Source organism: Podarcis tiliguerta, assembly GCF_965153285.1.
Source record: "Podarcis tiliguerta genome assembly, chromosome: 10".
Taxonomy (NCBI): Eukaryota; Metazoa; Chordata; class Lepidosauria; order Squamata; family Lacertidae; genus Podarcis; species Podarcis tiliguerta.
In genome coordinates this window covers 28228624-28300712 of record NC_139543.1, presented here as the reverse complement: position 1 = coordinate 28300712, position 72089 = coordinate 28228624, and positions in this window count along the sequence as shown.

Genomic DNA, 72089 nt, shown 5'->3' with positions numbered 1-72089 from the left:
ATTCCTAGCCCTACCTAGAGATGCCAGGATTGAACCTGAGACCTGCATGCAGAGCAATTGCGGTACTGCTAAACAACCAAAACCAAAGCATTTCAAAACCAAGGTGCGCTTTCCCATAGAAAGTAATGCAAAACAGATTAATCCGTTCCAGACTTTTAAAAACAACCCCTAAAACAGCAATTTAACATGAATTTTACTATCTAACGAGACCATTGATCCATAAAATGAAAGCAATACAGAGTGTACTGCAGCCACACAATCAATCAACCAGTAGCTGAACTGGGTTCCACACAGTCACAAAAACAAAAGAGCTGCAAAAACGAAACGCAAAATAAATAGCAATAACAGACAGCCCTCAGCGTAACACTCAAAACGGAAGTGTGGCACTCAAATCGGAAGTGCAACACTCAAAATGGAGCACATTCGGCTTCCGAAAAAAGTTCACAAACAGGAACACTGACTTCCGGGTTTACAGTGTTTGGGTTCCAAGTTCCAAGGTGTTTGAGAACCAAGGTACCACTGTATATCATCTCAGTGGGATTTGATTCAAGCTTGATGGTCATGAACAGTGGCAAGAGCCAGTGTGGTGTAGTGGTTAAGAGCGGTAGTCTCGTAATCTGGGGAACCGGGTTCGCTTCCCCGCTCCTCCACATGCAGCTGCTGGGTGACCTTGGGCCAGTCGCACTTCTCTGAAGTCTCTCAGCCCCACTCACCTCACAGAGTGTTTGTTGTGGGGGAGGAAGGGAAAGGAGAATGTTAGCCGCTTTGAGACTCCTTAAAGGGAGTGAAAGGCAGGATATCAAATCCAAACTCCTCCTCCTCTTCTTCTTCTTCTTCTTCTTCTTCTTCTTCTTCTTCTTCTTCTTCTGTGCTATTTTTCTGGAAGAAAAGGTGCCGGAACTCACCATGAACACCTCCCTTGTTCTCTTATAATGGCAATGGCACTCACCTGAGAGGTTCTGGAACTGAGTTCTGATGAGTTCAGGTTGAAAAAAAGCCCTGAAACTCACTTAGGGTGCAACCAAAAATTATATCTGTTATGCATTTTGGCCTTGTATAGCTGATGGTTTCATAAACAGCACAGATTTTTTTTGGGGGGGGTGTGTGTGTAGATCATGATTGTGGGATGGGGGGGGGGATAGAGATTGAAATCCTTTGTTCCTGGCGTGGTTTCATCCTAACACTCCTCCTGAACTTAGTGCAAGTAGCAGCTGTTCCATCTCAGACCAGTGGACGGAACCAGAATACAGTGGAACCTCTACTCATTACCACAATCCGTTCAGGAGGCCCGTCCTTATGGCGAAATGGGTCAGTCGCTGGTGGAAGTGCCATTGTGTGCAGGTGCATTCGACAGCAGCTCGCTTCTGTGCATGTGCAGACGGCGGCAGTCGCTTCTGTGCATGTGCGAATCACGGCAAATCTGGTGTTTACTTCCGGGTTTGGCACGGTCGTGACTTGGAAAGGGCCTAAGTAGAGCAGGACGTAAGTAGAGGTTCTACTGTAATAATAATAATAATAATAATAATAATAATAATAATAATAATTTATTTATACCCCGCTCATCTGGCTGGGTTTCCCCAGCCACTCTGGGCGGCTCCCAACCGAATATTAAAAACACGATAAAACATCAAACCTTAAAAACTTCCCTAAACAGGGCTGCCTTCAGATGTCTTCTAAAAGTCAGATAGTTGTTTATTTCCTTGATAGGAGGGCGTTCAACATGGAGGGCGCCACTACCGAGAAGGCCCTCTGCCTGGTTCCCTCCTTGCTATGAATGTTCTTTCTGATATTCCTGACACTAAAACGTGCATCTTTCCCATCTTCCTGGACAGAGCACATGCCCAGTGAGGGCTAGTGATGTGGGTCATGTTCCAGATATGGATGAAACTAAGCAGCTATGTAAATGCAGTATGCATGTTAGAAAAGCATCTATAGCTAAGGAGCAGTGGGTAAGCTAGAATTGTCTGCTCTGCAAAAGAGCAAAAAACGAGTGGTTTTTGATAGGAGTGTAGAATGTAGCACCCATAAAGTTTCAGCAGGATACTGAAAATCAAACACTACCGGACTGATGAGTATATAGGACAGGAGGAGAAATAAAGCAAGAGATGTCTGGGAAATAAAAGGGAAACATAAAAACTTCTGGAGCTTTTGTCCCGAAGGAAAATATAGGCTTGGCTGAGTTTACAGCTGATCTGGGTGTAAAAGCTTTATTAACTTAACAACAACAAAAAGGTTCTAAAATGTGTATAGTGTTTTTCTTTTTCTTTTTTTAAAGGAGAAAAAAGTTTTATTGGAAGAATTACTTTAATAGTCCCCCAAGGCAAGCTCTAGTCGTTGCTCAACATAAACAAGTGATGAGTCTTAGATGCTGAAAGAGTAACAAGCGAAGTATGTAATTCATCTTCTCCTGCAATTAAAATTGTTCATGTGTAAGTTGGGATTTGTGTGCAAGGATACATGTGGGTACTTTTCGTTTTTAACTTCCAATACATTTTCTGGTACGAAGCTTCAGCAGGATAGATAAAATCTCCAAACACGTAACTTCCAAGATAGTGTTTTGCATCAATGTAGAATCCACATGATGAAACATATGCTCCACATTGTCCACCAAGAAACAGTGTTACATGAAGTAGCATCACTCCACAGGGATTCCAGGAAACAGAGTGGGCCTATAGCAGGCACAGACAAACTCGGCCCTCCAGATGTTTTGGGACTACAACTCTCACCACCCGTAGCTAACAGGATCAGTGGCCAGGGATGATGGGACTTGTAGTCCCAAACCATTTGGAGGGCTGAGTTTGCCTATGCCTGGCCTATGGTGAGACTATGGAAAGGAGGTAGGTTGGATGGTTGAAGACAGACGGGAGCTAGTGGGATGTTGCTCCATTTGCCCTAATAGCAATTATTCCAGATGTTTTGCATGCTTACTGCAGGTGATGGGAAATGTAGTTCAAAACATCTGGAATATACCAGTTTGGGGAAGTCTAATATAAATACTCGGTGACCCTATGCTATGGAATCTTTGGTTCTGCGAGGGTATTCAAATTTAACTATTTAACTATTTAACTATTTAACTGCGTTCTTCATGTCTCTCCACAATGTAACTATTTGACCCTATTATGTATAGGGATGGATATTATCAGCTGTTTTCTATTGCTTGGAGCTTGGGATAAGAATGGTGGGAAAATTTGGTTCCATTGGCTTCTTAATGAAAACTTATCTTATTCATGCTTCCCTGAACAATGGATGAACCCAAACTCAGCCATCCTTCAAAAATTCGCACTTCTCTGAACTTTGCGATGCTGTTCTCTAACAAACCAACATGTGCAAAATGCATATATTATGGGAAATCATGCAGATAGAACAACAAACATGTGTATATCAGGCAAAACAGCATGCAAAATTGTCTAAGGAAATTTATAATTCATGCCAAAATGCCGACAAATTTTGATGAGAATTTCTTTTAAAGATGTAAACTGATGCAGAAATGTGGCAAATTGACAGTTTGGTTGGTTGTTGTGGTTTTTTTGCTGGTGTATAGAAAACCAAACAGGTATTGCGCATTGGGTGGAGACATCTACATCCCCTCTTTGGTGTTTACAGCAATGTGAAAATACAACTTGAAGCACAAGAAGGGGGGAAATGACCTCTCTGTGCATGAAGCAGTTAATGCGTACATGCCCCAACAAATTTATCCATCCCTAGACTGGTGGCCTATTTTGGTCACATGGGGAAAAGCTTAGCTTAAATCCAACTAGGGGGATTATCTAAGCAGAAGTAAGCTTCTCTGCGTGTTTGACCATCTAGCTGCAGATTCTGTTCACCGTACCCCTTTCTGATCCAAAATCTGGGTCTGCCTTCAAAAATATTAAATTTAATCTTATTTTGGAGGTGAAGGTAAGGGCTTTGATTAAGTCCCACCGAGTTCCTTTTCCCCGCCAAACAGCAGATCGGTGGGACTTCAGCTCTTTCTGAAAGGGCTCTGAACAAGTAACTTCAGTTGCACTATGCAGATTCCTTTACACTTGTGTAATAGGGTGGTAGTCAAGGCTTCTGCTCAACATAGACCTATTGAAGTTAATGAACAATTGAGATCAATTAATTTTAATGGGTCTACTCTGAGTAAGATTTAGTTGACCAATAATTTTGAAACACCATGGTTTTGCCTAAGTATTAAATGTCGAAACTGCAACAGATTTACATTGTACTTCAAATGCAGCCCGTTTTCTTCTGTGTTGCTTAACGTTCCTGAGCTAATGATTTGTAAGTAGGAAGTTTTGCAGCCTTTCTCATTTTATTTGCGTAACTGCTTTTTAAAATTTGGAATGCGGTAAGAATCAGCTGTGCTGCAACAAAGGTATGCTTAACTTATAAGAGTAACAAAATCATTAATTCTCTTCACACTATCTTGGCAGGGTGCACAAAAATTGCAGACATTTGCTGTCCAATAATTTAAGAAATTAAGTGGTATTGAGAGAGCTGAAGGAAATGCACAAATGTTGCTTTATTTTCACCCGGTGACACCACAGTTTGATTTTTGAAATCTTGCCCTGGGTAATTAGCAGAGTTTAGTCCACCCTGCTATAATCTGTAGTCAATTAATACTCCCTATAATTTACTCGCCCTTGTTCCAATCTTTCATTTTATATTTTAACAATCGGCAATCCTCCTGTAACCTCAGATATGGGTTTTCAGTTATGAAATAAATATGTGTGAATTTTATACTCTCCCCCTCAGCTCTTAAATCTGAAGTAGAGTTGAATCTAGCTAGCTGCATCAACACCCACCCCCAAAACAAGGTGCTATTCAACATCAGTCAAGTAGACTTCTGCTCAATGAGACTTTCCCTTCATTTCCTGCTCCTTGCAGCCGCCACCCTCCCCAAACTATTCCCATAAACCTCCAGGATAAAGTTGGGAGGCGCCAGTCTATTCAGCTGGCAGGTGAACATCATTGGATGTCACCCAAGACTAGGGAGGAAAAGACCTGTCAATCTGGGTTCTCTTCAATCTTAAATTCAGTTCTCCACATTTTGGAGCAATTTGTGAAATTCTTTCTTTCTTTAAAAAATAATAATCTTAACCTTGCACTATATCTGCCAAGGAATCTGAAAGACCCTTGTATCCTGACTAACTAACAGCTAATCTGGCCAGCATGATGTAGAGGGTGGTTGGGGAAACCCAAATAGCCCAAGGCCAATCAGAATCTTATGGAAAGAAATTCCTACTTGCCTCTAAATTTGTTTGGGGATTGGAAAAACTCACACTGAACCAGGTGGGTGGGGAGCATGTTGGCTTGAAAACACAACGGAGGGGCAGGAGGCAGAGCTGTGAAATATATAGCCAGTTCTGAGAAATGTTCCCTATGGGCAAAGGAAGCTTTGTAGATAGGCATCAAACTGATGCCATCTCCTGGAGGGCTGGGTGAAAATGTAATTTCCCTGGCCTCCCGTTGTGTTTTAGGAGTGGAATGAGCAGTAGTGTGGTGATTTCACAGAGAATATTAAATTAGAGAATACCCAGCGCACCTCTATACCAAATATACAGTTCTTTTAAATTTTGGAAGATATTAACTGTACAAAGTCAGGGTACCAAAGGTTAGAGTTTCATACTGACTTTTCATTTGTAAGAAGGAGTTATAATTTCTGGTCATCTTTTAGAAGTGCTGAATTTCACAGCTTGTAGTCAACTGCTCCCCTACCATGTGAAAACTATTATAGAATTACCTCTCTCTATATTTTATTTTAAATTTATCAGGCTTGTTGTTTTCTTAAACATATCTTTGTTTTAGAAATGTCAGCCTCTCCCAAGTCACAACGCTTTCAAGGTTATACACTATTAAAAGCAGAGAGGGGTAAATTTTCAAAGTGGTGTGTGGGAGGTATTAAAACAAATCCTGTTATACATGAACAGATTCCCTTTTAATGCTTTGAAAATATATCCTTTCATATAAAAATACCTCTATACACACACACACACACACACACACACACGTTTCTTACGTTCTTTGTTTCTTTTTGAAAAATGCCTAAAATATATTTAATTAACCTTTGAGCAAGAAACATCAGAAACTTTGCGATTGCTTTTGAGCTTTGCATTCAGTTTGTGATCAAGCTTAAGATATTATGCGTATTGCAAACATTCTATTGTATACATCCCAACTCAAGAATAAGACCCACTTTTCGTGATACAGAGGGGAGATGTGTGGAAACCACACAGAAGTTTCACTACTCATTTCTGTTTTCCTTGAAATACCTGAAACTCAGTAGTAACTTAGAGATGTGTGGACCTCTTTGGCAATTTTGTCTGCCTTATTTAAACACTTTTTCTTGTTTTCGTCCTTGAATTCCATTGGATGTTTTGTCAAGCAGGAACCTCTAGCTTCACCTTGCAATTTCACTTTAGGTGCAATGTAGTGGCAAATATAACAGTAAATGAATACAGATGACCATTTACCAAGTGATAGCTTATCACTGTGGACATACAACCACAGGGGGAATTGGTTCTCAGTAAAGCCTGCCCATGTGGTAATCAGAATTTAACACACCTCCATACCTGATGACAAATCCAAGGGAGCAGGGGAGTGATAAAATATTCCTCATTACATTGGTGAATGCTAGAACTGACCAGATCCCTGTGGTATTGTAAGTCCTCCACAGAAACTTACCACTTGGTTCATGGCTGCTGGTATTCACCCTTTAGAACAGGTCTCAAATGTGGCTGAAGAGAATGCAGATTAAATTTTGATACCCAGTAAAGTAGATGTGAAATCATTTTGCTGCTGTTTGCTCAAGTCCTGAGTTTTCCATGACAACAGACAGCTGAGAGATGGTCTGGTGAGGTGGCAAAATGTCAGCCTGCACTGAGAACATGGTGTGTGATGGAGCCAATTACACAACAGCTTCATATTATGATTCTACTTAGCCCCAGTTCCCTTAGCCCAATTCTCACTTGATCTCAGAGCCCTGTGAACTGTTTATCATTGAGTTCGAATTATAAATAGGTTGGGATTTGACCAGAAAATCCTGCGGGTTATAGGATGAGAACTTCAGCCCCATACGTGAGGAAGACTAACCGAGTAAGTCTGTTCTTTATAAATGCATGTCTTCTTATGGGCTAAATGGAACACAGAGCTAAGCTAGTTTAAAACCACTGAGAAAGGGCTCAAGTGCTATCAAAAGAGGATAAAAGATTTTTTATGTATACAACGACGGAAGCGAGAATGCTTCTAGCTCAGAGATGGAAGGAAGGAGAAGTACCAACAAGAGAAGAATGGCAGACAAAACTGATGGCGTATGCAGAGATGGCGAAACTGACGGGGAAGATCAGAAATCAGGAAGATCAAGTATTTTTTAAAAGATGAGTAAGTTCTTAATTTATTTGAAAGCCCACTGTAAAAAGTTAAAATGATTGGCAGGGATATAATGACACTTGTAATGTGGAATTAACTACGGTAACTATGGATGTATAACGGATGGATAATGATAAAAGAGGCAGAAAACTTCATCTTAAATATGGAACCCATGGAGGGAGGGAAGGAGGTCCGAAGGTTCAAAAGAACCTTTTATTTTAATGTTTGAAACAGTTAAAGTTAAAATGTGTAAAATTATGTAAAACCAATTAAAAATGTTATATATATATATATAAAGAAAGGGCTCAAATGCAACCCCCCAGCATCTCCAGATAGGACTGGGAAAAGACTCCTGTCTGAAAACCTGGAGAACCATTGCCAGTAATTGCAGACAATACTGGGCTAGAAAGACCAGTGGTCTGACTTAGTATGTTTTATGTTCTTAAATTTGTGTGGGATTTAGGTCTGTGCCTCTAATAGTGCACTCCTGTACAGGTGTACTCAGAAGTAAGCTCCACTGAGTTCTGTGAGACTTAGCCCCAAGCAAGAGTGTATAGGATTGCAGCCTTGATCACTGCAATTGTATGGGTGATTGTTCTATTTAAGATTGCTGGACTTCTGGTTCCAAACATTTTGTTATTATTTATATAACTAAAGCACTGTTAGGCATAGTACAAACGCAAGGCTTGTTTCCTTTGCTCAGCAACCAGGATCTGACCAGTTTCAGCCCATTCTGACTAACAACGTTGCTCTCCAGTCCTTAAAGAGACAGTGAAGTTTTCTTTCCTTCTGGTTCCATTATTTTTATTTCTGCTGTTCTATTTTGCATTTAAGAGAGCACAGCAGGCCAGCAATTGCATATGGTTTCTAATTATTAATTTAATTGTGGCATTTGTTTTAATTAAGCACTGATCAATTCTTCCCGTACCCAAACGTTATTTGTCATTGGCTTCTACTGAATATTGAGCACTGGTTAATCGTGAAGGTGTTCAGCAGGCATATTTGGAACAGTGATGGAACTTTTACCCCTAATAGTTTCCAGTCAGGTTGAAGCCTCATAACGCCAAGCAACTCAGAACAAAGCCTCCTTTGTAAATAGCTTTGCTGAAATACATTTCTTAATCTGTGGTGTTTTTTTCCCTTCTGGAAGCATGGACTGTTGGGGTGAACTTACATCCTTCTCCTGGACTTCCTTACATCTAGGCTATCTAGAGATAGGCATAATGTAGTTCCCTCCAAACACAGGAGAGCTGTCCCCTTAGGACTAATGGGGCACAAACTTCCCCAGCAACCTCAGCCTGCCTAGCAGCAAATCCATGGACTGCCACTGGCTGTCAGTTTCCTTCTCCTTATGTCTCAGTGTTGCCCTTGCAGAATTTGGCAGGGAAGAGGAGGTGGACAAAATTAGAAATAGATATCTGCCATTGTCTTTGGCAGCCTGCTGCTGCTCCGCCTGTTTCAGCTCTCTTCTGCTTCTGAGAGACAAGGGTGGAGGGAACCTTGTTGCAGCAGGAGGGGGAGACACCTGCTGGACCCATCTCTCCCTCTTGGCCTCCCTCACCCCACTCTCCTGCTTCAGCTTCTGCCTCCGATTCTGGACTTCTCTCTGACACAGACTCTCCCAGCTCACAAAGCCCTGCTACCTCTTCCCAGTCTTCTCCCTCTTCTCTCACTCATCATTGTCCCACCACCACTCCCTGGGCTCTGAGCCTTCTTCCCTTGGTGGTTTGCCAGCTGGTTTCTCCCACCAGTCTTCTGCATCCAACCAGTCCACAGCAAAGGAAGAGCAGGAACAAAGGAACAAGAGCACCTCTCCTGCTCTTGTTTCTCTCCTTTGTTGTTCTTATGGTTCCAACCTCCCTGTCTTCCACTCTTTGAAGGTTCTGCTTTGAAGAGGGAGGTTTCTAAAATTAATTTCAGAATTAGGATAGGCACAGTTTATAGGATCACAGAATTGTAGAGTTGGACATGACAATGAGGGTCATCTGGTCCAGGGGTCAGCAAACTTTTTCAGCAGAGGGCCAGACTACTGTCCCCTCAGACCGTGTGGAGGGCTGGACTATAATTGGGAGGGGGGGGGGATGAACAAATTCCTATGCCCCACAAATAACCCAGAGATGCATTTTTAAATAAAAGCACACATTCTACTCATGTAAAAACACACTGATTCCCGGACCGTTCGCGAGCTGGATTTAGAAGGCGATTGGGCCAGATCCAGCCCCCAGGCCTTAGTTTGCCTACCTCTAGTCCAACCCCCCTGAAATGCAGGAATCGCAGTCAACACATGCTAACACCCACCCACAGAGTACTAATTTCTGTATTTAGCAGCATTCAATGTCACACAAATGGACTTCCACTCATGTAATGAGATTTCTCCCCCTCCAACCCCCCAATTATTTTTTTTTTTTGGGGGGGGGGTTTACTATCTTACTAGTTTATAACTGGTAATGAACAGCTTGTGTGACCCTCCCATCCCTTGTGCTGTTATCATCTTCAGTCAGGACTGATATGTTTTTGGAATAACAGCAAGGGCTTCAGATTTTCTCACAGACTTCTATGAACTGATTTAAAGTGGCATCAAAGCTCACTGCTATAAAGAGAGAGATTTAAATTACACCCAGACAGTAAAGTTTGATTTGAACTTTAATTAAAACTACAGCCATTTGGATTATTTTCAACATCCCACTAAAGAAGCCCTTTAATAAAGCATCTAAAGTCAGATGGAAACGAGATGTATACTGTGTACGATTCTTTGTGCCGTAGTTTTATAAATAAAACCTAACGTGCTCTATTCCACTGGAACCAAAAGAAGCCGTGGCATTAATGGAGTCTCTCTTATCTCATTACCATCCACTTAACCTTAATTTTTCCCATTTCTCTTCAGTAATTTCACAGCCAAAATATATCGTTAAGCGATGTCTTTTGTCTTTTGGGTTTGATGGAAAAGAGCTGCAGGCTGCTGCATTCGCGACAGAAACCGCAATGGATTGGTTGGGTTTTAGATAAAGGATAGGAATGAAAAGAAAGAAGAAGCATTCGTTCCTCCTTATTTGCAATCAAAAGACCTAAACTGGGAGTACTTTCTAGTTCCAGATGTGGTGCTATTAGACAGGGGTTCCTCCAGAGAGCTATTAACTGTTCCTCTGGATTAGAACCTGCATTAGATACATGCATGTGGACTTTAAGGGGCAACAGGGCTCTTACTCCAGACACATTGGCTCCAGTTCTGAAGTGAGTTACATTCTCCCTACTTTCTTAATTGTCTCATCCCTTATATTCCCAATAGATTGCTGCACTCTGCAGGAGAGGGTCAGATACCATCTTACCAGGAGGCCTGTTCCATACAATATATGGGCCTTTCATTTGGTGGCACCTAACCTTTGGAATTCCCTACAATTTCTTATCCTATGTGCACTATCGGTGTTGTCCTTTTGGTATCTAGTAAAGACCTTACCCTTTCAAGAAGCCTTTTAAGTGGAGATCTTTATCCCAGCCTGCACCTGGATAGAAACTATTTTTAACACGGAACTGTTTTCCATTGTTATTGTAGTTTTCTTGTTTTAGGGTTGCAAATGTTTCATTTGCTTTAATAATTGTATATATTGTCTCATAACCCATCCTGGGACCTTGTTTATGATAAAGGGTGTATAAGAAACCTAACTGCATAATTAATAAAACCATTCAAAAACATATACAAATACATATACAAACATATAAAACCATTCAAAAACATATACAGTGGTACCTCAGTTTACAAACTTAATCCGTTCTGGAAGTCCGTTCTTAAACCAAAGCCGTTCTTAAACCAAGGCGTGCTGGTGCCCTTCCACCATTCGGCTTCCGTTTGTAGACCGAAGTAAAGTTCGCAAACCGAGACACCACTTCCGGTTTTGCAGAGTTCGTATACCAAATAGTTCATAAACAGGGCTGGTCTTAAACTGAGGTACCACTGTATCTGAAGCCAAAATGACTTGAACAATACTGTCAAATCTCACTCTGCCCTTAACGGAATTTTATGCTGTATTGAGGTACTTTCCCAATCAAACTTTAAATATACCTTGGGTTACGTTACCCTCGGGTAATGTAAACTTCAGGTTGCGAAAACAGCCAACACGGAAGTGTTTCGTCGCGCGCACATGCGCAGAAGCGGTCTACTGCTTCTCCTTGGGTTGTGAAAACCTCGGGATCCAGCTGGACCTCTGGAACAGATCCCGTTCACAACCAGAGGTACCACTGTAATAAGAAAGTTCCCAGGAAGTGCTGAGCTGGGTCTATGAATTTTTCACTTTTACCTGTGATGTGTAGCATGGTTTTCACTGAGTGTCAGTTTATGGTGCTACTCCTTGTGGAAGAGAATTATGGGAAATCTTGTAAAATGTGGATTTGATCTGCCCTCCTTGCCCTGTTCTAAGTCATTCCTTTGAGAACCTCTTACTATGGAATGGTTTCCCCATCTGCTTCCTTAGGTAAGGTCACATCATGTGTGTGCATGTGTGGGTATTTCAATAGAACATATATTCACACACAAAGCAAAAAAGAAAAGAAAAGCATAGAAACATGACTGTCATGTGCATTGAACTCTTCTTTCTTGGAGAAAACATGTTGCTTAATCTTCACAGTCGGTTTGCCATCTACTGACCTACGGCTACATAAATGCACCAAAGTGGTTTTAACAGCTTGCCTATAAATCAAAAGGGCAAATGAAAGACTGTGAACTGCCCTAGACCCTAATTAAACAGCAGCCAGGCTCTGATGGAAGTTTTGCCTTCATGTTGGAAAAAGTAACTTTTTTACATTTTGTTAAAATCTAAGGTCAGATTCCCCTTCATATAGTCATCTTGAGCCTTTGGCCATTTGCATTATTTAAACGGCACCTCACATTAACTGCCTGGGGTTCAGAACAGATACATCCGCAGCAGGCATCATAAAATGCTCAATCTTTTAATAATCTTGTCAAACATTATCTAACGAGCATTATTTCATTCTGTCTTATGTGCAGCCATATAGAATGAGGCATGTGCCTTATTTGAAGAAAATTAATGGAATAAATGCATGCATAAAATCACCAGTCACTCATTATGATTTGACTTGTAAATTTTGTATGAAGGTAAGAGATGAGTTTCAAATTACTGCTGCAAAACCATAAGCTACAAGTGCAGTTTTTCTATCTTCTTCTGTCCCCATGTCTTGTCTTACAATAAAGCTACACTGTTCTTAGTTCAGTTCATGCCCCTTCTCCGTAATGTTTTATCATTCAGCTGCCAGATGAAGTGGCCACTTTTCCTTTTCACTTATTAAAGCACCTAAACACATACTTGACTTTACATCTGTGCCTGAAGTCCTATGGATTTTCATTCTGCTTTAAACTTTGTGTAACGGCTTTTAACATTTAGATTTCTTGTTCCTCACTGCTATACTTTTACAACTGCGAATTCTCAGAGTTCTGAAAAATCTGAAACTATAACTGAAAGGAGGAGTTGGGAGGAATGGAGAAGAAGGAAGGATTCACTTTCTGTCACAGGTGGATGATGCCCATGGCTGCTGCAGAGAGGACTGAAAGAATGTACACAGGAGACTGATATCAGGTTGAATTAGGCCACAACTTTATTGATTACTGGAAAAAGTAGGTTTGGCTAAGGCATTGGGCATGTATCCAGCCATCAGGCACTCAGCCTGCTACCTGATAGGAACTCAGTGGGCTCAATCCTACACAAGGGAGTTGCCCCTGAAATGGATTGGTTGCCATGACCACACACAGGCCACCATTGGGGGAGGTATGTAGGCCCATCAGTCCACTTGTGGATCCCCCTCTTAGACCCCTCTAATGGGGTACCCCCGTGACTAAGGATCCACCCCAATGCCTTAGCCACTCAAGTTGTGACAGTTGCTATGATATAGGCAATACCTGCAAGCCAGCCAGTTTGCTTGCAGAAGAAAATTCCAGCACAACCGGAGGTAAGCAGCACCAGTTGCCTGTCCTCTCCACAGTCACGCAGGCTGATACCCTCTTTCAGCCATCTGCAGCAGTACTGTGTGGCAAACACTGCCCACCCCCACTGAGAGCTGCAGGTTAGGTGGTATTTTCCAGGGACAGTTCTGAGTCACAATCTCTAGAATTCTCTTCCTCCCTTCTCCATTCTTCCATTTGTTCTCACATATCTCTTAGCTCCTTTCCCACACCTACCCAATTCCCTATAATCCCACTCTATCACAGGGTGATAATAAATTCTTGGTTCTACACAGCATTCACCCTAATGTGGCTTCTTGTGAAATGTGGCCCTGAAATGTGGTCTACTTGAATACAAGACTCTTCATTGTTTCTCATAGGGGATTTACATATGTGGCTATTCCATTGGTGTCAACTGAGAAGTAGGAAACATCACAACCCATAGCAGCTATTGCTCTGGCATCATCGGGTTCTGCCAGGGGTGGACCTACATTTTTGGGACTGTTATGGGAGGCCCATCGCAACCAGCAGTGAGGTCTGGGTAATCACTGTTATCTTCTTCAAAGGGGCTGTTCCACAACAGATCTAAGCCCCAGATTTATGTTCACTGGAACAGACTTGTGGAGTCTATGCAACGGAACCTACCATTCCATAGTGCAAGTATCCAACAAGCAACCTATACAATCCACAGAGAATGACCTTGCAAGGGACCTTGAAAGTCATTTAGTCCAACCCCCTGCTTAGTAAAGGATAGCCACAAGTGATGCTTTCTCTTATTCACCTTCCACACAAAACCATGAAACCAAAATTCTGCACAATAGATTGATAGTTCCCCATGTGATTCCCCATTGAGCTATATACAAGAGATGCTGCTCAGTTGACCCTGGGGGCTCACTGAGATTTGGCAAGATCACACCAATTCAGCAAATTCAAGGGTCAGCAAACTTTTTCAGCAGGGGGCCGCTCCACTGTCCCTCAGACCTTGTGGGGGACCGTACTACATATATATATATATTTGGTGGTGGGAATGAACAAATAACCCAGAGATGCATTTTAAATAAAAGGACACATTCTACTCACATAAAAACAAGCTGATTCCTGGACCGTCAACGGGCCAGATTTAGAAGGCAATTGGGCTGGATCTGGCCCCCGGCCCTTAGTTTGCCTACCCATGAACTAATTAGTGTCAGTGACTTCACAGTATGAATTTGGGGGTTATGATCTTTGAATAGAAACTGCTTCCTCCTCTTCCCTTCCTCCTAGTTCCCCAAGTTCCACAGGAACACACCACTGTTTGGCTAGTTCCCTGCCCAGTGATACAATAAAAAGCATTGGTGTTGCTAATCAGAGAGCACAGCCCTTCTCCCCGCCCCGCCCCGCCAGCCTGCACTCTGAAACCAATGCACATTGCACTATAGTCCTTTCTCTATAGGGAAATGCTCCCTGCCAGCCACATAACAGTACAGCACATGCCAAACCCACACCCTCCTATCGGTATATGGCTTTGGAGGATGGTACAGGAGGCAACATGTGAATACTCACCATATTGCACAATGGTCAAACAGCCTTCACAGACTTGCAGGATAATTGGACCCTTCTGCACAGCAAGTAATCTAATAGCACAGTCAGGATGACGGCTGCCCACATCAAAGCCCGACAGGAGCACATTGTTTTCCTCTGCTATTTCAACCGAGGCCTATAAGTCGTTTCTGCGCACTGCTGCAATTAGCCATTGTCATTCACAGGCGTTGGCTGCAGAATTTGATTAACAAGCACAGATACTTTCTCAGCCTGGTAACAAAAAATATGTGTGGAGTGTACACGGTTGCAGTTATGCAGTACTGTACGGCACTAATTCACAAGGTCACATCACTTGCCACCTCTGCATCCCAAGTGATAATGCAAAAAGGAGCTTTTCATAGAAAGGGGGAGGGAGGTGTGTTTCCCCTCCCCACACTGTTACACATGGTCTCCCCCTTTCCCTCTACCACCAAAAATTGGGCAAATCACAAGGTATTACAAAGCACCAGCGCTAGCTGCAGTGTAAAATACTGCTGGAGCACAGAACCATTTTCAAAGCATTACAGCTGTGTATATTTTTAAATTTAATAATCTCATCATCTTTTCACATTAGAATGGTCTGTGTGCTTTAGGCTTTCCTTGTTTTCTTACTTATTTTAAAAAGGTAAAGGACCCCTGACAGTTAAGTCCACTCACAAACAACTCTGGGTTGTAGCGCTCATCTCGCTTTACTGGCTGAGGGAGCTTGCAGACAGTTTTTCTGGGTCATGTGGCCAGCATGACTAAGCCGCTTCTGGTGAAACCACAGGAGCGCACGGAAACACCGTTTACCTTCCCACCAGAGCAGTACCTATTTATCTACTTGCACTTTGAAGTGCTTTTGACCTGCTAGGTTGGCAGGAGCTGGGATCGAGCAACTGGAGTTCACCCAATCACAGGGATTCGAACTGCTGACCTTCCGATCAGCAATCCCTAGGCTCTGTAGTTTAGACCACAGCACCACCCGCGTCCTTATTTCACTTATCTTACTTATTTAAGATATTTTAAAGCTGTTTTTTCAGGGCAAAGGCCCACCCAAAGTGGCTTAAAATCAAAACAAGATAAAAATAACAGTACAAAATTGCATGGCTTAAAAACAAGAGGGGAGAGAATACATTAAAAATTATAAAAAGTGTAATTCAGAATAATTGACACAAACAGGATTTTTTTAAAAAATTATATGCTTGAATAAACAAATTCTGCTCTCAGAATACACACACCCATTCACCTTCCAAATCAGAATTAACAAAAATATGCTGTTTACCTCCCTGATATTTTATGATAGGGGAGTATATGAATGCTTGAATCAAAAATATTTATGCCCATGATTTCACCTCCAAACCACCCACCCCCTGAATATATGGGTAGGGAAACATGTGTCCTTATGCATTCTTCCCTTCCTAATTTAAATAACACCAGTGAGCCCCTCCTCCAACTATTCTAGCCAGGTTCCACCCTTTCAATAAAACAACAACATTCTGAATTGTTTCAAGCAACTGAGTGTTTCTGTGCCCTCACCATGTTATCCTTGTTTACTCAGCAGGATGCCCATTGATTTCAGTTTTACTCTGCAAGCTCTTGGTGATATGCACAGTTAACAAAAGCCGAGTAAATTGTTTTAAGGCAGAAAAGAAGGCGGTGAGCAGATCGGAGGAGATGAGCGGCTGTGCAGCAGGAAATTAGAAATGTGCGGAAGGCAAGATATGTCAGTCATATGAATCAGGGGTGGGAAACAGGATCGGGCTGGCAGGTCACCGTTGCGGATGGGCAAGACCACTCACCTGTCAACCATCTGATGTCACTGTTACAAACTCACGGGTAAGCACATTTTCTAGACATCGCCCTTGACCTAACACAATGAAGAAGTTCCCAAAAGATTTGGTACAGATCTTCCCACAGAAACCAACCCAGCAAAGCCTATGGTAGAAAAACACAGAAATTCTGTTGTGAGGTCTCACAACATTTAACTCATTCAAAGCAAGGCATTTCTTATCCTTTCTACCCGTAATTTGGCAAGGGCCACCCTCCGGCTTGCCTCTCCTATGTTGCCAAGTTTCAAGTAAGTCCACTGAAATGTTTTCTAACTGTAAGTCACAGAAACGACTCTCTGTCCAATTTCTCATTATAATTTGGAATGTGATCCAGCCAACTCATCCTTGCCTTTTGTTCCAAACTGTTACTGTCACACTTTGTTAAGTTATTGTGAAGCATTATATTCTAGTATTTAGTAATATTTTGTTTTCCTTCTCTGAAATTTATTCAGTCCACAATTTTGGGATTCTGGGCGTTTATGTAATTTGCTCATTCTCTGTCATTTGATCCCAGCTATATTTTTCCTAGGATACTATAAAGTGTATGCATATATATGTACCTATGAACCATCAATCTTTACATCATTCTCCCTTGTTTTTTTATTATCGTGGGTTTATGAGCAATTTGCTGTGCTATTTAACAAATAGCCTATGAACCAGACTGAATACTAAGTTGTTATACTCAAACATCTAAAGAGTAGCAGAGCTTCAATGATTCCACTGTAATTTTTTTCAGGGGTGTGTGTGTGAGAGAGAGTATTTAATCCCTTCAATGTTGAGCATTTTAAATAAAAACATTTTTAATCTAAAATTCTTTTAATGTCCAGCCTTCAAGTGAGATCTCAGAGTTTTGGCAAACTGAGACTCATCATCCGTGCAGCATAATTTGCTGACAATGGTAGCACCAGAGAGCTAAAGTGTTGTGAGGTTGTGTTGAGGTTATGATAATGTAGTTGGCAATGAGTGGATGGAAGTAGTTCTTATATCCTCCAGGATGAGAGTCTGTTCTCGTAATGATCTGGGCCACTCTCGGGTGAGAGATAGGAGAGGAATATTACATGTGGGTGTGGGGCATGAGCCCATTAGTGCTTCAGAGATTAGGAGAGTATCTTATGTGCATATGCTTAGCAGCAGGGGTGCCAACTTGAATAAAATATGGGGCCCCCACATAACTGATCACAGGACACCGTGTGTGCACACCATTTGAATAGCAATGCCCATCAACTTTGCCCCCTCACCCCCTCAAATATTTTATGGGGGGGGGTGTCCAAAGGAACCTCAACCCCTAGGAGTTCGCTCCTATGCTTAGCGCTAGTCTTTTGTATGTAGGGTGTGATATGGTTGAGTGTGAGTGGTTTATGTATGAGTGCTTTTGACAGGTGGTGAATGATTGCAATGATTGTGTGAAATGGATGGTGATTGTGACTGTGTGTATTGTTGTGTTGTATGCACTGAATGTTACATTACGCTGTTCTGTAGTGCTCTCTGGTTTTATTTATTTTTATATTTATGGATTTAGGTATTGTTAATCTATTTTGTTGTGTGAATCATTTGGCATAGTTTTATGTACGTATTTGTGTGCGTGTACACATAGACATACATATTTATGCATTTATCTAGTGTAAACTGCTTCAAGACCTTTCAGATAGTAAGTGGTCTATAAATGGAAACAACAACAACATGACATATGCAGATGTGAGAGGGCTTATAGAAACAACATATTATTTTGCTTTGTTCCCTCATATTGCAAGTCCTTGGTGTCATGAGTAACAGAAACTGTATCCTACTTCAATTGAAAGGTCTCTCCGTAATGCAGGCTGTTATCTTTACTTGTAAATCCAGTAGGATTTGCCTAAATTGTTTGTTTGTTTTGTTTAGGCAGTCATTCTAACCCATTCTATCCTGAGGGATTAGAGTGGATAGCAATAACAAATGTGTTCAGTGTTTGCAAAGAAAAGTATCTCTATACAATTGATTTTGCCTTGTGTGCGGGTTGCCTGAGTCTCCCAGCCAGATTTTGCCACTGACCATTATAAGAACAGATAGATGACGAATTCATAACTAATCACATCATCATACAGTTTTGTAATAAACATTTACAGTCTGCTATTTTGTGTAATACATGTATTAGCAAAAAGCAGAGAGATGAAGTATAGATCACAGCATGGTTTTCTCTTCACTAGGGATGGAGAAATTGGATTTAGGGTGCAAGTTTGCACTTTCTAAAACAATACAAGAACTGTAGCACAGCTGTCCGTTGAAATTCACACTTACCCGAATTTTGCGTTGCAATTCTCCAGCCGTGTAGTGTGTTAAAAAAACACATATCTTAGATTTTGCATTAGTTGAAGTTACCAAGTAGCCTGACCTAGGTGCTATCATGAAACAGATAATGATGGTTAGGCTATCTCTGTCCAAGGGGGACCAAGACTGCTGGACCAGCCTCAGCAAATGGAAGACATTTCTTGATTCATGTTACTGATAACATTAAGGCCAGATCTCATAATAATACCCCCTCCCATTAGGAGGCATGCAGTTCCACTTCCTTAATGCAACTGAACTGTAAATACATTTTAAATTCAGCCCAATAGAAGCAGAGACATTGTGCTCCAAAATTGTCATCAATGCATGGGTGCACTAAGAAAGCTATGGATGGGAAAGGGGCATTGATTGTGTTTTTCAGGTCATCGTGCTGATTCTGCTTCACCTGTTTACAGTTCTCTGATAGTGCTTTCTGGACATTTCTAGGGGTCATTAGACCGAGAAAGCTTGTGGAGGAAGAAGCAGGGATCAGATGTTAACTGAAGCAGAACCTTGGCTTTGTTATCCAAACTGTCCAAGCGTCCTGTCTTAACATCCAGTTATTATTTCATTCTGTAGCCTCATCAGTACTGGAGGGAAAATATCTATCACTACTCTGACTGCTTTCTCACAGAGTAACCGTGGAGATAGTTGTTGGCAATGAAAAAAGAAGAAAAGCACAGGCCCTGAATATTCAACCATACATGGTGAGTTTGCCGTCATCTGCCCTGAATTATCAAGACCATTTTATCCTTATGCCAATTTGCTCTGTTTGTTGTCATAAAACTGAGTGGGAAGGAACATATTATGCTGGGAATACAAGAATGTGTAAAGTTGTTCATTTCATGGATGCTAGGTATAAAACAGCACCCTGCAAAATATATTTTCATGCAGTAAAATATATATTAGTTTATAGAACTAGAACATGGAGAATAAGCAGCTTATTGCTATAACCATAACAAAAACCCACATTCAGGAACAGACTGCATTGTGTTGTCTAGCATTTTGAGAGGTTATTTTCATTATTCTCCAGTAGGCAAGCCATTATAAAAGAATAACAAAAAGAGATCAGAGTTAGTTTGTTTTCTTCCCGGTAAAAGTGATTGAAATAAAACCCTGGCTCCAAAAATAAGAACAATTAACATGTATAAAAGCATTTTAAATTGTTTGTTTATGTCAATGATTTCTGTCCCACCTTTCAGGGTCATGCGCCTCACAAGCCAGTTTACGAGAAAGAAATGTAGAACATTAGGAAATACAATAAATAAAACAGATTACATACCCAAACTATTAATTTAAACCAGCAGCAGTTTAAAATATTTCAGACACATGCCTTAATGATGAAATGAGGTCTGAGTTAGAAAGATATCTTCAAAGTTGTCTATAAAATTAGCAAGGATGAGTCTGTATGTTCCTCATTCAAGAGGGAGTTGCGAGATGTGGGGCCACCACTGACAAGGCCCTGCCCCTGTCATATACCAATCTAAAAACTCAAGGCCTTGATGTTGATCCTAGGGCCCCTTCAGATTGGTGTATTATTGCAGGTGTGTTCTACAACATGTTTTTGATGCAGTAATAGCACATTAGCAGGGGATTTCTCTTGCTTTGGCTTGTTCTTTGATGCATCTTCGATGCTACCACATTATTGGCATTCAGAGGGGCTGTAGTGTAACAGAAGCAGGACAAAAATAAACCAGGAACATATTTGGTATACAGGATTTCAGCAGGAAGTTATGGGATATGCACTGATTTGAAATGAAGCCAAACTTTTGCCACCACAACTGTATACGACAGGCCTGTAACTCAAGGGGCTTACGATACAAGAAACACAGGAAAACCACAAAGGAAAGGGGATAAATGGAGACATGGGGAGGCAGGGCAAGATTATGTGGTTACTTCAATTACATGAACTTTGGCTTAGTTGCAAGGAGTTATAGGTACTGGTGGGTGGGTTGGTCAGGGAATGACAATTCTATAGGGAAATGCACTGGCAGAGGAATGGGGGTGCGGAGGGAGCAGACTGCCCCCAGCACCACTATTCTGGTAGGGTGCCATTGTGCCACAGACATGTGCCACACCGCCCTGCACACTGGGCACCACGCCCCCACAGGCGACACGCCATACCCCCAGAATGTGCGCCACGTCCCTGCAGGCAGCACAACACACCCTCATGGGTGGCGTACCACACCCATGGGATATGTGCCATGCCCCCATGGACAGCATGGCATGCCCCCGGGATCCATGCCTCCACCTGCTCTCCACCCCCAGTAGCGGAGCATGCAGCTTCGCCACTGGGGAAATGGAGCAGGGGAGCAAGAATGGTATCCATTTGTAACCAGCATGTACTGTAGTCCTGATCTTATTTAGTCATCATTAATTTTGATGCTAAGATTAGGCCAGGAGGAGAAAAAGATTCTGCAACTGAAAGTCAATCTGTCACTACTGACCTTTTCTCTGAACAAGAGAATGGAAGGCCACCTAATGACATACCTGGTACTCCTAGCAAAATAATTGTATCCCTATAATTGCTGCCAGGATTTCCCGAAAGCATAATTTGGATAATTGGATGGAGTTTCTGTCTAGAAATTGGGTTTATTTATGTTCCTAACATGTTTCTCTGTTGTGTATCCCTTTGAGACTTTAAAACCCACGCTGAGTGTTTCCCACCTCATATGGAACCAATGATTGGCATTATTATTATTTTTAACCATACCTTCATCATTCTGAAGGGACTTGAACATCGTAGCTCAGGCAACATAAAAGTTTGTATTGTGCGGAAGTGAGCTTGTCATAGTGATTTCAAAGTGTTTGAACTGAATAACAATAGGGGCGGCTGTTTTATTTCTCACCAATTTCATGATGGTGCCTGCCTGAAGAGAGTTGGAAATGAAAATGAAAACGAAAAAAAAGTTCCAAATGTTGCAGTGGAAGCATTTCCAAATGCAATTTAAAGATTTTTTTTTATTAACATGCAATTGTGCAGAACAATACAACATTCTGTAACTAGCAAAGGGAGCAATTACAGGTATTAACTAAAAGCATACAAAGCAAAACACAGCATCTCACAATCTTAGAATGTAACTTTTTGCAGTATGACTTTTTCAAAATGGGAAATTAAATACTGTTGAGAATGCAATAAGAGAAGAAAGTAGCTTAAAACATAATAAGAGAAACATGAAGTGAAATGTATTCTTCAGTTGTATTCAGCTGTTTTTAAAATCTCTGGCATATCTGGAAAAAGAGGATGGAGATGAACGAGTTAAAAATTCTCGGATATTTTTGGAGGCAGAATAAACAGGCAAAAGGAGAACAACAGTGGCTTGAAACTGAAATAATTGGAAGGAAAACAAGAGACAAAGCTGTTAAGTATTTCGTGCACTGAAAAAATAATTTCTAAAGCATTCAGCTATGTTGATTATGTAAAATGAAAGAAAATAGAAATGTGCTTCTTCCTTTCCCATTTAAAAAATCTAATTCACTCTTAATGCTTTTTAACAGGAGTGGCTAAATTTAGCTGAATTGTGCTCGGAGAATCACTTCCTACTGCAATCCTGGCTCTGTTATGTTGCTGGGCAGGCTGGTGATTGTCTGGTAGAGCAAACCCAGAAACTGGCACATTTCCTAAACCCACAGGAGCACAATGTGAGTAACTTCAGATTGTTCAGTTAAGTTAGTAGAGTGCCCTCATAAGCTACTGGGGTGAGGGTGGGCAGCAACAGAGATGAATTCAGTGCTTTGGCAGAAATGAGATTTTACTGAGAAAATATTAGCGAAAAGGGCAATGTAATAGGTAACTATTGAAGGCTGTCCTAGAGACCAAAGGGAGGAGTGAGAAGTGATGTTATTATGGAGGCTGCACAGTGAATTACTTCTGTTGGCGTTGCAGTGGGTACCTTAAACCGAGAGAGAGAGAGAGAGAGAGAGAAACAGAGGCTGAGATTTACCTTTCCTTCCTTATGCTCTATCTGGTTTTGTCTGGCAAAGCCCACAGCAAGTGAAGGAAAAGAATGCTTAGTGTCGAGGTTCACAGAAGACTATGGTGGTCCTGAAATTTCCAGGTCAACAAAAGGAAGGCAATTGCTTTGTCCAGCTGAGCAAACTATGTGGTTCTAGGCTTCAGGTGGAATTTAAATTGCTTCTTGTAAAGGACACTCAACATCAAATGGCTACCCATTGAAAATCCATAGTTGATAAAATGTTAACTTGGGTTAGATTAGGAACTGGAGGAAGTCTGAACATTTATAGATTTCTGGAAGCCCTATGTGACAGGAGGGATAAGCAAGAGTGGATAACTGGTGGTCCTCCTTATGTTTTTAGACTTTAACTTGCATCATTCCAAGACACTATGGCTCAGGGGAATGATGGTGGGAGCAAAGTCTGGAGGACCATATTGTCCTCCTATTCACATCAGTATAGGTGGTGTGGGCACTCCTTGATCATTTTAATACTGGGTTTTGACAAGAACCTCAAGTGCACTTTGGTGTAGTTTGCTAGATCCCTAGTAGATCACCTTTCTGGACAAAATGTGACCATTTGAGCACAGATGTTTGTGAGAGGGCACCCAACAGGTAGTTGTTCTCCAACAACAAGGTTGTCCTTCCTACTCAAAGCCCCGATTCCCTCTCTTCTGCTTTTGTTGAACGCAAGAGTGGACAAAACAAGTGGTCAGTTTTCATTACAGTGAAGTTAATTTCAGTTCTATTTCCATCATTTTCATTTTCAAGCTCATTTTAAAACGACGTTGGAATCTGTCATTTCATCTCGCCTCGAGCTGAATCATTGCAAGTTGTTTCGGGCTGTAATTCTCATAAAGGTTCAATGCAATTAAGCTGGAATAAAATATTCATTGATGGAAAATACATAGCTTTTCCATGTGCCGCAGTTGCCAGCTAGTGACGGATGTCGACGATGTTCATGAAATTCATGATACCTGTTCTGAACAGGGGCCGGATTTCAGATTGATTGGATTCCAGCAAGTCCGATGACTAGATGCCAACTTGTTGAAATACTGCATTTAATTTCTAGAATAAAGCCCTCTTAAGGGTATCGAATCTGCTCTTTGACATTGCTTAGGTGGATTAAATGGTGAACCTAACTAGCAGAGAAGAATTCCCTCCATTGGCTCACAAGAAGCTGCTTTCTGCTCTGCTTTGATTGGCCTTTATCAATTTAATAGTATCAGTGGCTCACTTCTGCCATCAGAACAAACATGGAGTAAAATAATGGCTGGCCCTACTGTTAGGTAGAGTGAGACAGCCACCTGAGGCAGCAGATGCCCAGGGGTGGTTGAGAAGGTATTGGAGGACAGTGACACATGTGACCAGTACACATTATGCTTCAAGTTACAGGAGGACAGCAGTGTTGAAGTAAGATTCAGCAGCTGTCAGTCTGGTCACAGTGTCTGTACATGGAATTTGGGTGTGTGTGTTGTGTGGATGCCAACTTGTCCTTTGCCTCAGGCAGCAAAGTGTCTTGGAGTTGCCATGAGTAAAATGATATCTTCCAGTTCAATACCAGCAAGAGGATTTTTTTTTACTCATATAGCTACCTCACATTCACATCCTTTCTGTCACTGCATTTATTATTTTTCCAAAGGAACAATTGGATGTGCAACTTTTTATCTGAATCCCCTTTTCAAATTCTGTGAAGCATCAACCAAACGAGAAGATAATTGCCAGGTAAAAATGTTCCTCATCAACATTCTATATGTCCTTTAAAATGTATTTGTGGAATGAGAGCTATTGGTTTAGTCTTGTTTTTATTATGTATTTTGTGTTCTCATTTCGTATTTTTATGTTGTGAAGCGCCCTGTGATTTCTGGATGAAGGGCGGTATGGTATACAAATTATTATTATTATTATTATTATTATTATTATTATTATTATCATTACCTGAGTGTTTTAACTTTATGCATCTCCTATCGTTTGAAATGAGAGGTGGAGGAAAATGAAGAAGCATCACAGGCAAATGAGTCATAATGCTTGTGAATCTCCCCCTCCCTCCGTACACAGTATTTTAGGCTCCCCATTGCACTTGCTGTCTTCCAGCAGTGCTATAACTCCTGGTTATCTAACAACTCAGCATTCCCACAGCTGTGTCAAAGGCATTGCATGCAGCCATCATTACTCAAAAACGCCTTGGCATAAGGAGCTATATAATTTGAAGTTGTCGTTAAACACAAACTTGTGCTTTAATTCCAATCTCTGGCTAAACACGAGGGGAATGAGCTTTCATTTGCCAAATGAAAAGCAAATTGGTAGTTTCTTTTTCCACAGAATGTATGCATTTTCCTTGGAGAGTAGGGATAAACACAAGATGAGGCAACAGCTATAAATCTAGCCCTCGTTCTTTCTTTCTTTCTTTTACTTCTAGTAAAATTACCTTGACAAGGGAGAGTAAACAAACACAAGGACGTTGAATTATGAAGAAATGCTTAGTTGCTGACACCATTCCTCCCTCTCCCTTCTTGGAAGGGCTGTGGTGCTTTTAGCAGCTTTCTGTCCTGTGAGTACAGATGGACAGCCATAGTTGCAGTGCTATTCCGGCAGAATTTCTCTTTCTTGCTTGTAAAAAGCAGTGTGGGCAGGCAGAAATCCAAAAGGTCACTTTCCTCCAGCAGGTAGACCAGTGATGGTCAGACCTCAGGCTTGTGGGATCTACATTTTATTTTTTATTCTTATTAGAATGTTGAGGTCCACCACTAAGGACCATGTGCAAAAGAGTGGCTGGGACAGTGAAAACAGATGCAAATAACTGGCTCGTGGGGCCAATTAGCTACTGAGCCCCATGATCTATGTGCTGGCAAAACCTGTATAGACAAAGCTTGAACTTACTACAGACCTAGGAATTCTAACATATAGCTCTTTAAAACTGGCCAGCAGAACTGCACTGGTTGAAGGCATATATTATATGTGAGGAACTCTCTGGTTGAGAGGTAAGTGATTAATACTCCTTTTGGAGCCAGAAATCCCGGCCAATCTACTGCAAATCACCCAGAGATATGTCAGGAGATCAGTCTCACTTTCACCCGCCTTTTATGTAGATGCCGTGCTGATAAGGTTGCCACTTACTCGATTTCTGGGTATAACACACTAATACAAGTATGAGAGGCTAACCAGAATAAATACCTGTGATGGTGGTGATCATCCCATAGCAACCTGCATTTCGGCAAAGACTGGAAGAACGGAATGGCAGTGGCAATTCCAGGAGGCCTGGGTAGACCAGGGATAAAGAGCCGTAGTTGGCAAGAATCGGAAAAGCTGTGAGTTGTGGCCATGGTAGAAAAGCAAGATGATCTGTATGTCAGTGGAACTGCCTGGATTATATATTTCAGTAGTTGCTGTCAACAAGGGTCAGCTTGAGAAGACCAGAAGAGGCACCTCCCCCCCCCCCATGAACACTATGTGTCACTCACAACACAGCATGAGAGGCAACAAAAGAGTTGCCTTACTGTGGTCTGGTGACTTTTCCTCCATCCCTGTCATGTGCTGCAGGCGTTTGTGGCTGTGAAGTTTTTAAACAGACACAGAGGCAGCACATTCAAAGGAACTGAATCCGGGAGGGAATTTCCCGCCCCGTATGTGCCTCTCTTTGCTCTGTAGGGTCGCAGCAATGATTATTTGTCTAGTCACAAAGGCCACACAAGAGCCCAAGAAGGGTCATCATATAGGAACAAGTAAGAAAAAGGGAAACGTCTCGAGAAAACTGGACTAGGTTTTTAGAGCAATCAGAACACTTTTTGTTTTTTTGTGCATTTTCCAGCGCACGAACTGCATCAGAGAATCATGTTTGTGGCAAGCAAAACAATGTCATGAGATGTAACATTGTGCTGTTTGGGGAAGCAGGCCCAGTAAACTGTTTGTAGCGATGCTGTGAAAGCTACCCTGACATTTTTATAGCCCAGTATCAGGCAAGTGCCCAGTGAAGACAGGGGCCTGGGGGGGGGCAGTTTCAGTGCACTAGAGACCCTTAAAAGGGCTCTTCCCACCTTAAAGAGAGCTCTGTGAAACTTGTTGGGATAATTTCTTCTCATTCTGGAGAAAGTAATTGAAATGCACCAGTCAGCTTCTTTCCCCACCAACAGAGTGAAGAATTTTGAGAGGCCTGTGGAGCAGAGCTGTCACGCGGACAAGACAGAGATGCTGATGGTATGCAGGCCCATCGACCTACATCTGGGAGAATATATCAGTTCTCATTACAATCAGACCTCCCATTAAGGAACAGTTTTGCAACTCTGAGATGCTCACTGACCTAGCATTCAGTAGTGTGGTCTTTTAGCTTCGGCTGGGGCCCTTTGTCGGTACCAACAATTTGGATACTATTTTGTACTGATAGTATTGTTGCAAGTGAAGAAGAAGAGTTTGGATTTGATATCCCGCCTTTCACTCCCCTTCAGGAGTCTCAAAGCGGCTAACATTCTCCTTTCCCTTCCTCCCCCACAACAAACACCCTGTGAGGTGAGTGGGGCTGAGAGACTTCAAAGAAGTGTGACTGGCCCAAGGTCACCCAGCAGCTGCATGTGGAGGAGCGGAGACGCGAACCTGGTTCCCCAGATTACGAGACTACCGCTCTTAACCACTACACCATAGTGGCTCTCTGTTGGGTGCCTCCCCCTCTCTCTGCCAAGTGGTGGCAAAAACCCTTGGGGTTCCAGGTGTGTGTTCCTTTGGAGAATTGAGATCCTGCACAGACTGTAGTAGCATAAGAAATGTGGTTTGTTCACCTGTTTCCACCTTCAGTCTGCATTGAGGGAGTCCAGATCTTACTGCATGGTCATTTCAAGAGGGGCTTGTACCCCACAGCAGTGCAGCACTGGAGTCCGAGGCATCTCTCCCAGCCAGCCTGCAGCCATCCTGCCCAAGATGGATCCCAGTCTGTTTGCTTCCCTCTTCCTCTTCCAGAACACCTTGCTCAAAAACTCTCTTTTCCTGTCATCTCAATCACACAACCCATCACCTTGGCAATATCTGTCTCCCCAGGCCAAAGAATTCTTCTCAGATGGCCATCAACCCCTTTTGGCATGCTAACAGATTTGCTGTTCGCTAGGCCAGCCTGACTGGTTTGCATAAGCCAGCCCAGGGATTCCTTGCCTGGCACAGTTTGCATATTGTACTTCCATCCATATCTCAATTAATCAAAATCCTACCATTTATTGATTTTTAAGGCTTAGGGGGTCCCCCCCGAAATCTATAATAATCTATTCACTTGACTATTGTCCTTGAAAATAGTCTGAAAGACTTAAAATGAAATATTTCAACTTTTATCAAGCACTAGGTGCATAACACCAAGTCTTGAAGATCTTCCCTAAATACCAGTTTATTTTCAAGCCAAGTAACTGATTTTGACAGGATGTGAGGCATCACAGAAGAACCAAGTTCATAGGGACTCATTCTTCAACACATCAGCATAAGATTGCAAGCTTAGCAAAGTTGGAAATATTGGCATAGAAAAGCTTCTGGGTTGTTCAGCTTGTATCTACATTGGGCAGCGGTCTGGAACATAACTTTTGATATATGGAAAACAAGATCTACCTAGGATGCCAGTGGCAACCATTGTTCTCTAAAAAGAGAGATGACACACTGATAACTCCATAAATTGAACAGGATACTATTCATCTGAAGCTGTATAGTAAATGTCAGGTGTCACTATTAAACAAAGGCTGCCCTTTATGGGTCTTATGATGGGGGTGGGAAGCAGTGCAATGCCTTCCAGCAGTCTTTGGAGATGATTAGCAAAATGCTATTTTCTCGCTGTGGCCTCATCGGTTTGATTATGAAGATATTTTTCACCTTTATTCTAATTTCTATCTCTTCTTCATTTATAGGCCAAACCGTTTTACGATATCATTGACAGTATTTTCCCATAAATTAGATAAATTTCAACAGAATGTTGTCTGAAAGGTTTTGATAACTATTTTGCTTTATTGTTCCTAGTGACAGTGGGATTAGATGGATGGCCAAAGTAATAGAGGGGTAATGCTCCTGACATTCTCTGCTGGAATTCATGGTTCCTTGCTAGGTGTGCCAACAATGCATTACTAATACACTAGATCTTGGCAGTAATACCTGGCTCATAGAGTTCACTGTGTGGAAGAAGGCACTAAGAACTACCTTGGTCAAGCACTGCTCTATGACAAGTCTGAACTCATTACCTACATAGTGTAAAGGTAAAGGGACCCCTGATCATTAAGTCCAGTCGCTGACGATTCTGGGGTTGCGGCACTCTTCTTGCTTTATTGGCCGAGGGAGCCAGCATACAGCTTCCGGGTCACGTGACCAGTATGACTCCTGTCTTCCACTGCCTCCCGCAGTTTGGTCAAACTCATGCTGGTAGCTTCAAGAACACTGTCCAACCATCTTGTCCTCTGTCGTCCCCTTCTCCTTGTGCCCTCAATCTTTCCCAACATCAAGGTCTTTTCCAGGGAGTCTTCTCTTCTCATGAGGTGGCCAAAGTACTGGAGTCTCAGCTTCACGATCTGTCCTTCCAGTGAGCACTCAGGGCTGATTTCCTTAAGAATGGATAGGTTTGATCTTCTTGCAGTCCATGGGACTCTCAAGAGTCTCCTCCAGCACCATAATTCCAAAGCATCAATTCTTCGATGATCAGTTTTCTTTACCGAAGAATGTAAGGTAAGAAAGTTAAACGCAACCAAAGCTTTCAATTCAACCATGAATTCACAGAATTTTTCCTTCCCCTTTGAAAATTGTTAGATGCCATTTATTTCTTTTATTAATTAATTGATGGAGAATAATTGAAAAAAAAATCCCAGACAAATGTTTGGATCCATGCTAATTTACAGGGTCATTTTCACTGAAGTTGTGTACAACTGTACATGATAGTACTTGCCAGGAGAGGAATTGGGATGAGAATCCTGTTTTTCCAGAGGGACCATTGTTATTTTAAAGGAGGCAATATACAGTGTCATGCACAGCATGGTCCTCCCTTGCTCTCTAGGCAAACCACTGTGCCTTGTTCAGGAAAAAGAAAAGCAATTTGTTTTTGAAGATATACAACAGACGGTGTGCATTTCAGTGGGAGCTTCATCTCCTTTGAAATTTCAACTTTTGTACTGAAAGTTGAACTCTATGAAAACAACAACAACACTATTCTAAACCCTTTAATTGGATACTGATTTTTCCCCTTACTCCATGAGGATACAAAGTTTAGTTTGCAACTAGGTAAAGCATTTGCTTTTGAAAAAATGTGTGCATTTAAATGTGATGGTCAAATTTGTTGTGAAGTAGAGATTTGGAGAATGAGCTATGCTTAGTTTTCTGTATGGTTCATGTGCATTGTTGGGACTTCAAAGCACAGTGCGTGGCTGTTTGGAAAACATTTGCAGACAGCCCCATGCTTTTCCTTAAACCTCTGAAACTGGAGTTTTAAGGAGCAGCATGGAGTTGTTTACAAGGGCTCTTTGAAATTCCTTTCCCAAACAGCCCTGTGCTGCTCCTTAAATTTCTAAAAATCAGAGGTTTTAAAACACTGCAATGCTCTTTGGGAAAGGGCTTTCAAACAGCCCTGCACTGATCTTTGACCCTCCAGTTTTTGGAGTTTTCAAGAGCAGCATTAGGAGAGAGAAGCAGTTTCCATAGAATGGAAGGTGCACCTTTAGTAAGGTGCGCTCTCACCAGCCATTCCTTGATGGCTGGGAGTGTGTCCTGCTCTAGCAAAAGAATAACCAAGAGCTTGCTTTAAACCCAACACTTCTGTAAAGTGGTTGGGGCTTTCCCAAAATGGCCTTGCAGCTCAAATGGGAGGCTTTCTGGGTCAGGTTTGAGCTGGAGGTTCCTCACTCCTGCCCTAGAAAATTGAGAAAACCTCTTGTGGCATAATTCATTTGTTTTTAAGTGTTGAGCAAATAGTAGTAGCAGAGCTCTCTAGCCATTGGCACTGCTCCTTCATGCTCAGATGGGACTAGGACAGAATAGTGACAGGGTTGCTGCACTGGATTGGCCCCACCTCACCTGTCCAGGAAGTGAGAGCTGGACCATAAAGAAGGCTGATCGCCGAAGAATTTATGCTTTTGAATTATGGCGCTGGAGGAGACTCTTGAGAGAATTATGGTGCTGGAGGAGTCCCATTGAGAGTCCCATGGGCTGCAAGAAGATCAAACCTATCCATTCTGAAGGAAATCAGCCCTGAGTGCTCACTGGAAGGACAGATCCTGAAGCTGAGGCTCCAATACTTTGGCCACCTCATGAGAAGAGAAGACTCCCTGGAAAAGACCCTGAGGTGTGGGAAAGATTGAGGGCACAATTACCTGTTGAAAGGAGAAGGGGACGACAGAGGACAAGATGGTTGGATGGTGTTCTCCATGGTGCTACAAACATGAGTCTGACCAAACTGTGGGAGGCAGTGGAAGACAGGAGGGCCTGGCGTGCTCTGGTCCATGGGGTCACAAAAAGTCAGACACGACTAAACAACAACAGCAAGGTAAGCATTAATGATGCTGGCGTCAGGAGGGTGGTTGCACAACTTTGTCCCACCACATGCACCACAACAGCGAGCAAGTATTGCTGTTAAGCAAGTGTGTTGGATGCACAAAGTAAGGAAGTATTCCTACAAAAAATCTCTCTGAGAGCATTGGCATTTTTGCAAATGAAACTGTCTGCATTGTGAGTGGAGTCAGTATTTAGGGGAACACAATGTATTCAGGACACATTCCATGTTGCTGGCTATCTGGAAAAGACTGATGTGCTCCTGCATCAGCCAATTAGCAATTAAACAGCTTTGATTTGCTACCCAGTGCAGCCATGCTGTATGGAAAATTCTCCACTTGGTGAAATGACTACAGTAATATTATATTTAATTACTTCATTGTTAGTAACAGTGTTTCGTGAACACCATTGAATGTGTGATAATGAGACGCAGCATTAGCCAAACTTTGATGCAGACAAAAAGCATGATTGTTCATCTTGTCCAGATTGGGATTTCATTTCTATTTGCGAATGGCATATGCTAGTATCTTCTTCTGCAGTTAATGACCTCATTGTTGATGGCTGGGTGGCAACTATTTTCTTTTCTACAAGAACGTTATGTTTCAAATAGGGATTTAGGATAATCTCTAGAGATTGTGTGTTCTTGCTAGATTTCCAATATAAGGCAGCTACAAATCCTGCTTTTTGTCTTCTAGGATCTAAATATCAGGGTAAAAAACAAAATGATGAATTCCTATCATTTTTAACATTCTGCTGCAGCTTTTCCTCGCCCAGTCACCTTGTTTTTCGTTAGATTATTAACTCTCACTAGGATGGATTGGATAATACCAATGTGCTTTTGGAGTGATGGATTGCATCAGCCTGTGACACTTAGGCTGCCTTCATACTGCAGTTTATGCCATTTTCCTGACATCTCCCTGTTATTTTGCACATTATATTTGAGCGTTCACATGATGTAAAAACCACTTATGGAAAACTAATGAAATGTAATGGACTATATGGTGCAAGTTTAATGCTCATTTCCACGTCGTTTGATTCCATGGAAATATCTGTCTTCGGCCCCTTGTACTGGATAATTGTGGGAGTCCTGCGGGGCAATTCTCCAGCCTTTTTCATGGGTTCACCATGTGCTGGCATGCCAGCATGCGCTGCATGCCCTGCCCATTTCAAGGTCCATACTTTTTTTGTTGTGTGGCTGACCTGAAAGCACGCCAGTATCTCATCATAGAAAGTCATGCCGAAAAAGGTAGAGCCTAAAAGAATGGCAGACTGTAGAAGAGCAATGAAATGTGTGAATGACATTTAATGCAACATGGCAGTATAGCAGTGGAGATGTGATAGAACAAGTGTATGTATTGCGTGACCAGGCGGCGACAGCCCTAGCCCCCAGGGATGATAAGGAAGGAATAAATACTCTGACAACATTATATGAAATTAAAATTAGGCCACAGCTTTATTAAACTTCCGAAGGTAGGAAGACCTTGGCTTAGGCCTTGGGCTTAGGCAGGAGGGAACTGGGGCTCATCAGAGTAAATGGGATATGGGGGTGATCTGCTAGACGTAAGTGTGGCAGGCAGCCAAGCCCATATCCCCACACACAGGGTAGTTCACTGACTACCTTTCAGTGTATGGCCAGTGACACCCATATATATGACCCCTTTAAGAGGGGGACCCTGGAATCGTGCCCGCCCCCCCCCCCCATATAGAGAAGAAAAGACTAAAGGATGCCACCCAAGGCCAAAACCGCCAAAGCTGTGACGAATTGCTACGGGGAAGACAAATCCTGCCAATGCAGGAAAATTTCTTCCCAGTCCTTCAACAGCAACCAATCAAAGACCATAGCAGCGCCTGTTAAACAGGAAGAAAAAGTTAATCTGCAAACAAGAAACATTAAACAAAGGGAGGGTAGGGAGGGTGAATCTCCAGAACCGACTTCCTGGCTATTGTCGGCTCCAGCCCCTATTTATAAATGGGACTGGTCCCAGCTCCCAGCAAGAAACTTGGTTACTAAAGCTGGGTGTGAACCTCCAAAAATTAACACTGAGAGGCAAGCCAGCCCCTGTTTGCCAGTAAGTAGCCCCACGTGCGATCCCACAAAGGGCACTCACCATGTAAAGTGTGAGTGCTCATTGTGGAAAGAACGTTAGAAAACAGAAGTGCTAATCTTCTATCATTGAACAGATACAATAAACCCCACATGTGAATGCAGCCTTAGTATAATGAGTCAACTGAATTAAACAATGGAGATGAGGAAGGGCCTCTATTTTAATGTGGCCTCATATGAGATATTTAGGTTCATCTGAGCTGGGTCTAGCCTTATAATGGCTTCAGCTGACATAAAGACAATTAGAAGAGGGCAGAAAAAAGAGCTGAACAGAACTACTTCCTTTGCTAGGGATAGTATGCTGTAGTTTAGTAGGAATCTTCTCTATTTAGATAGCAACATTCTCTGGGGCTTCCCTAATGACTTGTATTATTCATATTCAACAAATTCACAGTCTAGCCATTCCTTGTATGTCCATTTTGGTTGCCCTTCCCAACTCTAAAATAGACTTCATGACAGTGATAGCGAACCTGTGGCCCTTCAGATGCTGTCAGACTCCAGCTCCCATCAGCCTCACCTATCACGGCCAATGGTGAGGGATGATGTGAGTTGGAGGGCCAGAGTTCCCTCATTCCTTATCTATGCTATAGGATGGACAGAGTACAGTGGTACCTCGAGTTACAAATGCCTCAGGTTACAAACGCTTCAGGTTACAAACTCCGCTAACCTGGAAGAGTTACCTCAAGTTGAGAACTTTGCCCCAGGATGAGAATGGAAATCGTGTGCCGGTGGTGCAGCGGCAGCAAGAGGCCCCATTAGCGAAAGCACGCCTCTAGTTAAGAACAGTTTCAGCTTAAGAACGGACCTCCGGAACGAATTAAGTTCGTAACTTATAATGGGTATCTCCTGTCGTTTCCGGGATAGCTGCAAGTAACCTTTCATTTTGTTGAAATTTGTCTGTCTTGAGAGACAAGGGTGCCCCCCCTCCAGGGAGGTTGAGGCCAGAGAATCACAGCACCTGCTGTGGCCTCAGAGACTGGTAACCCATTCACTGCCTCCCACATTATTTCGGCTGTGTTAGCAGCACCGAAGTGACTTCTGTGGGGTGCAAGCCTTTGACAGTGTGTATGGAGGTCAGTGGCGTAGCGTGGGGGGTGCAGGGGGGGCCGGCCGCACCAGGCGCAACATCTGGGGGTTAGGGTTAGGGGGCGCAAATCCACGGGTTAGGAGGCACAAATCCACGGGTTAGGGGTGCAAATTACTTGTCTTGCCCCGGGTGCTGACAACCCACGCTATGCCACTGATGGAGGTCATGGGCTGCCCAGATAACTAGAGCCTACTCTTGGCCTCACTGATGTGGTCCAAAGGAAAGCAGAGCAATACTTTTGGCATCAGCTTGGTTGCAGGAGTTGCTGGAAAGATGCGTACAAGATGCCATCCAATTGTCTTAGGGACTCCACTCCAGATTTGTGTAGGATTCAGTCCTTAACCTTTTTTTTTCTCCCGAAGATGTCTTGCAATGCAGTGGGCATGGGTTTTTTCTGGAGATTTGCTCCCAAAGCCTTTCTCACAAATGAGTACAAGACAGTGGAGGTTTAGGACACCATTGGAAAAAACAACAACATTGGATGTACCCACTGGCCATTGAAGGTAGCCATCGTTTTCCCCCAGCCATGTCCCCTGGGAGTGGTGCTACATGATGACATAGGTAGCTTTGTTCCATTTGGCCAGTGTAACTAAGGTAGGAATGTTGCCAACTCTGCTGCTAATTGATGGCAGAAAAAACAACAACCATTTTTGTTAAAGAAGGAAGGTTATTATCCTAAACCTTTCAGATTAATCCTACCCTTGAGAAAATCACTGAAAATGACACCCCTTTCATGGCCTGCAAATGGGCCCAGGGAAGGGAGAAGTTTTTTAAAAAATAAGATTAGATTCCAGATCAGTAGGCCTGAGACTTTACTTGTGTCATAAAGAATAAGTTTTAAAATCTATAGTTCTTCTAATTGGGCCATATTAGATAATTTCTTTCTTGTCAGGCTTTATTACTTAAAATTGGATTATAAAGAGACAGACATCTATATTCCTTTAAGTTTTATTTAATTTGTCTTGAATGGTGTCAAAAGGCATTTAATAATTCAATCCTTTCCCAAGGGGGAAAAGTCGTTACCATCTCCATAGGCAAAAAAAGTGAAGATATTTCTATCAAGAAATATGCATTTTATGGTATAAGAGAATGTATAAAGCATGGTTTGATTTATATTACCGAAGTACAGAATAATGGGTATCTCCTGTCGTTTCCGGGATAGCTGCAAGTAACCTTTGATTTTTTTTTGATTTTTTTTTTACTTATAAGGAATAAAATTACAGTTCTTGAGAGTATATTAGCCATTTTCTGCCTATAGCACAAAGAGAGATCACATTTTGGCAATTTTTAAAATTAGAAACAGCACTAGAGCCATGAACACATAAAGCAGCCTGCTTAACCCTACTGATGCCATCAGAAATAACCAAGTTTTGTGGTCTATTTATGCATAACTTATTTTTAAGCAATTGTTCCATGATGATCTCACCCATGACATTAATTCCTTTTATTATTCCAATTATTCTTCCTTTAGCCTGCTTGTTGAAACAAAAGTGTCTTCACATTACATGAGCAAAACTCTATGGCCACTGAACTGCTGCAGTGACAAACTATAAAGACGTTTTTGTTTTTGTAGTAGAGCGTGAATCATTATTTTAAACAGCTTCATCTGCTTCCTATGTCTTTCCAATAAGGGGGAGGAAATGCCGATCTTTGGACCATACTTCAGTAATGAATTTAATCGCTCTCTTCTTTATCTATTGATCACATCAATCTCTTGTCTTTAGTCCAAAAAAGAATGTGCATCAAGAGTGCAGGCAGGAATCGCAATTTCCACAGACCTGAACACATATGCTGCATATGTAAGCAGCTGCAATGAGTTGACTATACTGGTTCTATCACAGAATAATGGATATACATGAATATGCCTTATACCATGTCAGATCATTAGTTCTTCTAGCTCAGAATTGTCTACATTGACTGGTAGCCGCTCTCCAAGGTTTCAGAGACTGGACCCTCCCAGTCCTACCTGGAGATGCCAAGGACTGAACCTGATACCTTCAGCAGGCAAAGCATATGGTCAACCGTTGGGTTTCACCAAAAGTGATGTTCAAGGAAGGCGTGACTGATGGCTGGTATCATTCTTCAGTGTGGCGCACTACTCAAATATCATGGAAACAAATGCACGGAAGTATGAGGCCACCCAACAGCCCGTGCCCTTTCCATTGAGCAGTGTAACATAATTTTTAATTATTTATTTATTTATATTTTATTTATTAGATTTACCATCCCTCATGGTAAGGTCTCAGTGAGGTTATGAGATCAAACAAGTGATAATATTGAGTAGTCTAATGACTCAAGGGGAAGACTGCTGTTCATTATAGAACTGGCAGTTCTGAGAGCTGAATCATGCTGATGTGAGAAGTGGTCTCACTGTCCATCTCAGGTAGATGATCTCTTTCCTTCCAGAGTACAAAGGTTTCCCACTGTTTCATCACATTTTAGTTGGTGTCAGGGACTGGACTGAAGAGGGGGCTTGGGAACCGGCCCCTGCTTCCCTCAGAGGAGGGGGGATGGGGGGGAATTGGCTTCCAGAGAAGAGGGAAACAGGATTGCATTGCAGCAGAACACTGAGCTGCCAAGTTATGAGATCTTAGGGGAAGGAGGGGGAGTTGGAGAACTGCCAACAGAGAATTCCTTGGAGAGCATAGAAGCCCCTCCTTCTCTCTGCACTCGTTGCTCATTCAGAATTCAAGAGCAACGAGCCCAATGATAATTAACTCCTGAAGCCTCTCGTAGGGACACAGGCTGTTACTGGGGAAGGAAGGGGGGTGGGCTCAGAGTGAGCAACATCACTATGGCGTTAAGACAGGGTTGTTTGCCTTGCTCCACAATTGCTGAATAAAAACCACAAATATGAACTTTCTTGTTTCTTCTTTGATCCTTGATGCTGCCGGAGGGAGGGGAGAATCCCTCAGCTGGCCCTAATAAAGGTATTTCCTAATTATGGAATAAAGGTAAAGGTAAAGGTACCCCTGCCCATACGGGCCAGTCTTGACAGACTCTAGGGTTGTGTGCCCATCTCACTCAAGAGGCCAGGGGCCAGCGCTGTCCGGAGACACTTCCGGGTCACGTGGCCAGCGTGACATCGCTGCTCTGGGGAGCCAGAGCCGCACACGGAAACGCCGTTTACCTTCCCGCTAGTAAGCGGTCCCTATTTATCTACTTGCACCCGGGAGTGCTTTCGAACTGCTAGGTTGGCAGGCGCTGGGACCGAACAACAGGAGCGCACCCCGCTGCGGGGATTCGAACCGCCGACCTTTCGATCGGCAAGCCCTAGGCACTGAGGCTTTTACCCACAGTGCCACCCGCGTCCCAGCGCCACCCGCGTCCCAGCGCCACCCGCGTCCCAGATGGAATACCTGGAATTATGGAATAATTCCGTGATGGAATTATGGAATACCTGCCCCCAATACCTGGACATTTGGTGGACATTTGGCTCAGGCAGCACAGCTGAGCAAAGGGACCCCACCTCATTTCAGCATATGGGTATTATTATTATTGTTACACTATGACATGACGAAGCCTGGATCCCATCTAGTGTTGCAACCAATAGACCAAATTTCCTAGGACTTGGGCCTTTCCAGCAGCAGGAAGTGCTTAGTGCTGAGATAGAAGAAGGTTTCTGTAATCTTCTTTTAAGCACTACTTGCGCCTGCAAATCAACGGCAACAATTGTAAAAGAGAGCATGCGCCATCGAAGGCATTATGCCTTTTATACCAGTTTAATGCTTCCTGTTATTACAAATTGGGCCTTACAGCAACTCATTATACTTCCCATAAGCAGCACTCCAATGAGTCGTTATTTATTCGATAAAACAAATTTATTATCAATTACTGCTATTAATAAGCCATTTTATACAACGCTGTAAATGTATGTGGTTCTTCCTCAATAAAAATATTTGTTTTCTTGCCTTGAAGACCTTATGTTCTAAGACAACAGTTAATTGGCCATTAATAGCAATGCAGTTCTAATGAAGTCCATAGTCTGCATGTAGACAGTAGATCTCCCTGTGAAATTGTTACAAGTGTATTCATCTGAATGGTAAATATGGAAATAAGGGAAATGTTTAAAACTTAGATGAGCCGTTAGTAAGTGAAGTCAGCTGTTTCTGAACAGGGGAAACTAGTATAATTAATAATGGTGAGAAGTTGGTAACAAAGAAACAAAAATCCTGTCAACTAATAGTGAACTCATTCTATGAGAGCAGATCCTTACATAGCAAAAGCGGCAGTGTCCATACACAACATGGAGGTGTCAGTAGGCTTCAGTAATGATTGCATGGGGGGAATCTTGGGGGAGGGGGACCCAGATATAGCCCAACAAGGACTGAGCATGCTCAGTAGTTATGGAATGCTGGCTAACTAACTAGCAATGGAAAACTAGGGGGTCAGTGAGCATGTAATAGAGTATCCCAGAATATGACATGGCTGGATTTCAGACAAGGACCTGAACAGTATCCTGCTCATTTCATTGCAGTTCCCACTTGCCTTGTGTATTAGTTAGCACAGCTTCCATAGACTAACATCTTTTAAGCTTTTCTATTGAAAATAATGATGATAAGAAAATATATATATTTTTGGGATCCTGAGAATCCCATGGTTCACATCTTTAAATTCATTCCTAATCCTGTGTCTGGAGAGGTAAATTTGAAATATAAAATGACACACTTTTAATCTGATCTTTAGTGTAAAACATTGCCACCTTTGGCACCGCTCTCTTAAGGAACGGCCATTAAAAGAAATTTTCTTATGAGGAATATAAGAAAAAGAATGATCCAAGATAGCAGACATTACACATTACCAGGAATGTTAGCTTAGTTCAGTGCAACAGAATAGAAGCCATTTAGACAATGTTCCCTGCTAGTAGTGAGAAACTATGCTTTAATAATTAAAAAGAAACCAGTGTCCTATATAGAGTTTATTTCTTAAACATCGTTAAGAGGTCTTTCTCGGGTGCTTTGCTGAATTTCGATTCGGCTACTTCATGTGGAAAATTGGTAAGTTTTAACATACAATTAAGTTTCCCTTAAGTTTCAAGGTTACTTCTTTGGCTGAGCTGCAGAATGGATGATTGAATGGAATCAACTAGAAGGCCTACGCCAGGCATAGGCAAACTTGGCCCTCCAGACGTTTTGGGACTACAACTCCCATCATCCCTAGCTAACAGAACCAGTGGTCAGGGATAATGGGAACTGTAGTCTCAAAACATCTGGAGGGCCGAGTTTGCCTATGCCTGGCCTAAGCAAACACTTATTGCTGCACACATACACAAATCTGAAGGGCTGACATATGGAAGATGGTGTCAGATAGTTTACTCCTGCCCTGGAGTGGAGGACCCAAGTTACGATGAATGAGATTTTGACTAAACATCAGAAAGAATTTTCTGACAGCAAGAGCTGTTTGACAATGGAACAAGACTCCCTTGGAAGGTGGTGGACTTTCCTTCCTTGGAGGTTTTTAAGCAGAGGTTGGGTGGCTACCTGTCATGGATGCTTTAGCTGAGATTCCTGCTTTGCAAGGGGTTGGACCAGATGAGCCTTGGGACCCCTTTCAACTCTAAATTTCTATTATTGCAATGCATCCAGTTGCACTCATGGAGCTTGGCTGGGACTGTGTGGACGCACCACTAGTACATTTCCCACTAGTGGACAGTATAGTAGAAGTGCACAGCTTACCTGACTTCCCTCTGGCTCAGTTGCTGTTGCATATTGGGATGGACAGGGAGAGGGCCAAGGAGGCAGTGAGGTCAGCGTGGTGCAAACATGCTGGTGGAGCCAATTCAGCAGCAGCAACTCAGCTGGGGGAAGCTCAGGTAATGGGCACAGCCCCACCACTCCACCCACTAGGGACACCTTCCATTTTGAAATGTTGCCTTATATCCAGATGTGTGAGGATACCAGGGGAGTCACAATTTTCAGAGGTGATGCCATTGAGTGTGTTAACTGAGCATAAGACCTTAAAAATGCTAAGCATGTGGTTTCCTTGTCTTTTCCAGACTTAATTCCTTTACTTTCCCCTAATAAAATGTTCAAATTACCTGCTGTTTAATCCAGACACATTGTGCTGAGCACCAGAGACAAACCACCAGGTATGCCGTTCAGAGAGTAACGATTAGGATGTGAATGGTTGGGGATATTAATATTTTATTTAGTTGTATTTTATAATTACCACTAATTAGGCATTACTTGGTGATCTAAGGAAATCAATTTAATGGTTACAGAACTTGGTTCAACATTAAGCTGTATAATTATATGTCTCCACAGAAATGAAAGAGATTCCTCTGAATTCACAGCGAAATGTCTGTGAGCAAAAAATGCTTCAGATCATTCTTTCCTGCATGCTTTACAATAGGCTTGATTTAGAGAGATCTTGCGTACAACTGCATCTGCCTGCAAATAGAATCTGTTTAGACAACTAATAATAGTTGAGGGGGATCATGGGTAAGGAGAATGCTGTTGTGTTCAGGTTCTGCGTTTAGGGTTCCCATTGGCTATTGTGAGAACAGGATGCTGCGCCATTGGCTTCATCCAGCAGACTCTTCCTATCTTCTCATGGTAACTAATGAATGTCTGTCAGGGAGGGGCCAGGAGGGTTATGCCCACTGTTTTCACCTGTTAGTTCATTTGACATTTTTGCATTTTACAGAGCACTAAACACAGAGTGTACAGAGATCAGCAGGCATGCAACTCCGTACAACACATGCAGACTGACAGAGTCATCGAATTGTGAAGGGGCCCTAGTTCAATCCCCCCCCCCCATGCAGAAATCCTGCCCACAGCTGTCCCTGGGTGGGCTCAAACCACCAACCTTATGGTTAACAGCCAGGCAGACTGACCCATTGCACCACAGAGGATATGTAGACCAGGGGTCAGCAAACTTTTCCAGCAGGGGACCGGTCTACTGTCCCTCAGACCTTGTGGGGGGCTGGACTATATTTTGAAAATATATATATGAATGAATTCCTATGCCTACAAATAATCTAGAAATGCATTTTAAATAAAAGGACACATTCTACTCATGTAAAAACACGCTGATTCCCAGACCGTCCGTGGGCTGGATTTAGAAGGCGATTGGGCTGGATCCGGCCCTCGGGCCTTAGTTTGCCTACCCATGGTGTAGACTATGTACAGAAGATCAAATGAGCATGTGCATACTGTGGGACTGGCAACCATGGCACAGTGCTGATGCCTTGATCCACATGATCATTGAGCATGTGATTTGGTTTGTTGTTGTTGTTTAGTCATTTAGTTGTGTCTGACTCTTCGTAACCCCATGGACCAGAGCACACCAGGCACTCCTGTCTTCCACTGCCTCGTGCAGTTTGGTCAAACTCATGCTGAACACTGTCCAACCATCTTGTTCTCTGTTGTCCCCTTCTCCTTGTGCCCTCAATCTTTCCCAACATCAGGGTCTTTTCCAGGAAGTCTTCTCTTCTCATGAGGTGGCCAAAGTATTTGGAGCCTCAGCTTCAGGATCTGTCCTTCCAGTGAGCACTCAGGGTTGATTTCCTTAAGAAAGGATAGGTTTGATCTTCTTGCAGTCCATGGGACTCTCAAGAGACTCCTCCAGCACCATAATTCAAAAGCATCAAGTCTTCGGCGATCAGCCTTCTTTATGGTCCAGCTTTAGCAGTTGCTTAATTTTCTAGTATAGGTTGGGAAATGGCACATTCTGCCTATTCCTAAGTATATTACAAGGTGTCTAGAGGTTTCCACACCATGAAGTTATATATCCACACAGCCTACAATTGACTTATAACAACCAACGAAACTGCCACAGGGACAAATGTGGTTGCATGTTATTACATTGGAACAACCATATCTGGTTTCACATGTGAAAACTTCTGATGATGTTTGGATGGAGGAAAAGCCACTAGATTGGATATGGAAAGGATGAACTACAATTTGATCAAGGTCAAATATTAATGGTATAATCAGTGTCTGATTTTCAATTAAGCTACCTAATTCTTGCTACCTCATTGTTAATATCCAACCCCATAATTAACTGAAGCTTCTTGAGGTGGAGCGTGAATTATATTCTTTCCACTAATTGGGAAATGTTCACTGACTTGACACAGTTCCATTTCATCACTTGCTGGTGCTTTTTGAATGTGAAAGAATTCTTCTTTTTCTTTCCAAACAAGAGTGCGATATCTGTAAAATCCTGCCATAAATAAATTCATGCCTTACTCTGTGCTGCACCTTTCTTTAACTTCAACAGAGCAGAACCTGTGAAAATGAGATTACAAGAAAATATGTTTATGACCATCACAATTTGATTTGGCTTTAGAACAGAATTTTGACAGGGCCCAGGGTTTGTGTCTACATTGCATTATGCAGGACTCTAAGTTATTTAACACTTTGGAAAAAAAGTAAGTTTTCTTTTTATTAAATTGTAACACATAATGCATTTTATTTGAATCATAAAACTCTATAGAATAATACAACTGCCACCAATGAAATAACATTCAGGACTAGATTGTGCCTGGGAAGCAAAAGCATGCATTTTGGAAAAATGCAAAGTCACCTACACGCGGAGACATTTTTCTAACACATCGAGACCCATATTTCCTAATGTAGGTATCTCTAACCTTTACAGACCCAGGGCCTACTTTTCCCCAAAACACGCATTTGGGGACCCATTTCTTAGTTTTTCACTATATATTTGCATACAGCTAGGGCTCCTGTTGCGACCCATCTTGGATCAGTCCAGTTGAAGACTGATCTGAAATGAGATTCTTATGTATGTGATCTTGTGGTTCCTTTACACTTGTGATAAAGCCCAGCCCCTGCCCTAGCAGTAGCTTTGTGTAATACGTTACAGCTCATTCATTAGTTTGGAAATCTGAGAAATAGAGTCACAATGCACCATTTGGTACAATGGTCTGTTTGATTATTAGCATATTTCTACCCTGCCTTTTGGTTGGCTAGGTCCACGAGGCAGCTAACAATATAATAAGCAAAACAATATAAAGTAGTCGAAAAGTGAAGATTAGAACAGCACCATAGGTACAAATGAAAAATCCTGCATTTCAAATAGGCAAAAGAAAAATACTGAGTGTGGTGGTTGTGATGGCTTTACATAGCATAGTCTGATAGGCCCACCACACTTGTTTCTGGGGAGGTGGAACCAAGCCACACTGCTGTATGCCTTGGATACATCAATGGCCTTTATAGTCTTCGGAATTTTCAACTGGTGCAGAATGCAGCAGTTGAGAAGGAAGGATGCTCACAAGAGCAGAGTGAGATGAGCATACAACACCTATTTTAGGAAGTCTGCATACTTCCAGGGAGAATTAAATAAGCTGGTTCTTATCAGCTATCTGCTTTGCTCTGCCAATGTAACCCGAGAGCTGGGAACACAAAACTCTATGTCTCATTTGTACAAGTAATTCTGCAGGTTTCAAGAGCAGTAGGGTGGGTAAGACCTTGCTGGTTCTTACCTGGGAAGTCCTAAATGGCCTGCATCCAGGGTACCCAAAGGACTGCCACATACCATATAATTCTGCATGCACCTAAATACCTTTCTCTGCATCCTGAGGTGGGCTGATGTTAGGTTGGCTGAAATGCATGAGAAGTCTGAGGTCATGTTGTGGCTCTCAACAGGAAATCTCTTTCACAGGACATTCTTTGACTTACTCTCATCTTAGCTTCCACCAGTTGGTGGGGATCACATTAACCTTGGTATTTTAAGAAGCCTCTCTTGTCTAAATTATCTGAATTATCTACCATGCTGTTTCTGGTGGGTTTTTTAAAAATATATATAAATAAAATAATAACTTTAATTCATGGTGATTGCCTGAATGCTGTTAGTTGTCTTTAACTCTACTCTGGGAAAGGTGGGATATCAATTATTCTAAGATCTAAATGCTAGTCAAACCCTTCTGATCAATGCAAGAGGGCATGGTATTCCTAAGACTAGTGTCTGAGTCTGTGCTCTGCAGCCAAAATGCATGAGCTTGTGACCTTAGACCTAAATCTCACCCTAATCCTGCAAATATGGGACTAGAGAGTCCTTTCAGAGAAGAATGCATTGATGGAAGAACCATTTCTTGGCTTAAAACTGGCTTTCTCCAATCACCCTCCAAGACTGTTTCTTTTTAGGGGGAATATTTTCCAGGGGATAGTTGCAGAGGTGCCAGAAGAATCAAATGTACTGATTTCCCCCTGCCAAATATGCTGCTACACCTGTTTTCACATTCACGCCTGGGCAAAAAAGGATTCCAAATGCATGTTTTGCTACAATAATGTATATTCCCGACCTTACTCCCACAGGCTACAGATTACTTAGAATAAACTGAAATAATTGCTGTTTTCTTCAATCTATTTTTTCCAATTTTGGAATTGGATGTGCTACACATTAAATTTATAAGTCCCCTTGGCATAAGATTGCATTAAATATTAGTAAACAACCTGTAAAGATGTTTCATTTGCAATTTGAAGTGCTTAACAGTTCAGAAGAAAAAGCTGAATATATATTAAATACCTGCCTACAGGAAAAATAGGTTGTTCATTACCTGAAATAAAGTCTAAACATTTCTGCTGGAGAACCTTGAAAAATCAATAGATCATTTCATAAGATGATTATGAGATTCTATATCATTGGGAGTTCTTAAATTAACATTTATTGATGTTTTGTTATCCTTGTAAATGAAATGAAATGTTCTGTGAAACATTTCTCTTAGCTGTTCTCCCCTCCCCTACTTGCAAGCCCAGTGATATTTATTAAATTGAATCCTTAGTTTTATTATTATGGTTCTAAAGAGCATACAAATCAATGTATTTAAGGTGACTTAAATATCACTTTTATAGAGTAAAAGCTGCAAACCAAATTGGATTTTTACAACCCTGTGTTTTAACAAGCTGCTAATTATCTTTCTAATGGGTTTTCTAAAAATCTTACATGCCCTATTTGATCTGTAAGCTCAAAGTTCCATGAAAAGCACAGAGTATCTCATGCATAACTGAAAAATGAAGCAAGAGGGGTGTGTGTGTGTGTTTGTGTAGGAAAACCGGGGGGGGGGGGGGAGAATACCCTAGAGCTTAAAGCCTTCTTTTCCCCCCGTTATCAGTGCAGTACATTCTGTTTATGTTGTTGCTTTATGTTTTATGCAGAAAGATGCTTCTACAGGCAGTACAGTGGTACCTCGGGTTACATACGCTTCAGGTTACAGACTCCACTGACCCAGAAATAGTGCTTCAGGTTAAGAACCTTGCTTCAGGATGAGAACAGAAATCGTCCTCCGGCCGCGCAGCAGCAGCAGGAGCAGGAGGCCCCATTAGCTAAAGTGGTGCTTCAGGTTAAGAACCGTTTCAGGTTAAGAACGGACCTCCGGAACGAATTAAGTACCACTGTATCAGCAGCTATAGGTATAAAGCATGGGTAGGCAAACTAAGGCGCAGGGGCTGGATTTGTGGGGCCTGCCTGGTGTTTTTACATGAGTAGAATGTGTGCTTTTATTTAAAATGCATCTCTGAGTTATCTGTGGGGCATAGGAATTTGTTCATTCCCCCCCCTTCAAAATATAGTCCTGCCCCCCACAAGGTCTGAGGGACAGTGGACTGCTGAAAAAGTTTGCTGACCCCTGGTATAAAGCCAAACCAGCCCTGGAGGTAAAAGCAGTTCATAAAAAAGGGGGCATTCCTGGCAACAGAATTTGGTGTGAGATCACTTTGGGATGCAGGAGTTGAGACTTGTTTTCCCTTAAAAGGTAAATGGACCCCTGACCATTAAGTCCAGTCGTGGCCGACTCTGGGGTTGCGGCACTCATCTCGCTTTATTGGCCAAGGGAGCCGGCGTACAGCTTCCAGGTCATGTGGCCAGCATGACTAAGCCGCTTCTGGCGAACCAGAGCAGCGCACAGAAACACCATTTACCTTCCCGCTGGAGCGGTACCTATTTATCTACTTGCACTTTGATGTGCTTTCAGACTGCTAGGTTGGCAGGAGCAGGGACCGAGCAATGGGAGCTCACCCCGTCGCAGGGATTCAAACCACGACCTTCTGATCAGCAAGTCCTAGGCTCTGTGGTTTAACCCACAGCGCCACCCGCGTCCCTTGTTTTCCCTAAGGCACAGCCAAATTCCACCACCGCTTGGGCCAACACACTTGATGCAGCTTCGAATGCCAATTTCTGTCTTCACCAACTCTCCCTCCTCACGATGCCACCTGAAGCAGATCACTTCAATCTGCTGTGTGACAGAGTTGTCTCTATTTCCCTTCAGTCCCCTCTCAGGGCACCTTCCCACAAACTAGCCGCTTACTTGGGATGTGCAGATTATCAGATTTTTGCAAGTAAAGCTATGTCTATGGTTCTTTTGGAGAAAGGGTTTTACAGCACCTCAGGCAGGCATCTGTGGTCCGTATGGGGAGTTTAGCTCGTCGCAAACGTTCTCTTTGGGTAGAAGGAATGTAAGTGGATGTTTGAGGAATAGCATGCTGCCCTCTGGCTCTGTTCTTGAACTACACGTATTCACTGAAACTGCAAGTGTGTGCTCATAGGGAATTTGCCCAGTTTCAGTGATCCTGAATGCCTGGATAGTTTCCTATGCACATACAGGTCAATATTTCAGGCATGCTTCTGAAAGCCTCATAAATCCATGTAGTGGTTTCCTATTTGTGGAATGTTTTCCCTGAGAAAAGTCACCTGGTACCTGCTTTTTGGCCCCAACTTTTGATTTATTTATTTTTTTAAAAACAGATTGTAATGTGATATGATTTATGGCCTGATTGTGATGAGGCAATGTCCATATACAAGGTCCAGTCCAGTCCTAAGGTCAGGAGTATCTCAGTTCACATAGTCAGATGATCGAGGGTTCAAGAAAACTAAGGGTCTAAGCTCATAAGAAGCAAGAAGCAACAAGGTCTGGTCAGGAACAGCGAATGTTGCTTCCAGCAACTGACTGAGGCTGGAAACTCTGCTTAAGAAAGCTGTAGCCAGCTGGTTTTCATCAGAAGTAGGAAGGCTGCATCAGTTGGAGTCAATTCAGCATCAGTTGGAGTCAATTCTGCTCCTTCAGGCTGCTGCTCAGCAGGTGAAGCCGACTCCTGGCACATGACAATACAGTGGTACCTCTGGTTACGAACTTAATTTGTTCCGGAGGTCCGTTCTTAATCTGAAACCATTCTTAACCTGAGGTACCACTTTAGCTAATGGGGCCTCCCGCTGTCACCGTGCCACCGCCGCCCAATTTCTGTTCTCATCCTGAGGTAAAGTTCTTAACCTGAGGTACTACTTCCAGGTTAGCAGAGTCTGTAACCCGAAGTGTTTGTAACCCAAGTTGTTTGTAACCTGAGGTACCACTGTACCCGCCAGTGTTTCTCCAATGAAAATAGGGACATCTGAAGAAAAAGTGGGACATTTTGAGATCAAATCAGAAACCAGGATGGCTTCTGTAAATCTTGGACTGTCTCTGGAAAATAGGGACACTTGGAGGGTCTGTGGTTGCTGGGGAATTGTCCTGGCCCATCTGCTCCTCTGCAGCTTGCCTGGGCCCCTTGCTCACTTACCTGCCTGGTCCACCCAGTACCTGGGGCTAATCCAGACAGATAAACTCCCATGTGAATTAATGTGTTCTACCTGAAGGCACCTACCTCTTCAATTCCACTTTCATGCTACTGAATCTGTAGCTGCTAGAAGAGATATCTGGTAACAGTCTAATTGTTTATTGAGGGGGGTGAAAATCAATGAGGACTTTTTTTCCTGTGTAAGCCTCATTAAAATGAATGGATGTTTAGCTATTTACATATCTTTATGTCTAATCTGCCCTATCCACAGATCAGGGGATGTAATAACTGTTGAGACAATCTATAAAGGCACACTTAAAACAGAAGTGATATTTAAATAATCTAAAATAAGCCCTTGCTCATTTTCCAAACAACCTTTTTTATTACATCCACAAGAAGCTCAGGAAAATCAATATTAACATTGCTTGCTTTCAGAGACGACCCTAGGTTATTTTGCTCCCCCCCAGCCACAAAGCATCATGGATTTTGTAGTTTTAACACTCCACAATCAGCAATTTTCACCTAGACATGTCATGTTCATAATAATGATTTTTGCATCTTAAGAACTGGATAAACTACATTATTTTGCAAAAGCTGTCAAACAGGACTTTTCACTGCTATAATCGAAATGCCAGAAAAGCAGAGAAATCCAGTAGGAATGAAGTGTCTCTGCATGGAGAGATCCCCATAGCAAAGCCTGATGTTCACCTTCCAGTCTTGGCTCATGTATGAACCATGGAGGTATTATAAGAAGGTATGGCTCAGAAGCCTGAGCACACCTTCCTCCTCCACACCATTAAATTTAGGAGTGAGAGGCATGGCCTTGCATTTTGTTAACAGGCAGAATAGAGGAAGCCAGATGGAAATATGGAACTGGAGCTGGTGAAACCAATTAAATAAAAAGGGCAAAATGATTGGGGTGGGAGCTTACGACTGAGGCAAATGTGTGTACATGTGTCCTTACCTCTCCCCCATTTTTATTTTTATCTTATTAAACAACAACAATAACCCCATAACTTTTTTTTTTAAAAAAACCTCTTAAACTGCTGGCTTTGCTGATGGTTCTGGCAGGGTGGTGGCAGAATCATAGCTATGACCAGTGCTTTTTTTTCTGGGGGTATGCAGTATACCCCTAAACATTTTGTGATTCTAAGCTTGAGGGGGCAGTATTTCAATATGAGTAGGAAAATGAGAGTACCCCTAAACATATTTTTTTAATAGAATGATTTGGTTTACAAACTCTGCAAAACCGGAAATAGTGTCTTGGTTTGAGAACTTTACCTCGGTCTAAGAATGGAAGCCGAACAGTGGAAGGGCACCAGTGGTGGGAGGCCTCATTAGGAAAAGTGCGCCTCGGTTTAAGAATGGTTTTGATTTAAGAACAGACTTCCGGAACGGATTAAGTTCGTAAACCAAGGTACCACTTGGTACTTCACTTTGCTAATGACAGAAAAGAGAAAGAAATACAAAGTAGCCTTAGTAATAACAATTCTCCTCTGTTTGCATTACAGATTTTAGGCTTCAGTTAGGAAGTCTTGCATTGAGTTTTAATATGTAGGATTATAAACTATGGATTGTATACATCAGTGAGCCCCAAAGAGAAACAACATGGGTAGCAGAAATAGATGATGGAAACAGGATGGTGGGGTAGCCCTCCAGGAGTGTTAGTTCGTCTCCAAAGGCTTTTTCTGCATTTCATTTTTGGAGATTTGTGATTCAATTAACAGAAGTGCTTATAGGATGTATGAATGTAGAATTATAAGTCTGCAACTGGTATTCTAGACTTTTCATTTTATTTTTCATTGATTCCCTCATAAATACGGAAGAAACACGTCAATAGCACCCCGATTGCTGATGACTACCTTCCTGCAGCCTGATCAATTGGCTGGTAACTGTTAACTGTTTAAGGTTCACATAATATTTTTGGCAGAAATGGAATCAGTATTGGAAAATGGCTCACTATGATGGAAAAGCCAGATCAAAAGAGATAATTTAAAGAGTCAGAGATGTCTTAGCTTTTTGGCCACCAACAGCCAAGTAAGGCTGTCATCCATGTACAGACCTTTCCCACTCTACTTCTATGAGAAGTGCTATGTTCTACCTCCATTGTCAGAGCAATATGCCTCTGAGTGAATGCCAGTGAGTGCTCAGGTCTGATTTCCTTAAGAATGGATAGGTTTGATCTTCTTGCAGTCCATGGGATTCTCAAGAGTCTCCTCCAGCACCATAATTCAAAAACATCAATTCTTCGGCGATCAGCCTTCTTTATGGTCCAGCTCTCACTTCCATACATCACCACTAGGAAAACCATAGCTTTAAGTATACGGGCCTTTGTCGACAAGGTGATGTCTCTGCTTTTTAAGATGCTGTCTTGGTTTGTCATCTCTTTTCTCCCAAGAAGCAGGCGTCTTTTAATTTCGTGACTGCTGTCACCATCTGCATTGATCATGGAGCCCAAGAAAGTAAAATCTCTCACTGCCTCCATTTCTTCCCCTTCTATTTGCCAGGAGGTGGTGGGACCAGTGGCCGTGATCTTATACATTACAGTAAAACCATCCCACAACATGAAACATTTATATTAACCAAATACCGAAAGGGTATATTGTTATGCAGCCACCAATAAAATGCATTTCCCAATCTTCTGCTCTGTTTTATCGTACAGAGATGTCTCAAAGGAAAAAAATAATTAAATCCAATGGGGAAACTAAATAGTTAAAGCATCATAGTGCTGAAACTTTACTTAATCATTGTGAATGCATAGCATTATCTGCTTCTTTTATGTTTATTTATATAACAGAAATATTTCAAACTGTTGTCATTTTTAACTTGAATAAGTGTGTCGCCCTGGAGGACTGAGTATGCAAAAGTGCTTCTATGAAGATGAACTAAAATATCATGAAATATACATGCAGAGAGAGAGAGAGAGAGAGAGAGAGAGAGGGAAGCAGCCAGATTGCATTCCCTTATCGCTGTGCTGTTAAGTCCTTCCCCCATTGGTTTATCTAAAGTTCCCCTAGGCAAAAAGAAATAAGATTTGCCAAGAGAAACATCAGGTATGACATTATTTATCTTTCAAAAAATTATTATTATTACAGAATGTTCCTGTGATATATCTATGCATGCATTGATTCAATTCTGCGTAACACTTTTCAGAAGAGGACTTTTTACCTGCAAAATTGAATTCCACCCCCCATCCCCAGCTTTAGTGAGATAGATCTGAGGAGAAACAGTTGTACACAATGCCGCACAAAGAATAGCTGTGAATTAACATTCGAAATGTTAGTCTAGGAAGAAATGGAATATTGCAATGAAAACGGCCGGCATCTAGCAGAATTTACTCCTATTGAACACAGTACCTGGAAAGTGTAAATGTAACTTGCATGTACCTGGTCGTAGTGATGGACTGGATGAGAGCCAATAAACTGAAACACAATCCAGACAAGACAGAGATGCTTTTAGGGGTGCCAACAGGAACTCCTGGGCTATAATGTGAATTGGGCACCCTGCCCTCTCACATGCCCCACCTCACCCCACTGCCCAGCAATCTATTGGCAATAACTGCTGCCCATCACCTTGCCGACAAAGGTCTGTATAGTTAAAGCTATGGTTTTCCCAGTAGTGATGTATGGAAGTGAGAGCTAGACCATAAAGAAGACTGATCGCTGAAGAATTGATGCTTTTGAATTATGGTGCTGGAGGAGACTCTTGAGAGTCCCATGGACTGATCAAGAAGATCAAACCTCTCCATTCTGAAGGAAATCAGCCCTGAGTGCTCACTGGAAGGACAGATCCTGAAGCTGAGACTCCAATACTGCCAGGGAACTGCCATCAGTGCCGGAGGGAGAGAGCAAGATCCAGTGGGATTCCAGAGAGCGTCCCAGGATTGGGAGAGGCAGCCCATCTTCTGGGGAAGAGAATCAGCGTAGCACCAGTGGAGAAGGGGGGCAGATGGGGGAAGCGGCGAGGTGGTCCCATGACTCCTTGCCGGGGACCAGCGGGGAGAGAAGGGGTCCTCCACTGCCCACGCCCTCCTTGCGCAGAAGGCTTTCGCGCAGAGAGAGTAGGAGGAGACTAGGTGTCAAAGAGCTTCTTTGCTGGAAGAAGTTTAAGAAACGCCCACTGACGGATTCTGCCAGCGATTGAGACAGCCACGGGTGAGTGGCTGTACAGACAGAAAAGGTTCACTCAGGCAACCCAGCCAGGTGTTTGCACTGGCTTACGCACGAGCAACCCCTAGAACCACTACAAATACTTTGGCCACCTCACGAGAAGAGAAGACTCCCTGGAAAAGACCCTGATGTTGGGAAAGATGGAGGACACAAGGAGAAGGGGATGACAGAGGACGAGATGGTTGGATAGTGTTCTCTACGCTACCAGCATGAGTTTGACCAAACTGTGGGAGGCAGTGGAAGACAGAAGTGCCTGGCGTGCTCTGGTCCATGGGGTCACGAAGAGTTGGACATGACTAAACGACTAAACAACAACAACATGTTCATACATTACCAATATGGACTGTTATTTTGAGTCCACAGCGTTCATTTAAGATGCATTTATTTAACAGATTTGTAACCTGCCTTTCAGAGCTCCAGTCCTCAAAAGGCATTTTGCTATCATTATGAATATTTCAAAAATCACTGTTATATTACAGATAATTATTAAATAGCACTTAAACGTTGAAATGGCATTAAAAATGATAGCAGCAGTTTAAAAAATTCAAACAGGAAGGCTAAATGGTTAAAACATCATAATCATTATGCAACATTAAAATAAAAAGAAATAGCAGTAGCTGTTTCCCCCTACCAAATAGATTTCAGACAGAGAAACGAACAGTTTAAGCTCTTTATGAATTAGAACAGTATTCAACAAAAGCAATATCTTTCTGAAAAGGAGCAATATTCACCCTACAGCAGTAGATCAAATGACATCATATAATGAATAAATTATTTGGAACATGTATTTCAGGACCATCTTCTTGTTTTTTTCATTCACAAAGCCTCTGATGACTTCTGAGAAATCGATATCGAGTTCATGTAGAATGACTAACAGCGCCAAGCTGCTCAGTGACTCTTCATTCATGGTTGAACCGGATGAGAATCTTTTAAAGGGGCAGCTTACTGAATGCCATTTCCGCTTTTGCACACTTAGGCAACATAAGGTCCTCAACTTAATGCATGCTTTAGAAAACACGTTCTCAAGTTGCAGATTGCACATGGTGGCAAATGGTCCTCCCCATTTGCCAAAGCAAGCATCATGCATAGTGCTCAAAGTTACTGCTTTAGATGTTAGGTTGTTTGGATATTTTTCAATTGCAAAATTGCATCCTTCTGACAAATCTTTTTCAGTCATGCTTTTAAATTCTAAAATCTAGGAGTGGCTTTTAAAAAGTTTGCATATTTCTCCTGTTACCTAAAACTAGTTCTTAAGATGATAAATTAGGTGGTCCATTGTGGCAAGAAACACATTTTTTTCAAATTCTGCATCACTTTGCTGAGTTCCAGGCTCATTTTTGAACCTTGTGTTTCTTTTCTGAGTGCAATTTACCTTTTCTCTATGAGGTCCATTAGAATACTAAATATTCAGTGTCACTAGTTCAAAGGGAGGCAGCGATGGAGATAGCCTTTTCAGTTGTGGCCTCATGGTTATGGAATGCTCTGCCTAGGGTGGCTTACTTGGTGCTGACAAAGTGAATATTTTGGTGCCAGGTTAACAATTTCTTCTGCTCTCAGGCACGCAATGGACTGTTTTATTTATCATTGGAATTTTGTTGGTTTTATTTATCGTTGTGATTTTTGTTGGCTAACTGTTCATTCTGCCTGTCTTGATTTTGCTAATTCTTATGGGGTGTATCCTTTAGTACAGATGTCCCCCCCCTTATGTGGGGGTTACATTCCGGGCACCCACATGCATAAGTGATATTGTGTATAGTGGGAAGCTCCCTCTAAACACCCTTTAAAAACCCTCTGTACTGCTGTTTCTTTAATCCATACCAAAAATACTGTATCCAAAAATACCCACAACTAGAATTGAAGCTTTGGGGTTGGCAGGAGGCTGGAGAATGTGCAGGAAAGAAGCTGCTGAGCTACCCTGCACACCAGCTGTTAGGTGAGGAGGCTGAGCAGCGTAAACAAAGCCCTACTGCACCTCGGTCTCTCTGGGTCTTCCTCCGCACCCACTGACACCCTCTTCAGGCTCTTGGGGGGGGGGGTACACAAGGGCTCTCCAGTTTTCTCCATCCATTTCTGTGTATATATGCAATAATGCACAAGTCGGCTCTCAGAGCATGTTCCAGATCTTCTCCCTTCATTCTCAGATTGCTTCTGCTCGCTCTCTGTGATCTACTAGGCCCTATCTCACTCTCTGACTCTTATTCCAACTCTACGATGATAAGCAGCTATTGCAAATTTCAACTACGTGCCTGAATGGAGGAGGGGAGATTTGCAAATACAGTGGTACCTCAGGTTAAGTACTTAATTCGTTCCCGAGGTCTGTTTTTAACTTGAAACTGTGCTTAACCTGAAGCACCACTTTAGCTAATGGGGCCTCCTCCTGCTGCCACTGCGCGGCCGGAGCACGATTTCTGTTCTCATCCTGAAGCAAAGTTCTTAACCCGAGGTACTATTTCTGGGTTAGCGGAGTCTGTAACCTGAAGTGTATGTAACCTGAAGCGTATGTAACCCGGGGTACCACTGTACAGACTTGCCTCTCTTGTACTGAATCCTTATCTCGACATGTAACCCAATCATCAATTAGTGTCAAATCCAGACTCATCACTTTCCAATTGCATTAACCTCATGCTCTGATTCAGGGGAAATGCAACCAATCCACTCCTATACTAATTGCTAATTTTAAAGTTATCATTAAATAACTTGAAGCCCCCCACAGTGGCATAAGTCACTGAGCTAAGTATCAACTTGGTTATCAAAAAAAGGGGGGGAGGGGGGGGAGTCAAAATGAAAAATTGAAAACAGGAAAATGTTAATCTGAGATCACGTAAGTGATATGATTTTATGGTATCTGCCTACTCCAAGCACTCGTGAGGTCATAATTTTAACCTTGCACGGGTCAGAGCTATTGAAAAATGATTCATTTCAGGGCAGGCCAGCTATATTTCTCTCAGTTCCTTGGCATATTAATTGCCAGCAATGAGTGAACCCCCTTAAGTGTCTCATTTATTGTTTTAAATATGAAAATGTTTTAAAGATTAGAAAGGAAATTGTTTGAATTAATTAACTGAACTGGCACTCTGGGGATCTGGTACAAGATTTTTTAGACAAAGGCTGGGAATTTACAATAATGGCATTTCTTTCATGGTAAAAAGATATAGCACCAAAGGGACTCTGAGGCACTCTTAACATTTTAGCTGATGTCTGTTGGGGGCTTGAGATTCCTCTGAAAGCATTCATTTGATTCATTGGAGACTCCTCTCAATTACAGTATGAAAAGGCATCACATTAAAATAGCCAGACAGCCCACATATTTCACCATTTAAATGGAACTGGGTAAGTAGTACAATGAAAACTCGGAATGTAAATGGAAGCTATTAGAGTAATGGCATCATTTAAAGGGGGGGAGACCTCCTTTTTTTTGCTCAAGAGGTAATGTGTAAAGATAAAACACAGAGCTGTGTTGAACATGGCTAACTTAGTCACTTTTTCATTTTGCTTTGTGTGATGTGTCTATTATACACAACTCCCCTGTACAGAAATGCGAATCTGAACTATGGCGTGCTGAGTTCAGCAACCCTTGCAATTAGCTGCATGCCACGCACTCATTGTGAATAGACAAACATGGACGTCTTTTGGAGGATACCTACTGCCATGGTTCCCCCCCTTTCCTTTCCAGGTTCCCATGCCTCTAGCAGCAGCAGGACCTGCTGCATCACACTGAACACCCATCACAGTGACATCTGTTTCCACAATGACCAACCAGATGCTTCCAGGAAGCCCACAACCAGGGCAAGAAGGCAAGTGCTGTAGAACTCTAGCTTTCTGCCTCTCTATAAGCATCTCCATAAATGATAATTTTGAGAGGTTATTTCCACATTTCCAGCACACTTCCAGGCTAATGCTACTTGGGGGTGGGGTTCAGTTGTATTTTAATATTCTGTTGGAAGCCGCCCAGAGTGGTTGGGTAACCCAGCCAGATGTGCGGGGTATAAATAATATATTATTATTATTATTATACTGGCAAATTCAGGCTGTGGAATTAAAGTTGCCTTGATCTCTTGCACAGAAAACTTGCCTCCCCATCCCCATTGATGGGGAAATACACTGGAATGCATGGGACAATGTCATATAACCTTCCTGTTAAAAAAATTAAATCAGTCTCAATGCTCAATAAACAGTTATCTGGAAGCAACATCAACCTTAACTACTGTAGAAATTTCACACTGAAGAATCTCCAGTGAAGCCAGCAAAAATATTCTGCTTCTAAAACTTGCCATCATTCTTTAGGAGGAGACAATCCTACTCACTGTTGTACATCTCAAATAAATGCATGGCATTTGTATAATAATAATGCAGCAGTTCAAGGATTGACCAGAGAAATGTGGCAGCTCTACTGCTAGAATACTGTGGATATGATAGAGGAATGCTCAAAATTTAATTAAGAGGAAAAATCTTGTTTTCTGGTTCATCTAGATATAACCACAACATCCTTGCAAATGAGTTAACATTTATTTATTTTGATGCTTATTTGCCCCCCTCCAAAAAAAAATAATAATACCTATTTCAGGCTAAAACAAGCATAAATCAAAATAAGAGTTTAATAGTCACATTATTTCATTTTGGTTTCCAAGTTTAATTCTTTTCTCTCAATAGGAGAATCTGTTCCTTGGAAAACCTGCTGTTAAATAATTTCTAACAAAGCCCGAGTCTTTAAAAGGTTTATAAAGTATAGCTTGTTTATTGCTCCAAATACTTCAGTAGCATTCCCAATGTATTTTTCTTTTTCTTCTTTACCAAATAATACAATCTTTGTTTGGGCCATCAATCTCAGGCTACTAAATGTTCCCTTAAAAGCACCATCATCTGAATAGAAACTGCTTTTCCTATATATTCCTTGAATGTATACAATTCAGGATATAATGCTCTTTTACAATAACTGATCTCATCAGAAATAAATAGCAATGAACCCATAGGATCCTGCACGTGGATTCATGAATTCTTAAGACGATCCTCATGTCATAAGTATATGAGCTAATGTTTGTTGTTGTTGTTTAGTCGTTTAGTCGTGTCCGACTCTTCGTGACCCCATGGACCAGAGCACGCCAGGCACTCCTGTCTTCCACTGCCTCCCGCAGTTTGGTCAAACTCATGCTGGTAGCTTCGAGAACACTGTCCAACCATCTCATCCTCTGTCGTCCCCTTCTCCTTGTGCCCTCAATCTTTCCCAACATCAGGGTCTTTTCCAGGGAGTCTTCTCTTCTCATGAGGTGGCCAAAGTATTGGAGCTTCAGCTTCAGGATCTGTCCTTCCAGTGAGCACTCAGGGCTGATTTCCTTAAGAATGGATAGGTTTGATCTTCTTGCAGTCCATGGGACTCTCAAGAGTCTCCTCCAACACCTATAATTCAAAAGCATCAATTCTTCGGCGATCAGCCTTCTTTATCGTCCAGCTCTCACTTCCATACATCACTACTGGGAAAACCATAGCTTTAACTGTACGGACCTTTGTTGACCAAAGGGCAAATAAATAATATGACTGGGTCTGAGCAGTAGAAGAATTGTGGTACAATCCATTGATGTCTACTTTGAAGTAAGCCTTATTGAGTTCAGTGAGATTTACTTTCAGGTATGTGTGCATAGGATTGCAGCTTTAGAGACTGAAACATTCTGGAGGAATTGGTTCAGATCCAAAGGCATTTAGAATGAATAGAGAGAGTGGCTTTCCCAGTGGGATGTAGCTGCAGTAACAGCCTCCCACCAACAGGAGGAGCTGGCAATGAGGCTGAGGAATGCTTGCTGCATCTACACAGCCCCAGACCTTGACGCTGCCTTGCCTCTCTTTGGAGTATGTCCCTAGCAGTGGTCCTAAGTGAATGTGTACAGGATTGCAGATGGAAAGATACAAAGCACCAAGAGATGAGGCAACAGCTGTTCTTCCTGACTCCCTTCTTCATTTCCCACTTCATCCATCTTTCTTCCCTGCCTGTTCTCCAATGGAGAAGGCATGAAGGGAAAGAATAGAAGTTGACAGTGGCCCTCAGCTTTTTCATGCAACTTGCCATGCAGACCTTACATTCTCCATCTCATTACTAATTGCCATATTTACCTGTGTCCTGATTCCTTCTTAAAAATTGCCAGGGCTGGAGCTCAAGATTGCCTGGGCATTTTGCATCCTAATCCCGGATACATGTGTTGGGTGACGAGGACAATCAGTTGATGAGCGAAAGGAAGCCAGAGTTGTTCTTTCTCACATTAACTTTCCATATTCTATAGATGAGCCATCATAATAATATGTGGAATTCAACTAAGTAGACCTTTTGAAATTAATGAACATGACTAATCGCCATTCATTTCAGTGAGTAAAACTTATTTAAATACATAATGTGTTCAGACGCTTGGTGGTTCTGAGTCTGAGAAACAGGTGTAGCTGTAGATGGTATGAAGTACCTGCTGAACCCTAAGCTATTCCAGCAGCTTTATAAGGCCCAGTCTGGTCCAGAAGCCTAGAGCTGGAAGAGCAAAAATGAAGAAAAATACTTCCATATTACCTTTTTCCTTGGCTGGAGTGAGCAGTGGGTTTTGAAATGTGGTGGTTTATTTACCACTCTGTTCAGTCTTGCTTTTCCCTGGCCAGGAGTTTGGATTGCTCCCTTAGTCCAGTTATGATTTATTTCTCTTCAAGTTCCAAATCAAAGCCAAACCCTGCTGCAGCCACATCATATTGCATTGGATATTAATTTCAGGGTTCTTCTTTCCCCAAAGGGGTGTATTCTCCAGTATCTTTTACTAAATCTCAATCCATTCCCTTGTCTTTCAACTTGCGCAGATTGAACAATACATGGTTCTATTAATATCCTTTGGTGCATTATTCAATAGCAAGGTATAAACATTTCCAGCAACTGCACTTCATAAACATTTGTTTGACAAGTCCTGCTGCTTCTTTTCTCTGTTACTGGCAATATATGCAGTGCAGGAACAAATGGGTTATATCATCTGTTCCCTCCTCCTACATTTCCTCTCCTAACAAATAGTTGGTGAGCAGGTTTTATCGCAATGTACCTGGAAAAATATTTTGAAAGGAGGCGTGATATTTTTGTATTATCCACCTTACTTATAAGCTTGCTTGATTTGATTTCTGGTAATCAAGATTTATTTTTAGGCTTTCCCTCATGTTGCATCAAACAGAGGTACAACCTAGCCCCACACATATCATTAGTAATTGGTTGCACAGGAGGTGCAGCATTAGTCACTTGGCTTCCCAACACCAAATGTCACTGCCAGTTACCAAGAGGTATTATCTCTCTGAGGGCTATCAGTTTTGAATCCGGTAGGCTGGAATATTGTGCCATCATGTCAAGCTCAGTCTTAAAGTATGACAGTTTTGGGAAAGGGCTTTTGGTCTTACCAACCATCAACAGGACACCCAGCCTCCACAGACTCAAAGGATGTCCATAGGTGTTTGTCAGGGAACTGCCATCGGAGCCAGAGGGAGAGGGAGGGCTCCAGAGGGATTCCAGAGAGCATCCCGGGAGGGAGAGAAGCAGCACATCTTCTGGGGAAGGAAATCAGCGTAGCACCTGTGGAGAAGGGGGGCAGATGGGGGAATCAGCGAGGTGGCTCCAAGACTCCTCACTGGGGACCAGCGGGGAGAGCACGGGTCCTCCGATGTCCACACCCTCCCTGCGCAGAAGGCTTCAGCGCAGGGAGAGTAGGAGAAGACTAGGCGTCAAAGAACTTTTATGCTGGAAGAAGTTCAAGAAACGCCCACTGGCGGATTCTGCCAGCGACTGAGACAGCCACGGGCGAGTGGCTGTCCAGACAGAAAGGGTTCACTCAGGCAACCCACCCAGGTGTGGCGCCGATTTACGCATGAGCAACCCCTAGAACCATTACAGTGTTGACAGTATTATGAGCATGCGTAGGCAAACTAAGGCCTGGGGACTGGATCTGGCCCAATCGCTTTCTAAATCTGGCCCACGGACGGTCCGGGAATCAGCGTATTTTTACATGAGTAGAATGTGCGCTTTTATTTAAAATGCACCTTTGGGTTATTTGTGGGGAATAGGAATTTGTTTATTTCCCCCCTCCAAAAAATATAGTCTGCCCCCACCCCCAAGGTCTGATGGACAGTAGACCGGCCCCCTGCTGAAAAAGTTTGCTGACCCCTGCTTATGAGTCTGTATGGCACATCAGCAAAAAGTCATCTAAGTAGTGTATTGCCTGATTCAATCTGGGCTGCATCTACACAGACCTGTATAACATTATTAGAATGACATTAGGTATGTCATGTACATTAAAGTGTTTTTTTTACCTTTCCTTTTCCATCAAAACACTGTCTCCCTACTGCTAGTTGCTCTGCAGCGCTCTTTGGTGTCCCATTTTAATAATGCATTGCGGACATTGAAAGTAGGATGTCATATGTCCATATATGTTATCAAAACCATTCCTTAATGTTAAAAACCGCGAGAGTAGATTCAATCTGTGCTTAAATGCCCATCCAAGGAATGTCTCAAAGGCTGTGCAATCAAGCAGTCCATAGGCATGGCCTTATTGAAATACCAGTGACTGTTAAATTTGAAACCTAAGAATATGAAAGCTCAGTTGGCAGATATGCAGTGAGGACGGACCAGATCAGGGAAGCCTTCAATCTGGTCCTCCCTGCTTGTCCCACCCCCAAATTCCCTGCTTGAATTTAATTTTCATAGGCTTTTCCTGTTGTCCCAAGTGGCTGGCAGAGGAACCTCATCGTTTGTCGATGGCATGAGAGGATCTGCCCTTGAATTGTCTGTGACTGCGCCCATCAGCAATGCTGTCTACTGGCAGAGTCAGTAAGCAGGCTTTCCCAGAGCTCCCAGTGAAGAGGAGTTGATTCTTAAACCACTCTGAGAATGATAGCTTTGTGAGGAGCATAGAGGTCTCAGCTCCTTTAACAAACTGCAGCTTCCAGAATTCTTTGGGGGAGGTCATGGCTGTTTAAAGTGGTATCATAGTGCTTTAAGTATATGGTGTGAATGTGGCTTCAGTGCACTTTGCCAATACAATCACACTTTTGGCCCATCTAATCCACTCAGGAGGGTTTGGCCAAAGGTTAGGGATCAGCCCACAAGAGATCATTTGTAAATGCTATTGATTTAAACTCAAGTACCAGAGTTTGGTAGTTTTAGCAGTTCATACTTTTCAAACACTCAACTAACGTGCATCGTTTTGTGTTTATATAAACAGACCACCTATCCTGAAATTAGAAAAACTAACAGTGTAACACAAGGTGATACATCTGTCAAGATTCACTTCTGACTCAAAAGTTTTGAGTCCAACAATTTGAGCTAAAATTAAATTTACTCCAATATGTTCTTCACACCCTAGTTGGAACTTTAATTAATTTACAGAACAGCAATGTGTAGAGGCGTGTTATGCACGATTTCCTACAAAAAATATAGGAAAGACTGGGCAGAGAAACATCCAACTCAAAGTTCAGCATATACCTGCACAAGAAAACGTCCCGCATGTCAGGGTTCACCCTCCTATTCTCTATGGGCAGCAAAACATTTAGGTTCTCTCCTTGGACAACAAATTAGAGTGCAAGTCTATACATATCTACAGAGAACAAAGACCTATTAAGCTCATAGGGATGTACTCTTATGACTTGTATGCACTTCTGATTTTCCCATGCCTTGAAAGCATGGGTCTGTGCAGTTTTCCACTTGTACTGTGCTTTCTAAGCATCGTTCTAATCTAAGTGGTTTTGCATTTGCCCCTCCGCTTCCCCCTGGAAAACCCATTCTTCAGGAGTAAATTGGAACAAATGGCAAGCAGTGGAAAAACCAGTTGCTGTTTGTTCCAATTCAGAGCTAAACTCCTCTGGGGGAAGATGGCAGGGCAAATGGAAGTGTGGATTAGCCCTCAGTTAAGGGTGTACGTAATTGCAAGCATTCAGTGCAGTCCTGTACAGGTCTGCTCAAATGCAAGTCCCTTTTATTTATATAGGCCTTACTCTTAGGTAACCAAGTATAGGTTTTTTTTTTCCTACAAACTAAAACAGCACTTGGGGATTTCAAAAGATTTCCCAACTCTGGCAATCAGAGCCTCCACACGAATTGATTGCCAGAGTTGGAAAAGCTTTTGAAATCCCCAAGTGCTGTTTTAGTTTGTAGGAGAAAAGAATAACCGAGCGTTGGAAAATTAAAAGGGATCCTTACATTGCCACCTCTTTACTTTAGGAATAGTCTTGTTGGTGCATGAGGATATTTGGCATGGAAGCACCTGAATCTTTGATCAGTGCTGGAGAAGCATCTGGTACTCCCCCCCCCCCAGTATACTCTATTAGCAGTTTTTGCTGCCTCAGTTCTGCAACAGTAGTCCCACGCAGTGACCAATGGTGGCTGCTGTATGGCTGGCAAGCACAGCCAACCCCAGCTTTTTCTTTAGGTCAAATGGTGGGCTATTGTGCTGTTGCCAGCAGGGTGGGTGGAGATGGGGCAGTAATAAGGTTGGACAGTCCAGTGGCAGATGGCCTTGTTGGCAGACAACAGCAGTGATGGGTGGGAGGGATCATCCAGCCCTCCTGATCCATAATTTCAGCCATGAGACTCACTTTAGCTCATGGAAGGGATGACACTGAAAACCAAACTGATCAACTTGTTTCTTTGTATGAAGAGGAAAGGTGATTAGGGTTTCTTTCAGCCAATTGCATTACTCCCAGATAGACTGAAAATTTTAATGGGAATTAAATCACCACTTTTGGACCGATTTGTTAAAATGACCCTTTCATGTCATTGAGGTTTTTTTAAACAAAACAAAAACCTAGAACCAGAAAAACTGCTTTTACGGCATCACCTTTGACTAATTTCTCATTTTATGATCAGCAATACCAAACGGCTACATTTCACAGTATCTACCATTTGTTGGAAATGAGAATGAGAAAAATCAAGCATTGCTAACATTCGAAAATGGAATCAAATGGAAATCAAATCATCCTACAAAATCCATTTGGTGCTTATTTATAGAGCCAACCGTAAGCTTACTGAAATTTATGAGTAAAGGATTTTCTCACTGCCCTCAAATGGAAACTGAATGGGTATTTGCCAGACCACCCACGCATCTCTCGTGGCAAGTGTATTTTGAACATACTAGATAAGGGGCTCATAATTTACAACATCGCTTCTTCTCCTAGGAAAAAAAAAAAATCTATTTAGCACTTAAGGGAAAAACAGGATTACTGTTCACTTTTCTTGCTTATTTGCTTCGGGCTTGGCAGGCTTTCACAAAACCCTGCCAAGTGTAACTGGCTTGGCAAGCTTCTCCTGGGGCAGTCAACACTTACTAAGTTTAAGCTGGCATAGACTTCATGAATCAATGAACAGGTAACCAGCTGGTTTCTAGTCAAGAAAGACCTTGAGTTAATCCATCCTATTTTAAATGACTTTGCTATATAAAAAAGTGAGAGAACACCCATAAACATTGTTTTATTGTTTGAGGCTCCATTAAGTAGTTATAGGCAGAATGAGGGTAAAGAATAGGGATGGATCTGTTCTATATGGATTTATGCACAGGGTTTGGTACTTCTGGCCTGATCAATCTTTGCTCGCTTCAAAGGACCTCGGGTCTTGAATGCCTGCTTGTGTCCGAGCTCTGTATACAAGCTCAGTTTATATTTTAAGAAGTCCAGCTCATAATATGCAAAATTATACACAAAATAAATGTAATACATATGAAGGAAGCAGGCCCAGCATTTCTGCAGAATAATTTTAAAGGTTTCTTAATACTGTGGAGACTGACCTGTCTCTGGAATGTAACCAAGCTGAGTAGGTCCAGGAACTCAAACGGCAAAACTTCCTTATAAAGCTGTTATTGAAAGAAAGTTGCAAGGTTTAAAAAAAGATTTCTGGTAACAGCAGAAGGTAAAGTAACGTTGAAGCTTAAAAATAGCAAAGCTATCTTTTCTAACAACTGTCCAAGCATACATGAAGTTAAGGTAAGAGGTCTTTGAGCAAACATCAGGTTTCAGTTTAGCAGTATAACAGGCAATAGTACAGTGGTACCTCGGGTTACATACGCTTCAGGTTACAGACTCCACTAACCCAGAAATAGTACGTTGGGTTAAGAACTTTGCTTCAGGATGAGAACAGAAATCACGAGGCAACAGCGCAGCAGCAGCGGGAGGCCCCATTAGCTAAAGTGGTGCTTCAGGCTGAGAACAGTTTCACGTTAAGAAAGGACCTCCGGAACGAATTAAGTACGTAACCAGAGGTACCATTGTAAGTATATTGTGAAGAACGTTCCGTACAATGACCTAAGCCAGATTTAAACAAAAGGCTGGCCCCTAGCCCATGCCTTGATGTAACCAATCATGATGCTTGATTAAAGGAACCTTCAAGGCAATGAGCACTCACCCCTTTCATCTTGAAGGAGCAAACAGCCCCTCCCATCTTAATTAATTGGCTCTAACTATCACTGGCCTTGAAGGACTGAAAAGGAGACACCTGTGTTCGGTGTAAGTGCTTAGGAATTTCCAGCAATTCCAACGGTTTCTAACAGACCAGAAAATTCCACTCCAGATAGGTTTCTTGTCCACAAATGCTACATATTTTTATATAGGTGTGCACATTGCTTTGTGCCTCAGTTTATGAGCTGGTTACTTTAAGAAACCTGGAGTGCATATGCATATATAAGATTCTACATATAGCAATGTGTGGGATAATGCATATAATACGCAAGAATTGTTCATATTTTTAATGGAACTGGAAGGAATGGGGGGGGGGATGTGTGCAAATAAGTATGGCATAAAAACCCCAATCTAGTAAATAATCACTCCATAGGTAGGAAATGGATCTTTTGTGGGGGTGGGGTAGGATAAAAATGATTTCAAAAGGGAAGCAGCTGCTTTGTACGGTGACAGGGTTGTGGAGATGAAAGAAGCAACTCTAGGCTGTTAATTATGCTGCGAGCCATTCAGATAACTTTGTGTTTCAATGAAGCCTAGATATTCTGCTAATAAAATAAAAGCTATTAATTAATTCCGACACCACACCAAATCGTAGCACAACCATAGATTGCGACCCTAATTCATACCCTCTTTCCTATAAAATTATGGTTTTATCGAGTCAAACAACATCCTACTGTTGGGGAAATATTGGGATTCAAGACCCAATACGCTGTGGGTTCAACCAGACTCTGACTGTCAGTCAAACAGGACCTTTATTTAGGTATTGCAAGGCTAGAGTGACACAACCTCAACCAACAAGTAGCTGAGGGGTGGCAAAAAAGGGCAAGTTTATACATTTACAGGCAATGGGAAGGAAAGGTGCAATTGTGTCCAAACATGGCAGTGCTTCTTCTGGTTTAATCACAAGGCATTGGAATTTTCTTATCTTTCCCTCCTTTTGTTCTTAACAGTTATAGCAAGCATGTCCATGTCCCAAGAGGCTGCGGTCTACTCCCACTATATAAAAAAAGCTGGCAGTGATCTACCCATTGGATTGACCAAAGTTGCTGAGCTTTTTTGGGGGAGGAAGACCCAGAGTTGTTGAGCTTTTGCGTGTGTGTGTGTGTGTGTGTGTGTGATTGACAAGGATCACATGATCAACCAGTTGGACGTGCCTGAATTATACCAATAGCTCATGCATACATATTGTTCCATTCTTCTTTCATGGTTTTCTTGCAAACTTAACCTTCACATTTAATTTTATTATTTCTCTATTTTTTTCCCCTGACACCACTAAGGTTTTGGCATTGTTGCATGGTGTACATGTATGATTTTTGTGGTCAGTCCCAGTTTCTCAGCACACCATGTACATGTAGTGAAATACACTCATGCGATGTTGGGTGCTTTTAGGTCCCTTATTTATTGAGCATTAAATCTGATTTGCTTGTGCATGGAAGTCTGATCTTTATTGAGCATTTGCTCTTACTTGTTTACAGGGAGGTTATACAACAATGAGCATTTATCCTGGTTTGATTGTGCTGTGTTTATGCATCTTCCTTTTCATCATTTGTTCTTCCCACTTTCCAGTGCATTTTCCCAAGCACTTTCCTAACTGCAAAATCATTTGTTGCACCAGGGTGTCAGAGCACTTTAATCCACTTTGAGTTCCAAAATATATATTTTCAGTATGCTGCTGAGTCCATCTTGTAAACTACTGACAATCTGGAGGTGAAAGCTATTTCCTATGCAGAATTGCTTTCCACATAGGAAAAATGTAACAGACGAAGTGCCCTGATGGTTTTGCTTAAACTGAAAAATTCCCCCCATTCCCCCCCAAATCAATATTACTTAAACATCACTATTTCACAAAATGTATTGTACAGTTACCCAGTATTCTCCTGGCCCTTAATTACAATTCAGAGGTAGAGAGTGTCTTTGTTGTTGTGGCAGGTAGGATTATTCAGAATGTCCAAATAAAATCAGAACTATTTATTTACAACATTTTTGTTTCTCCTGTCCTTTTTGATGTGTGTCAATTATAGTAATTGCAAATTTTGTATTTCCGGGGGGGAGAGGGAGGAGTGGTGTAATAAATAAATAAATACATCAACCAAAAGCATGGAATAGATGTAGTAAACATGTTCCAGCCTTGCGTCCACTTGCTCTGTGACCATTTATATCAGCAGTTCAAATCAATAAAAGTTCCCTCGAATGCCCAATACCAGTGACTTGCTTCTCTATATTGATTGCCTTAGACAGGGGTAGTTGATGGCGGTTGACTGTTGTAGTTTCCTGGTGTGAAGGTGAGAAAACAAGGAACTGGGTTTTTGACAAAGCAGTTTGGTTCACCGCAGGACAGCCAAAGGGGCTGGTGTACGACAGCTACAATAAAACATGGCCTCACAGCCAGCCTCCACAGTGTGAGATTATTGCTATTATCTTGGTTACCCACCTGTGTGATTAATCTATTACTTTCCTCTACTCCCACTTATTGGGGGAAATGACACAAGATGTTCAAATACTTTCCCTAAAAGAGCTTTTCAAAAGTTAGGCTGGTGCAGAATGACCCTGACTGGTGACCAGGGCACAGTTATGCTTGAGTGTGAGAGAGGGAGGAGAGTGGTGGTATTTTGATTTTGATTTGATTTGATGGTTTTATATGTGCTGGAAGCTGCCCACAGTGGGTGGGGCAACCCAGCCAGAGGGCCGGAGTACAAATAATAAAATTATCAATATTATTTTGTTCTGTAGAATAAAAACTGGTGGTGGCTCTTTCTTGCCCTCATTGCATTGGCCTGCCCCTCTCCTGCTCCATCACCCTCCCATCATGCATTGCTAGCAGAGGATTGGGGGAGTGTGACCAGTTTGATTGCAGTGGTCATGGAGCCGCAGGGGCATCACAGGGGATGCCACAACTATGATGTATAATGGAGCACGAGAGGTCAGAGAAGCTGTGCAATTGTCCCCTCTCCCAGCACCTTGTAAGCTCCATCCCTTGTTCAGACCATTGGGAGTTACCAGGGAAGGAGGTGATGGGAAACTTTCCTTCCATGAATTGCCATTAAGTTATCTTAGGATCCAAGCCTTTGTGTTTATATGATGTGGCCTCATTGCTGATATCATCAAAAACCATGCTAGGTTAGACTATGTCCAGGCTATGTTGAGTATCTCGTTTGTTTACAGGGAATTAACAAATGAGCATTCCTCCTGATTTGATTGTGTGGTGTTTATATATCTTCCTGTTCGTCATTTGTTCGTCCAACTTTTCAGTGCATTTCCCCATCACATCTGCTTTTATTATTACCATTGTTGTTGTCATCATCATCAGGATTTGTTGTGCTGTGGTGTCAGGGCAATTTAATCCACCGTATTTGCAAGGTAGATTGTTATCAAATGGGATCTGATGACAATATGCGTAGTCAATAAAAAATTATAGATCACTGTCAAAAGCAGACACAAATAAACAAACAACAGGTATGTGAATTCAGGGAAGGTAGCAATTAGAACTATTTATAGCATAGAAATAATGGTTAAATGAGACCAGGTTACAAAACATGGACCCTATCATACCAAAGGAAAATAATTAAAGTATTCAAATGCCCTGAGTCACTGTATCAACCATAGTCATTCATAGGCTGAGTGAAGGGTGGGTGTGCTGCTCTGTGAGGGGAATAAGGGTCTCATAATAACTTTCAGCACTGTTAACAAACCACAGTTCCCAGGATTCTTTGAGGGAAGCTATGAATAATTAAAAGAAATATTTGAATGCAACCTTTAAATATCTGACGTGACCTCTTTCTTTCTCAATGCAATGTTATGCACCTTAACACAGCATATATATGTTTTTATTCACAATACATTCTTTTTACATTCAGCTGCATGGGATATTTACATTTTTGGTCTTCTGTTTTGGCTACAGTGTGAGTCTGTTTTTCATATGTCATGATATATTTTACATACGTTCTTATGTACTATTGCTATAATATATTATATTGTTATATTTACCAGTTACATTTATTACCTTTTCTACAGTGTACAGGTCCCATTGATTTTGTCTGTGGGCTTTGTACTGTTTGCAGATCCTCTCTTTTATGCTGGTGGGGGTCTCAACAGCAGACACCATTAAACAGCAGCAGCAGCAGCAACAACAACAACAACAACAACAACCTGTGTGTTGATTTATGTTGTGGGGTGTTTAAACCATGCTGTTGCTTGGCATAACAAATCCTGCACTTATTCCACAGAATACCAACTCCTCAAGTTGTTGTTTTTTTTTAATAAAAAAGATTACAACCCATGAAGAGGTTTCTTATTATAGAGAAGGACAGACTCCACGTGTAACTTCCATCAGATCCAGCTGCAACAGAAGGGATGGCTTTAAGATGAAGAAAGGGGCTTTGAAATCTGTGGGAGAGAAGCACAGCTAATAAGTCTTACTGCACATCTGCAGGTTCCTTATCCTGGGGAGAAAATTGGTCAACCTTTATGTGAGAAGGAGGCAGCTGCTGCAGCAGGATACCAGAATCATTGTCTCCTCTATGGATGCTTGCAGAGAAATCTGCCAGGTTTCATCCAGAGAAACACACTGGTCGGTGGACGGTGGACATACACACGTAACTTAAATTGTGTTAAAACTGTGCCTTCAGATCATGTCCTCCTTCTCCCTGCCCCATTGGGTGAAACAATGCTAATAATTCTCAGCAGTGCTTTTGAAATCAACCCTTTTCTTTCTCAAAGCACTTCTCCGGAGTTGGTGCAGTATAATGCACGTCAAAATGTTGACTCTTAAGATACAGTGAAAAGGGTTTATCCTTCCCTTCAGCCCTGTGAAGGTAGTGGAAGCTGTGTAAAGCTGACATGTTCTGTATTTCATTTATATTTGAAAGTTTTGGCACATGTCTGACTTGCAGTTCCAGCCAATAAACAGTCTCCTGTGATGTCATATGAAATACAAGAAGAAAGAATTGGAACAATAAAAAAGTCCCCTGGAGCCTCCGGTGGGACTTTGAAATATAAACTGCAGCTCAGAAGCCCTCTTATACTTATATTAAACCTGTCAGTGTTACTTTGTAGTTCTGAGCTGTACATTCCACCAGCTAAGGTGAAATAAAAAGAGCTTTCCATGTTTATTTTCAATTTCCAAAGTAAACTTGTTCACTTAACCGCTGATCTTTTCTCACTCAGGGCTCTGCGAGGATTTGTGTGGGAAAGTCGATGTTTTCACAACAAGCTGAAAAGTATAAATTGTATGAGATCCGATGATGAATTAAGTGATGTATTTTAAGAGATCTGAGAATTGACATGTTGTCAGATTTCTGTAATACCAGTAGTAATGTTGCCAAAGACTGCTTACCATTTTCAGAGGCGACAGCGGCAGTTATGGCCTGGTGCAGCTGGGGACAAGCTGGGAGCTCCACGAAATAAATTTCCCACACGGCTGGCTGGTAATGTCATCAGGCTCAGCCGGCCATGAAGAGTGACAGGACAGTTGTTCATTTCAAATCTGATTTGGCCAATCATGGCCAAGTTGTGGGGCAACACTTTTGGGGGTGGACCAAGCCAAGCCTGCCTTCGCTCAGGTCCATCTCCCACTCATTCAAACTGGCTGTGGCTGCTTCCCTCAGTGTGGTTGGGAACTGTCAGGCATCGGCTGGATGACAAGTCGTGCTGGGAGGTGCCAAGGGAAGCCCCAGAGGAGGAAAGGTCAGAGCCTGGGGATTGGTGGTGGGACATTGAGGAGAGTTCAGAGAGGGAAGAGTGGGAGGATTTGTCAGATACTGAAGGCACAACAGAGTTTAGTGAGTAGGAGGAACCTGTGACGGGAGCAGTTCAGATTCTGAGGCTGAAGCCGAGGGGGGTCAGGGGTCAAGAGACTGCTTAAGAATCCAGGGATTCTCCTCCAGATGCAACACGCTCCCCTCCCCCTGGTCTCCAGAAACTCACAAGACAGAGACCAGAGGTGTGCAAATGCATTTTGAGATTGTTTGGGAAACATCTGGGAGAGGAGAAGCCTTAGAGATTGTGGAAGGCAGGGAGGGACCTTCAGTCCTGGCAACTGCCCTATAGGGGCAAGACCCACTGGGAAATGTTGCTGAGTTGTCAGCCGTTTCCTTGAATAAAGAGTTAACTTCACTGGCAACTGCTTCTCTGTGCTGACCTGCATCTGTCTCCAGCCCTGACACGAACAGACTGCGAAGTGACATGTTGACAGCTTTCTGTAAGACCAGTGGTAGCATTGCCAGCTCTCTTTTTTTACCACTCCTTGCTCCTGTGCCTCTAATAGCAGCTTGATCTGCAGGCATCATGGGTGATAATGCTTAGCACCATGTTACGAAACATTTCACATTACTGATTCCTGCCCCAGATCAAATGGCTGAAAAAGCACAGAAGCAGGTCAGGCTACTTTCCTCCTGATAAATCAGCAGCAGGATTAAGCTAAACAGGGTGGAGGAACATTGTGAGGCTGAGCAGTAGGTGATCTCAGGCTAGAGTGGCAAATTTAAGGCTGGATGCAGAATTCCAGAACATCAAGCCAACACGCAAGGCCTGCCTGGTGCAAAGCAAATCAATTCTGAGGAAAACTTAAACAACTGGTCATATCCTACTTCTTGCCTATCAGGAACCTCTGGAACTAGTAGTAAATTAGCTAGCAAAGCACAACTGGCCTTGGTTTCTATATACTCGAACCATTGCAATCCCTGTTTCCTGGGACCTGTCCCTGATAAATTATTGGCCCTATTTTGTCCTTTTAGTGTGAGTTTTTAGCACTGTTGTTCCACAGGATCCAACTTCTTTACAGACACTTAAGGGATGGAGAACCTATGGCCCTTCAGATGTTGCTGGACTACAAGTCCCATCATCTCTGTTGGTCCTGTTAGCTGATTCCAGCAACATCTGGAGGGCTGCAAGCTAAATTAAATTAGAATGCAGCAGCCATGAGATGGAGGCAGCTAGCTGAGCCATGTGCAAACTTAAAACAAAACAAAAACAGATCCCTTTGCAGAAGCAGCAGTCTCCAAGAGCCTGTGGCTGAAAGGAAGCATTTAACATCAGGTCTGCAGCTGCCCAGGACTCCCAAAATCAGCACAATTTGCATTGGTGCTGGGGAAGGGAAGGACATAAGCCAAGTATGCTGAGGGTTGTCTGGATTGCAGGGGTGCCAACTTCAATAAAATATTGCAGAGGGCTCCTAGGTAAACCTCGTCTCACATAATCAATCACAAGATGCAGTGCACACAGACACCATTTGAATGCCAATGCCCATCAACTTTGGGGACCCCTAGCCTCCCCCCCCCCCCCATTTTTTTACTGGGGGTCAGTAAGACCTCAGCCCCTAGGAGTCAGCTCCTAGGGGTGACAGTGAGGACTCTCTCACTTTTTAAAAATAAATAAATAAAT